Below are 72089 nucleotides of genomic sequence, written 5' to 3'. Positions count from 1 at the left end.
ATTATTCTTCAAATCATTATGTCCATAAGTCCTCGAAGAATTTCTCTTCTTACTCTTATGCTTACTCTAACCCCTCTTATGTGAAACTAAATGGACTGGCTTCTATGCCATCCTTCTCGTATGGAGCTCGCAGAATGATGAACTCTTTGCCACCACTTCAGATGTGGGTGGTGAAGAAAAAGAACTAATCTCTTCTGCAGGGTCGGGTCTCCATACACACGTAATCGTCTGAAGAATTTGCTGGAGACCTGAGCATGCCTGAAAGGACGCAGGCTAATCATGAAGAAATGAACTTTCATTTCTCACGTCCTCATATTGCTTTATCAGTTCTTTTACTTGATGAAATTGATCTGATGAATTGATGTCATATTCTTCACTGATGAAGTATATGAGTTTGTAAGCTGCACTAATTCATCTACAGGATGATCAACCCAAAGCCACTGAGTGGGTCCTCGATAGTGGATGTACAAACCACATGACTGGTGACAAGAATCTACTGATGGATGCTCCATTATCACCGTCGCATCTGAAGCATATCATTTTTGCTGACAAAGGCAAAAGTCAGGTATTGGGTCTATGTAAGGTTGCGATTACAAAGGATCGACACATGGACAAAGTCATGCTTGTTGAGTCCTTAGGATACAACCTTATGTCTGTCTCAATGCTTTGTGATCTTTATATGGTTGTTGTCTTTGACAAGTACCGTTGTGTTGTGATTATGGAAGCTGACAATTCCAAAGTCTTCGAAGGCTTTAGGAGAGGAGATCTGTATATTGTTGATTTTTCTACAGGACCACAACTAGCCGTGTGCTTACTTGCAAAAGCTTTAGAAGGCTGGCTCTGGCATCGACGACTTGGTCATGCAGGCATGAGGAATTTGCACACGCTTGCGAAGAAGAAGCATGTCATTGGCATCGAGAATGTCAAATTCCTCAAAGATCACCTATGCGGAGCCTGTGAAGCTGGGAAGATGACCAAGACCAAGCATCCAGCGAAGACTATCATGACCACCACTCGCCCATTTGAATTGCTTCACATGGATCTCTTTGGTCCTAATCATTAGTCTGCTATCTCAAATGAAGCATCTCAATATGGCTTTGTTATTGTTGATGATTATTCTCGTTACACATGGGTACACCTTGTTACTTACAAACATGAAGTGCAGGAAGTCTTCAAACAATTTTCCTCGAGGGCTTCAACCAACTTTGGTGTGAAGATCAAGCACATCAGAAGTGACAATGGCACTGGGTTCAAGAATTCTGGTCTCGATGACTATCTTGATGAACTTGGTATTACTCATGAGTTATCTGCTCCTTACACTCCTCAGCAAAATGGCGTCATGGAGCACAAGAACAGGACTCTTGCTGAGATGGCTCGCACTATGCTTGATGAATACAAAACGCCTCGTCATTTCTGGACTGAGGCAATTGATACTGCGTGCCACATCATCAAAAGAGTATATCTCAAATTCTTCAAAAAGACTGCCTATGAACTCCTCACTGATAAGAAACCCAATGTAAGTTATTTCAAAGTCTTCAGTGCTAAATGTTGGATTAGAGATCCTCATCATAACTCAAAATTTGCACCGAAAGCACATGAAGGTTTTATGCTTGGTTACGGAAAGGACTCGCACACCTACAGAGTCTTCAACAACGTTCTTCAAAAAGTTGCTGAAACTGTAGATGTGCGGTTTGATGAAACTAATGGCTCGCAAAGAGAGCACCTACCTACTGTGATAGATGAACCAGCACCTGAGGAAACTATCAAGTTCAAGGCTACTGAGGATGCCATTCCTACTGAAGAATCTGCTGAAGAATTCATTCTAGAACATGAAGAACATCGAGCTAATGCACCTGAAGAAAATGATGCTGAAGAAAACGCTGATCAAACTCTTCAACGACAACCAGCTCATCCTCGCATTGCAAAAGAAGTGCAATTTGAAAAGATCATCAATGACATCAAAGCGCCAGGTCCTCTCACACGCTCAAAAGCTTCACATTTGTCTAACTTTTGTGGGCAGTATGCTTTTGTCTCTATTACAGAGCCCACTAAGGTAGATGAAGCATTTCTGGAGCCTGAGTGGATTCAGGCCATGCAAGAAGAATTACATCAGTTCGAGCTCAACAATGTCTGGGAACTGGTCAAACGCCCAGATCCTCGCAAGCACAATATCATCGGCACAAAGTGGATCTACCGCAACAAGCAAGATGAAAATGGCCTTGTTGTGAGGAATAAGGCACGGCTTGTAGCTCAAGGCTACACACAGGTTGAAGGAATTGATTTCGATGAAACTTTTGCACATGTTGCTAGACTTGAGGCTATTCGCATATTACTTGCTTATGCTAACCATCATAATATCACTCTATATCAAATGGATGTGAAAAGTGCATTCCTCAATGGTAAGCTTGAGGAAGAAGTATATGTAGCTCAACCCCCAGGTTTTGAAGATCCAAAGAATCCTGACAAAGTCTTCAGACTCAACAAGGCCCTCTATGGCCTCAAGCAGGCCCCACGGGCTTGGTATGATACTTTGAAGGAACTCTTCATGAAGAAAGGCTTCAAACCCGGTTCACTCGACCCTACTCTTTTCACTAAATCTTATGATGGTGAATTGTTTGTGTGCCAAGTATATGTTGATGATATTATCTTTGGCTGTATTGACCAATGTTATAGTGATGAATTTGCCTATATTGTCAGGACCCCGATTCCAAGTCACATCGATCTAGCATGTAACACCTCATATCGCTTTGCGGACTCACGCACGGTATTCCCACGGGTGTCGCCTTACTATGGCCCAGGACCGTTTGCATCTTTTGGCTCACGTATATGATAGTGTCGCTAGCATCCATATGACAGAGAACCCGGGCCGACATGGCTAGTCGTGAACCCAAAGCGGCACCAACCTATGGGGACAGGCATACATGTATCATATCGAGCATGTCGGTCAGCAGCGTGTGAATCCGGGCTATAGCACTGGGCTAACAGGACTCCGGGAACCCGGGCTGTAGCAGGCTAGGCAGGACTCCGGAAGTCACCGCGTGACATTTCCCCGAAGGGACAGACACAGGAACGAAGTGAAACACATGCCGGCCAGTCAAGTGTCCTGAGCAGTAGTGCTGGGCTAGCAGGACTCCGGTGAACCGGGCTGTAGCAGACTACTATGGCTCATGGAAGCACAAGACTACATTTCCTCATAAGAGAGGCTACCAAGGATAAACAACTAGGTTGTCGGATCCCACACATACCAAGCATTTCAATCATACACACAATATGCTCGATATGTGTAAATACAACATGGCATCACAACATAACTCTACGACTCAAGTATTTATTCATTAGGCTCCGAAGAGCGAGATATTACAAACATGGGTCTCATGACCCAACATTCAGAGCATACAAGTCAAAGCACATGCGGAAGCTTAACATGTCTGAGTACAGACATCTACAAATGAAAAAGGCTGAGAAGCCTGACTATCTACAAGACCCTCCCAAGGTACAAGATCGTAGCTGAGGTAACATGCTAAACGTCGAAGTCCAAGCGGAACTACTAGCGGGACTGAAGTCTCTCTGCAAAACATAAAATAAGCAAACGTGAGTACAAATGTACCCAGCAAGATTTACATCAGAACTAACTACATATGCATCGGTATCAACAAAGGGGGTGGTGGAGTTTAACTGCAGCAAGCCAGCTTTGACTCAGTGGCTATCCTGAACTACGACTACAAGCAACTCTTTGAGGTGGCGCACACGAGTCCACAAATTCACCATACCAATACACCACTATGGATCCGCTCCCGTATCCCTGCGAGAACACCATCCATAGCACTCACACTTATCTTGCGCATTTTAGAGTATCCACTTTCGCTTGTCTATGAACTATGCAAGGGGTCCAAGTTTCCATATCCGAGGAATCCGGGTATTCGAATAGATAATGATAACCCTGCAGGGGTGTACTTCTTCACACACGCTCTCGCCACTTATCGCCCTGTACACGTCATGTACCTCGGCAACCTTCAAGCGGAAGCCGGGCGAGGGAGTCGGCCACGACCTGACTAACCAACAAGTCTCTAGTCCAGGTTTATCGCCTATTCGGGTTCCATCCGCAAGGAGATCCGGCCGGGGTGTCGCTCACGGCCCCAAATGATGTGTGCAGGGTTCCCAAGCCCACCATCCGGGTGCCACTTGGTACACCGTGCCACTGTGCCTAGTCTGTCCCAAGCCCACCTGTACCGGGTGCCACTTGGTAGACTACTAACACTACCTACAAACACCAGAAACTAGTTACAACTCCTGGACAGAGATCGAGTTGATTAATAAGCCAAGAGGGGCCGAGTTACCAGAACCCAATGTGTGGTAGTAACTGTTCATGGATCACAAACACAGTACTCAGTTCCTGAGGATGGTTGCAATGAGACAACCCACCATGTACTCCTACATGGCCTCTCACTGCTACCTTTACCAAATCGTGTTCACACGCTTAGCTCTCAACGGTAGGACACGTTCACCACATTCCAATTCATTCCCGATGAATCGGACCTGACTCAACTCTAAGCAGTAGCAGGCATGACAACAAGCATGAATGAGTAGGCACATCAGGGCTCAAACAACTCCTACTCATGCTAGTGGGTTTCATCTATTTACTGTGGCAATGACAGGTCATGCAGAGGAAAGGGGTTCAACTACCGCATCATGTAACAGTTGAATCGGTGTTGTCCTTAATGCAGTAAAAGAGAGCAGGAGCGAGAGAGTGGGATTGTATCGGAATGAACAAGGGGGTTTTGCTTGCCTGGCACTTCTGAAGATAACATTGAGTCTTCATCAGTGTCAACGATCACAGCGTCGGAGCAGCGTCTACCGAGAGGGGACAATTACCGGCAAACAAGGAAGAACACAATCAATGCGATGCAACAATATGATGCATGATCATGACATGGCAATATGCTGTTGATTGAGCTAATGCAACTAGCAACAAGTTAAATGGAGTTGGTTTGAACACTAGGTTCAAATTCAAATTCAAACTATGAATTCAAATAGTGCATTATCATGTTTTGGACTAAACAGTGAGGTTAAGTTGTTCAAACATGCATGAAAATGCCATATTCAGATTCCTTGGATTTTTCTGATCATTTTTCATATATAATTTATTTCATTTGGAGTTACGGTTGAATTTCTATGATTTTTTGAAGTTTTGGATATTTTCTGGAATTTACTGATTATTAATAAATCCAGAAAATGTATTACTACATCAGCATTGGGTCATGCTGATGTCAGCAGGTCAACAGGAGCCGTCCAGGTCAAACCTGACCAGTGGGGCCCACTGGTCAGTGACCCAGTGCTGCCTAGGTCACAGACAGGTGGGGTCAGGTCAACTGCCACATCAGCGAGGTCAACTCTGGCTTGTGGGGCCACTGTGTTTAGATTAAACTTAACTATTTTTGTTAGCTGGTTAGTTAGGCAGTGGGGCCCGTCAGTCATTGACTCAGGTGGTAGTTAGTGGGGTAATTAGCCCCTAACAGCCGGGTTAGGTCGGCGGTTAGTCGCCGGCGACGTCCAGAGACGGCGGCGTTGCTCGGGCTTTGCCCTCCGGCGACCAAATGGGCGGCAGAGGGGCTCTACGTGCAGCTGCGACTCGTCCGTGTCCAACGGTGCGGTTAGCTCGAGCCGGGGTGAACCAGAACGACGGCGGGGAGCACATCCGCGGCGGCGCCCGCACGGGGTTGGCCGGGGCGGCGTTGTGGTGTGCAGGAAGAAGAGTTGGTGGAAGCTATGGGCTCCTGCAGAGGCGGGGATAACGATGACGCGTGCGGGGGCGGCTGGTTCGGGCTCTGGCCACGGCGGCGCCATGGCCGGCGGCATGGAGCTCTCGGCTCTGGTGGCTAGGCGGGCTAGAGGATGGGATTGACCGCGGGGAGAGGGGGAAAACGCTCGGGGGCTCACAGCGGTGCCGTAGGGATGGCCAGCCTGCTCGGGGAAGCCCTATGGACGACGAATCGGCGGCGACGATCTCCGGTGCCCGACGGTGAACACGACGAGGCCGGTGACGTTTTTGGGGCTTCCGGCGTTGGGAGGCTCGGTGAGGAGGAGGAGAGGAACGAGGCGGAGCTCGTGGACAGCTCGGAGAGGCGAGGGGACAGCTGTGGCTGCGCGTACGCGAGACGGCGGCCGGCGGTTGCTCTCGGATGGAGCTCGGGGGGAGCTAGGGGTGAGGGAGAGACCAGAGAGATGGGGGAGTGAGGGAGGAGGTCCGCGGGGCTTCTCCAGGCGCGTCGGATGGGCTCGGGGGCGCCTCCGTGGCAAGCAGGAGGTGGAGCTCCTGTGTGCGCTGCTGCTGGCACGCAGCTGCTTCGGGGCGAGGGGAGGAAGACAACGGGGAGGTGGAGGTGGGCTGGGCCGGTACAGTAGCGGGCCGCGTAGGTGGGCTGGCCTCTCTGGTGGGCTTCACAGGTGAGGCCAGGTAAAAACTGCTCTGTTTTATTATCTGTGTTGTTTTCCTTTTATTTAATCATTTTGCCACTGATTCAAATTCACAAGTAAATCAAAGCAGGGCAAAACCTTCTGAATATTTGTATGTTGCCATTATGGACTATTCCAAAGGCACATAAATAATTTCAGGCCTTTTAAAATATATTCTATATAAATTGAATATAATCCAAAAGTCAAATACTTATTGATTTAAATTCAGAGTCCCAAAAATAATTCCTTAAAAATGTTCCAGAATTTTGGTTTGATATATAACTCTTGCCAAAATTCACAAAACTATTTTTAGGGCATTTTGGATTCACAGAATGCTATTTAAAAGGGTGCTTGCCCTTCTTTTAATTAGATTTCTGAGGTTTCAACAATCCTCAATTCAAGTTTCAGAAATTTAGACATGATGCAGGATGCTTATGAAACTAATTGCAATCAAATTCTAGGGTTGTGACATATATGATGAGTGAAGAATATCAAATGTCTAGTATGGGAGAGTTGAAATTCTTCTTAGGTCTTCAAATTTGTCAACAACACAATGGCATATTCATATCTCAGGAGAAATACCTCAAGGATGCACTGAGGAAATTCGGCATGCAAGATTGCAAAGGCGTCAAAATTCCTATGCCCACAAATGGCCATCTGTGCACTGATGAAAATGGTATTGACTTCGATCATAAGGTATACCGCTCCATGATAGGTTCCCTATTATACTTATGTGCATCTAGGCCAGATATAATGCTTAGTGTTTGCATGTGTGCTCGATTTCAAGCTGCACCGAAGGAATCACACCATAAGGCTGTGAAGCATATTCTTCGATATCTAGCTCACACACCAACACTTGGATTATGGTACCCTAAGGGCTCGGTTTTTGACCTTGTTGGATATTCTGACTCTGACTATGCTGGTGATCGTGTGGATCGCAAGTCAACATCTGGTACATGTCATTTCCTCGGACGATCTTTGGTCTGTTGGTCCTCGAAGAAACAGAACTGCGTATCACTATCTACTGCTAAAGCTGAGTACATTGCCGCTGGTTCTTGCTGTGCCCAATTGCTATGGATGAAGCAAACTCTCAAGGACTACGGCGTCAACATGAAAAATGTGCCTCTCTTATGTGACAATGAGAGTGCCATCAAGATTGCTCACAACCCAGTTCAACACTCGAAGACAAAGCACATTCAGATTCGTCATCATTTTCTTCATGATCATGTGTTAAAGGGCGACATTTCTATTGAGCATGTGAAGACTGAAGAACAGCTAACCGATATCTTCACAAAGCCCTTGAATGAGAAGAGATTTAGCAAGTTGTGGTGTGAGCTAAATATCCTAGAATCTTCGAATGTTATTTGAAAAGGACATTCATCCTAACACTTATGCAAAATTGATGACTTAGATGTGCAACACATGAAGAAACGTTTTACTTCAATCAATGAAGAATAACACTCTTAGTGTGAAGAAATTAATGAAGAATTTGATTCTCAGAACTCTACGATAATTGTACGCGGTGTCTGAAATCATCATTCTTAAACGGTGGGTCACGCCACCACCAAAAGTTGAAATTCCTCAAATTATTCATATTCTTCAACTTTGCATAATCTTCACTGGTTCCGTTGTTTTTCTTCATTGGCTATATATATATAGTGTTACTATTCATCATCCAGGGTGCAGAATAAGTTATTCTTCACCCGAGGTAATCTTACAATCATTTCATAATTAAATTATGTTTCGAATTCAAATAGTTACATTTCTATTGATTCACTATGTAAAATTTGACATAAAAAATAAAAATATAGGTCATAAGACAAGAAAATTTGTAGTTTATGTGTATTTTAGACTATATTTTTACGTTTGTAATTTTACATAATATAAAATATTTTTTACGGCGATTATATATTTTCTTACGGTCCCTTTTTGCATCGGAAATAAGACAAAACTTACGGAACGTAAAATTACGATGCATTGATGGTAAAATAGAGGGGGTGAAGAATAACTATTCCTCACCCAGGGTGACGAATAGCGCGACCATATATATATATATGAGTTTATGTCCTCTACAGCATTCACTTATTGCTATTTTTTCAAGTTGTTTTTCTGCTAAGTGAATGTGATCGGACCCTTCCCCTCTATGCTATACTCAACCCAATATGTTCACAAATTCCTCATGTGTGTTCTATTTGAAACTCGTTCAAAATCTTCACTGTGTCCTTGTCAGCCGAAGAAATTGCGAACGGAACTTTAAAACTAATCTTATCCAAATTTTCAATTTTGCCGCTCAAATCGTTCCGCATCCCATGATAAATTTTTAATTCACCCACGATCTTACACGATCTCCACTACACAGTACGTGGGTGACACATGTCGTGCGAAGGAGAAGGGTCTGGGGCACGTTCGTCCCAAATCTTCGGGCGAACAGTTTTTCACTGCTACTATAAATACCCCCCTCATCCCTTCCTCACTTCCTTTACTCCGCTCGATCTCTCTCTCCCACTCGAGCTTCCCAAACCCTAGCGCCGCCGCTACTCCATCGTCGCCGGTGAGGAAGAGCTTCACTGCCTTGACCTCATCGTCGTCGTACTCGCGCCGACCGCGGAAATCTTCACCTCCGCCGCCGCCGTAGACGTCTTCCTCCGCCAAGTTAGGGCATGGAAGATCTACACCGACGAACTCCACTGTTTCACCTCACTGTTCGTCGTGTTCTTCATTCAGGGTAATTAAAAGTTACTTTTACTGCCCTCTTTGATTCGAAGTTTCTCTATAAAATCTTCAAAGGTGTTTTATTCTTCAAATCTTCACACACTAAACACCTCACATGTCATCTGTTCTTGATTCGTTTCTCTAAGCACCATTTTTCTTCAAGATTCCTCAATTGTGTGGATCTTCGATCTATACAACTCTGGAATCTAAGACAAAGAACGCTTAGTGAAAATCTTCAAGACTCATCTGGTCAAATTCCTCAAACTTGTTCTTTTTGAAAAACCTTCTGAGAACGCATATGACCTCTCCAAATTCCTCGCAACTATACTCTGTTCACAGGTACACATGTCAGCTGCTGAATCACTAGGTTCTCATCAACTTAACTCATTTGCAGCATTCCTCGAAGAAAAGTTGCATACTTCTTCAGAGAATTCGATTGTTCAAATTCCTCAACTGAAGAAAATGGCTGATGGTAAAAGGCCACAGAAGGGAGGAAAGAGGCCTGAGGTAAATACTATGTTTGAGATCCCTGATGACATATATGTTGGGTACTGCACACCTACTGAGGAAACCAAGAATGAGCGCAAAGTGCGCAAACAGAGAATAGAGAGGACATGGGCAAGAGAATGGAGGGAGTACAGATATGTCACTCCTAAGTACATGAAGAAATTCGCACTCAATCCTCCATGCCCAAGAGCTCCATTGGCACCTGGCCAAGTAGCAGATCCGACCAACCTCAAGCGCGGTGAGGACTATCCTGATGAATGGGCCAAGCGCCAAGGCAAGTTGGCCAAGCAAGCCAGAGAAGCAGTGAGGAGATTCAATGAAGACTCTGATGTGGCTGCTGCTGCCTCTACTGAGGCCTCTGTCAAGCCGAGGAAATCCGTGTCTAAGAAGCCTGCTCGTAAGACAAGTGCTACACCAACAGTGCCCTCACGGCCAAGTTCCTCAGCTGCGCCCTCACGGCCAGACTCTTCAAGGTCCTCACGACCAATCCCTCAAGCTGCTCCTTCAAAATCCTCAGCACCTCCTCCAAAGTCCTCAGCTGTTCCAACAAAGTCCTCAGCACCTGCGCATCTGGCCTCGTGCCAAAGGACTACAGGCATCTCCATTGCCTCTGGTGTCTCAGCAAGCTCCTCAGCTGCACCAAATTCTTCATCTGGCCCCACTCTGATGAAGACCAAGGCAACTGATGGACGAGGTCCTTGGCCAAGTCCTCAAAAGAAGCAAGTCGCTTTCCAAGTGCCACCTGAAGAAGATGAAGCTGATGATGATGAACTTGCAGAAATCATCAGAGACAAACAAGTTAGGGCCGCTAGAGCCAAAGGCACACCTGTGCCACTGCTTTTGGATCCCAAGCTGATCCTCGACTACATTGATCTCTGGCACAAGGACCCAAATACTCCTATGCCTGACTTCAAGCTGACGCCTGGTCAAAGTCACATGCTGACTCATTTCATCCAAGAGGAGAAATGGAAATATGATCAGGTCAGGCAGATCAAGAAGGCTCAGTACAGAAAGGAGAAATACCTGAAAAACAACATTGTCACTATGACCACTGATGAACTTGTAAAAATCCAATCTGAAATCAAAACCCTCAGCGATGACTTCCAAGCCTACTATGCTGATTGGCAAGGAGCCAAAGTTAGATTTGTAAAAATAACTGGACAGTTCACTTCAAATGTTGCTACCCCAACACAACAGGAAATTCCTCAGGCTGAAGCATCTGCTCAGCCGACTGAAGAACATGCCAGCACCGCTGATGACAATCAGGCTGCTGAAGAAAATGTGAACTCCAGGGCCGATGACTGCATTCCAGCCACTGAAGAAATTGCCAGGGCACCCACTAGTGGTGTGCCTGAAGAAACTAAAGAACTCAGGGCAACTGCATCAGTTGTGCCTGAAGAAAATCAACCAGATTCCTCAGCTGCTCCTGCACCAACTTCAACTCCAATCCTTCCATCTGCATCAGATGTGAAGAAGACCAAGGCTGCAGAGCGTGCTGCAGTGAAGAAAAGGAAAGCATCAGCTGCTTCAGATTCTTCAGCTCCGAAGAAAATGAAGCCTATGACAAGCTCATTTGCACATCCGATTGATGCTGTTCCCATCTCAACCAGGCCATCAAAGGACCTTGTTCCTTTTGATGAAGAATATGTGATCCCCAGCGGATCTGATGAAGAAACTCCTTCTGCTGCTTCGTCTGAACCGTTGGATGAAGAAATTGAAGTGGATGTGATCCCTTCAACACCTATCATCTCCTCGCCTATGCCTCAGTTCACAGCTGAAGAGGCTGGCGCTGAAGAAATGGAAGATGAAGATGTGGACATTGGCTGCTCCACACCCGTAGTCAGTGATGAATTCTGGGAAATTCAGCATCCAAACTCTCCAATGTTCACCCCTCTACAGCAAATTCCTCAGTCCCCCACACAAACTGTTCACATGGGCTCTAAAGAAACTCATCCCACTACATCTGTCCATGAGGAAATTCCAATCACTAGCGCTGAAGAAACTGCTGCTGCTGAACAACCAACTACGCAGACTGCCACTGAGCAAGAACCAAAAATTCCTCAGCCTGAAGAACCTGCGATTGAGATTCCTGAGGTCGTGATGCAACTCACTGACACTCCTCTGCCAAAGCCAAAGGATCCATTCTCACGCAAGCAAAAGTTCAAGACTGATGATTTCTTTGGCGAGCACGTATTCTTCGAAGATTACAACCCATATGACTCTGCTCGCATTAGGAAGAGGCGTTTCTGGGCTGCTAGTCAAGCCAATTTCTATTCCTCAGTGTTGTTCAACAAGGAGAAGATTTTCTACCATGAGCATATTCCTCACGTGGATATGGAATCTCTGCCGTGCTTCGCACCAGTCCTCAGTGTTCTTCACGACCTTGGACTGCTCAATTTTTGCTCTGACATCTGCGATTGGAATGAAGAACTGATTCTTCAATTCTATGCAACGCTACACATCACCGGAAATGCTGAAGATGTGAATTCATGGGTGCTGGACTGGATGTCTGAAAACACTCACTACACTGCACCAGCCTCTGAATTGCTTCATGCTCTACCACTCAGTCCTCCCCTTGAAGAAGCTCGCTGCATCTACAGTGAACCTGAGCTCACACATCATTACATGCAAGTGCTGATGAAGCCTTTGAAACCAGGTCAGGCACCACGAACAAAATTCCTCGTGAAGGAATTGTTGTACGTGCCCAGAACTGTCTATCGTATTCTTACGAGGACAATCAGTCCTATCAAAGGCCACGACTCATCTGATGAGGAAATTGTTGGCATCATGAAGAATCTGGTATTCAACATCGTTCATGGCATTCCTGTCAACTATCACGATTTCTTCATGAGTACTATGGCCAATGTTGCACTGTCTCCGTTTGAGCTGAAGCCTTATGCACCTTGGATCATGAGATTTCTCAGGACAAGGTCTTCACTCAACTACAAAGCTGATTTCCATAATCATCTCAGCTACTTGCCCCCAATTGAAGTCCTCAAGCAGACATATTCCTCAGTTGATGGAAAGGGCAAGGCACCAGCTGTAATTGATGAAGGCATTCGTCCATTGGATGGTCAGTTTCGCAAAGCTGCATCTTATTTCACCAATGATGACTCTGCCACACATGACTCTGCCAATGCTCCCAAGTCCACTCCTCAAGCCACTACTCCGCGCGTGATGACAGACCGTGAACTTCTGCTTAGTCTTCACCAGAAGGTGGATCGAAATCACAAATGGGTTAAGCGTCAGTTTGGTTCACTTCTTCACAACATGACTGCCACACACAATGCAGTGAAGAAAAACCACTACTACCTCCATCAAGTCTTCGGTCGCACCTGGGCAATCCTGTCACATCTGTATGGTGAAGAAGATCTAAAGAACATGGGTCTTAATGAAGATTTTGACTGGTCTGCACCTCTGAGGGAGTCCTGGATTAGGGGGTGTCCGGATGGCCGGACTATACCTTCAGCCGGACTCCTGGACTATGAAGATACAAGATTGAAGACTTCGTCCCGTGTCCGGGAGGGACTTTCCTTGGCGTGGACGGTAAGCTTGGCGATACGGATATGCAGATCTCCTACCATTGTAACCGACTCTATGTAACCCTAACCCTACTCGGTGTCTATATAAACCAGAGGGTTTTAGTCCGTAGGACAACATACACATCAACGATCATACCATAGGCTAGCTTCTAGGGTTTAGCCTCCTTGATCTCGTGGTAGATCTACTCTTGTACTACCCATACCATCAATATTAATCAAGCAGGACGTAGGGTTTTACCTCCATCGAGAGGTCCCGAACCTGGGTAAAACTTCGTGTCCCTTGTCTCCTGTTACCATCCGGCCTAGACGCACAGTTCGGGACCCCCTACCCGAGATCTGCCGGTTTTGACACCGACATTGGTGCTTTCATTGAGAGTTCCTCTGTGTCGTCGCCGTCAGGCTCGATGGCTCCTACGATCATTGATAGCGATGCAATCCAGGGTGAGACCTTCCTCCCCGAACAGATCTTCGTCTTCGGCGGCTTCGCACTGCGGGCCAATTCGCTTGGCCTTCTGGAGCAGATCGAAAGCTACGCCCCTGGCCGTCAGGTCAGATTTGGAAGTTTAAACTACACGGCTGACATCCGCGGAGACTTGATCTTCGACGGATTCGAGCCATTGCCAAGCGCGCCGCACTGTCATGACGAGCATGATCTAGCTCTGCCGCCAAACAGCGCCCTGGAGGCCGCACCCGCATCGGCTCCGACCCTTAATTCGGAGCCAACTGCGCCGATCGAGGATGGGCGGTTGGACGCCACCTCGGGGGCTGCGACCCCAACGGCGATTGAGCCAAGCACCAGCCCCGTACTCTGCGAGACTCGTGACTCCAAGGAGCCGTACTCCTCTCCGGACTCCGAACCCTCTGCGCCCCTACCGATCGAATCCGATTGGGCGCCGATCATGGAGTTCACTACCGCGGACATCTTTTAGCACTCGCTTTTCGGCGATATCCTGAAGTCACTGAAGTCTCTCTCTTTATCAGGAGAGCCCTTGCCAGACTACGGTCAGCAAGGTTGGGGTACGGACGATGAAGAAATTCAAAGCCCACCCACCACCCACTTCATAGCCACTGTCGACGACTTAACCGACATGCTCGACTTCGACTCCGAAGACATCGACGGTATGGACGCCGATGAAGGAGATGACGAAGAACCAGCGCCTACTAGGTCCTGGAAAGCCACCTCGTCATATGACATATACATGGTGGACACCCCAAAAGAGGGAGATGGCGATGGAACAGCGGAGGATGACCCCTCCAAGAAACAGCCCAAGCGCCGGCGTCAGCGGCGCCACTCAAAATCCCGCCAAAACAATAAAGGTGATTCCATCACGGGAGATAATAATACTCTGGAAAGCGCCGAAGAAAACCCCCTCCAGCAAGATTTAGCACAGGAGGATGGAGAAACCAGCCCTCATGAGAGAGCGGCAGACAGAGAGGTCGAGGACGATAATTATATGCCTCCCTCCGAAGACGAGGCAAGCCTCGACGGCGACGAATTTGTCGTGCCAGAGGATCCCATCGAGCAAAAGTGTTTCCAACGCAGGCTTATGGCCACGGCAAGAAGCCTCAAGAAAAAACAGCAACGGCTCAGAGCTGATCAAGATTTGCTAGTCGATAGATGGACTGAAGTCCTTGCGGCCGAAGAGCACAAACTCGAACGCCCCTCCAAGAGCTACCCAAAGCGCAGGTTGCTACCCCGATTAGAGGAGGAAGCACTTGATGCGGCCGACCGGCCACCTCGTGGTCGCGACAGAGAGGCCTCTCGGCCCTCCACTCAAGCCGCACCCCGTACCAAGGCACGGGAATATGCACCGGACTTACGAGACATGCTAGAGGACAAGGCAAGGCAAACAAGATCGATCTACAGATCGCGTGGGCGCCCCACGGCTCGAGACGGTAACCGTCACGCCGGCCACAAATTCGGCGGGGCCGAACACAGTAGACAAGGCTCATTGGAGCTACGTCACGATATAGCCCAGTACAGAGGCGTCGCACACCCACTCTGCTTTACAGACGAAATAATGGATCATCAAATCCCCGAGGGTTTCAAACCCGTAAACATCGAATCATATGATGGCACAACAGATCCTGCGGTATGGATCGAGGATTATCTCCTTCATATCCACATGGCCTGCGGCGATGATTTTCACGCCATCAAATACCTCCCACTCAAGCTTAAAGGACCAGCTCGGCATTGGCTTAACAGCTTGCCAACAAGATCAATCAGTTGTTGGGAGGACCTGGAAGCCGCATTCCTCGACAATTTCCAGGGCACTTACGTGCAACCCCTAGACGCTGATGACCTAAGTCACGTAATTCAGCAGCGAGAGGAATCGGCCAGGCAATTCTGGACACGGTTCCTAATAAAGAAAAATCAAATAGTCGACTGTCCGGACACTGAGGCCCTAGCAGCCTTCAAACACAATATCCGTGATGAGTGGCTGGCCCGGCACCTTGGACAGAAAAAGCCGAAATCTATGGCAGCACTCACGACACTCATGACCCGCTTTTGCGCGGGAGAAGACAGCTGGCTTGCTCGTAGCAACAATATGACCAAGAACCCTGGTAATTCGGACACCAGGGACAGTAGTGGCAGGTCGCGTCGCAACAAGCAGAAACGTCGCGATGAACATGGTCGCCGAACAACAGTGGACAGAAGGGTTTTCCCCCACAAGTGCGGACGGTGAACATGATATACGCAACCCATGTCCCCAAAAGGGAGCGGAAGCGTGCGTTAAGGGACGTATACGCGGTAGAGCCAGTCGCCCCAAAGTTCAACCCATGGTCCTCCTGTCCGATCACCTTTGATCGAAGGGACCATCCCACTAGCATCCGTCATGGAGGATTCACCGCATTGGTTCTAGACCCAATTATTGACGGATTTCATCTCACTAGAGTCCTTATGGACGGCGGCAGCAGGCTGAACCTGCTTTACCAGGATACAGTGCGGAAAATGGGCATAGATCCCTCGAGGATTAAGCCCACCAAAACGACCTTTAAAGGCGTAATACCAGGTGTAGAGGCCAACTGTACAGGCTCAGTCACACTTGAAGTGGTCTTTGGATCTCCGGATAATTTCCGAAGCGAGGAGTTAATCTTCGACATAGTCCCATTCCGCAGTGGCTATCACGCACTGCTCGGGCGAACCGCATTCGCCAAGTTCAACGCGGTACCTCACTACGCATACCTTAAGCTCAAGATGCCAGGCCCTCAAGGAGTAATTACGGTCAATGGAAACACCAAACGCTCCCTCCGAACGGAGGAGCACACGGCGGCCCTTGCAGCGGAAGTACAAAGCAGCCTCTCCAGACAGTTCTCCAGTCCGGCCATTAAACGTCCGGACACCGTCAAGCGCGCCCGGAGTAACCTACAACAAGACCGCCTGGCACGTTCCGAGCAGGCGTAGCAATGCGGCCCCAACCCCAGCCCTCGCAAAAATGCGACGCCAGTGCTTCGCATACATAACTACGCTCTAAAAATATCCTGGGTACAGGGGGAGGGGCACCATCACGGCACGCCCGAAACACGACTTAAACCACACCAGGGGCTGCCGATTTTTTAATTTTCTCTTACTTTCAGGACTCCATTCTTCGGAAGGCCTGTTCGGCAATTCAATTGCCGCACAAACGATGCAAGAACCAGGGAAGCAGACAACCCATGCCGCATTACGGAACTCCCAGGTGGTCTCTATCACGAGCAGTATACCTGTTTCTCATACCATTCCGCAGCCTGCCCCTGGAACGGACATGTTAACTAGTCCAACCTTCCACTTATCGCATTATTTGTATCGTTCTGCTTTGATCGCAACCCTTTTTAATAAACAATGCATAGCTTTCTTCTATTTTTGCATTACCTTTTTTTCTTTATATATGTTCCTTAACGACATGTTGCACCCGTACACGTTGGTACGGCCAAAATACGCCAGGGGCTTTAGTACCCCTCAATATGGTGTGAGAAGTCGGAACACTTTAACAAGTGCGGCACCCCGAACTTATAGCATTATATCCATCGGCTCCGAATCATGTCTTGGGTCAATAGTTGGGTTTGCCCGGCTCCTATGTTTTGGTGCCTTACATTCCGCTATATCGGCTAAGGTAGCACTAGGAGAACCACTGCGATTGTGCCCCGGTTGAGCTGGGTCGAGCACCTCAGTGGAAAAAGCTAAAACTGACTGTCATGATGAAGCGAGAGCTGGTCGCTGTTCGAGAGGTTTTTTCGAGTCCCTAAAGACTTATGCCGCTTAGGGCGAGGAGCCGGCTCTGTCCGGCCAAGGCGTGGATAGCGCCCCGGGGGCTTCGCCGAAATTTAAAATTATAGAATTCTATGGCTAAGTGAGAGTGTTCACGCATTATAGTCGGATTGCCTTGTTCGTTGGGCTGAGCGCCTCCCTCGAAGGACCCAAACATGGGAAAAAGAGCGCTCAGGTCTATCCCCGAACACCCCAGCACTAGCGGCACGGGGGCAGAAGCCGACGACTCACCATCTCTCAGAATTGATAAACAGCCGCACAGAAGGTAATATTTTAAATTCAAACAGATTGCTTAGCGCATATGAACAAGTTTTCAGCGCACAGGACAAAACGAGCGAGTTTTACTCAAAAATTACATCCATAGAATATTCATCCGCCATAAGGCGGGCACCCTTCAGAACATCCTTATAGTAATTCTCGGGCTTGCGATCCTCTTTCTCCGGCGGTGGCCCATCCTTCACAAGCTTCTCAGCATCCAGCTTGCCCCAGTGCACCTTAGCACGGGCAAGGGCCCTACGGGCACCTTCAATGCAGACGGAGCGCTTGATGACTTCGAGCCTTGGACAGGCCTCCACCAGCCACCGCACCAGCCCGAAATAGCTCCCAGGCTGAGCCTTTCCAGGCCACCGCCGAACTATGAGGCCCTTCATGGCCTGTTCGGCCGCCTTGTGGAGCTCGACTAGTTGCTTCAGCTGGTCGCTCAGGGGCATGGGGTGTCCGGACTCAGCGCACTGATACCAAAACACCTTCTCCGTCGAGCTACCCTCCTCGGCTCGATAGAATGCGGCGGCATCGGACACACTCCGGGGAAGGTCTGCGAACGCTCCTGGAGAACTCCGGATTCGGGTAAGTAACAAGTAACTCACGTTTATGTGTTTGCTTTGCATAAAGAATGCCTTACTCACCGCTATCTTCTTCACCTCATCCAACTCCTGGAGGGTATTCTGGGATTCAGCCTTGGCAGATTTGGCATTTTCAATAGCCACCGCAAGCTCGGATGCTTGCGTCTTCGAGTCACGCTCCAAACTCTCATGTTTTCCATGAGAGCCTGGAGCTCTTGCTGCACCTTGCCAACCTCGGCCTCATACTTCTCCCGCTCGGTGCGCTCCGAGGCCAAATTCTTCTCGGCCTCGTCCAGTGCTTGCTTAAGGGTCGCCACCTCAGACGTGGCCCCTACAATAGCCACGATAATCCTGTCATTTTTTGCAATTGCACCTTTTTATATATACATTTTTAACAAGGTATTTCTTACCTTCATTGTCCTCGAGCTGCTTCTTGGCACGCTCGAGCTCTTGCTCGGACCTTTCGAGGTCCTGCTTTAGCGTGTCCACTTCCGCAGTCAGTGCGGCGGACGCAAGCAGGGTAGCCTACACATGCATATTGACTCATTTTTGTTAGCCTCCTGCGAATTCTATTTGATCCTCTATTCGGATTTTCTTCCCGAACGCCAAACAGAGCATCAGGGGCTACTGTCTATGCGGTACTATTATTTACACTTTCTTTACTTACCTCAAAGCCTGTCAAAAGGCTAGTACAAGCTTCAGTCAGTCCGTTTTTGGTGGACTGAACCTTCTGGACCACCGCACTCATAATAGCGCGGTGCTCCTCGTCGATGGAGGCGCCTTGGAGCGCCTCCAACATATTGTCCGGCGCCTCCGGTTGGACGGAGCCCGCCAGCACAATGGACTTGCTCCTCTTGGAAGGAGGTCCCCCGCCGGACTCTTGAACCTTTGAAGGTTCCGGAGCGGTGTCCAGCCTCGAGCCGGACTTGGATCCCCGGGGGGTTTCATCCCCTTTACTCCTGGAGTTCGGGAGGTCGCCTTGCGGCACCTCCAGGACCACCTCTTCCCGGTTTGGAACCTGTTGGGACAACACTTCGGTGTCGTCCGTAGGGTGGGGGGAGGAAGCCGTTGGAAGTGAGTTCACATCCAACGAGTCCAGTGAGCCGCTCGACGACGCGTCGAGCCAGTCTTTGGGTGGGCTGCATAAACATATTCGACATGAGGGAAAACTGTGCAATAAACGAATATTATGAATTACTCTGGTATCCAGATACTTACAATTTGGCCAGGGGCTTGGCCCTAGGCGCCGACTCCTCTCCGCCGCCGTTGGCATCGGTGGAGCAGTCCGGAGGAAGGGTTTTCCCCTTCTTGGACCCTTCGGCCTCCCCAGTTGGGGCGGCCTTCCTTTTCTTCCCTTCCCCTGCTGGAGGGGGAGGGGTCTCTTCTTCTTCCTCCTCCTCGTCTTCGCGGGAGGAGTGCGTCTTGGATTCGTCGGATGATGAATCCGACACCTTCGGGCGTCGGGCACTCTTTCGAGTCCCCGCGGCCTTCTTCTTGACCTTCTTCTCCGGCACCACATAGGGTGCCGGAACCAGCAGCCTCGCCAAGCGAGCGTCCGCTGGGCCTTCGGGCAAAGGGGCCAGACAGTTGATCTGTCCGGACGTCACCTGCCAATCCTGTCAGAGGAAAGGAAGCTTAGATCCCGCATAGAGTCAAACTATGGAAAACGGATACCCTGTAAAAGGAAAAAACAGCTTACCGCAAGAGCGTGACGCTGCGCACTGAATCCGCGATCCTCAGTAGCGGATGCGGGAGCCTCGGCGCCCTTGAAAAGCACCTTCCAGGCATCTTTGTACGTCGTGTCGAAGAGCCTGCTCAGAGTTTGGTGCCGCGCCGGGTCAAACTCCCACAGGTTGAAAGCCCGTTGTTGGCACGGGAGGATCAAGCGGATGAGCATAACCAGGACTACGTTGACAAGTTTGAGCTTCTTGTCCACCAGGGTTTTGACGCATGTTTGGAGTCCGGTCAGCTCTCCTTTTTTACCCCACGACAGGCCCGTCTCTTTCCAGGACGTGAGCCGCGTTGGGGGTCCAGACCGGAACTCGGAGGGTGTGACCCATTCGGCATCGCGCGGCTCGGTGATGTAAAACCACCCCGATTGCCACCCCTTCAGGGTCTCCACAAAGGAGCCCTCGAGCCATAGGACGTTGGCCATCTTGCCCACCATGGCGCCTCCGCACTCTGCCTGGCTGCCGCGCACCACCTTCGGCTTGACGTTGAAAGTCTTGAGCCAGAGCCCGAAAGGGGGGCGGATGCGGAGGAAGGCCTCGCACACGATGATAAACGCCGAGATGTTGAGGACGAAGTTCGGGGCCAGATCGTGGAAATCCAGGCCGTAGTAGAACATGAGCCCCCGGACAAATGGGTGGAGAGGGAAGCCCAGTCCGCGGAGCAAATGGGGGAGAAACACCACCCTCTCATGGGGCCTAGGGGTGGGGATGAGCTGCCCCATCTCGGGGAGCCGGTACGCGATGTCGTTAGACAGGTATCCGGCCTTTCTCAGCTTTTTGATGTGTCCCTCCGTGACGGAGGAGACCATCCACTTGCCTCCCGCTCCGGACATGGCTGGAGAAGCTTGAGGTGGGGAGTGCGGACTTGGGCGCTGGAGCTCGGGTGCGTAAGAATGGATAGGCGAAGGAGGAAGAAGGCGTAGGTGAAAAGGTGGATCCTTATCCCCTTATATGGGTGGACGCAGCTACATGTCCCCACCAGCCTGATAAAACTCACTTATCTCCAAGCGCCGTAATCGATGGCGTGGTTGGGTTACCCACGCCCGTATTGATGAGAATCCCGGAATAAGGGGACACGATCTCTGCTTTAACAAGACGTGCCAAGGAAACCGCCTCGCATAACGCACTGAGATGGGACAGTAAAACGGTTCGAATAAAAGCTTGGTCGTGGTGTGATGTCACACCATGGAATACGTCAGTAGATTAGATTTGTGTAAATATTATTCTCTCTATGGCAATATGTGGAAACTTATTTTGCTGAGCCGGACACTATCTTTGTGTTCAAAATCTTCTATGAAGTACTTGGAGGAGGAACCCGCCTTGCAATGCTAAAGACAATATGCATGCCGGACTCGTCGTCATTGAAGCCTGGTTCAGGGGCTACTGAGGGAGTCCTGGATTAGGGGGTGTCCAGATGGCCGGACTATACCTTCAGCCGGACTCCTGGACTATGAAGATACAAGATTGAAGACTTCGTCCCGTGTCCGGGAGGGACTTTCCTTGGCGTGGACGGCAAGTTTGGCGATACGGATATGCAGATCTCCTACCATTGTAACCGACTCTATGTAACCCTAACCCTACTCAGTGTCTATATAAACCGGAGGGTTTTAGTCCGTAGGACAACATACACATCAACGATCATACCATAGGCTAGCTTCTAGGGTTTAGCCTCCTCGATCTCGTGGTAGATCTACTCTTGTACTACCCATACCATCAATATTAATCAAGCAGGACTTAGGGTTTTACCTCCATCGAGAGGGCCCAAACCTGGGTAAAACTTCGTGTCCCTTGTCTCCTGTTACCATCCGGCCTAGACGCACAGTTTGAGACCCCCTACCCGAGATTCGCCGGTTTTGACACCGACAAACTCCACCGAAGAAATTCAAGAAGGTCAAGGTTCCTTCCCTGGTGGCCAGCTCATATTCTTCATCACGCGACACTGATGAACATGAAGATTTAGATGACACTGCGGCAGGCCCTACATCAACCAACGACCCCAACAACGCTGGCGCTCCTTCATCAACTTGATTATCTTCAGGGGCGTTAGTCCTCAGTTTCAATCATTTTGGTCATTTGATGACAAAGGGGGAGAAATTTGAGTTAGTCTTCAAGCGGGTCTATTTTATCGCCCATATACAACGTTTTTTTGCTAAGTTACAACTCTTGTTCTTCTGAAACTTTATTGGATCAATTTGTAATCTTAAACCCGATGGTGCTCTGATACTTTTGATGCACTATGCTCTGATACTCTTTCCTGCATGCTTATTCCTTGTTAATATTATTGCACGCATGCTGAATTTCATCAGCCACCATATTTCATCATGCATTTCAAATTCTTCATATTATATGTTAAATGCGTGTATTAATTACAAGATATAGGGGGAGATCTCCATGATTCAACTCTTCAAGTGTGCATTGCTTCAAAAGCAAATTCCTCACTATGCACATCTTCAGGGGGAGTCCTTCTATATCTTGCAATCAAATTCCTCAATATCAGTATTTACACTTCACATGTTTATCCCCGTTGAAAACTTAACCTATATTGTCATCAATCACCAAAAAGGGGGAGATTGTAAGTGCATCTAGTGCCCCTTAGTGATTTTGGTGTATTGAAGACTTGTAGGTTAAGGGACTAATGCGTGTGTGAGTGTACACAGGTCTATAAGTCTATGAGGAGTTTGATATTTACAGGAAAAGTCGACCCCTAAAAATGAATATCTTCGACTAAAGATTTTGGTATTTCTGAAGACTTTCATGAAGACTTTAAAAGTGAAGAAATTGGTGTGTCCGTGAAGACTTGATATTCATGCGAGGAATATGAAGCTTGAACACTTTCGTTTTCATAGTTTTGTTTTTCTCTTTCTTGAGTCATAGGAAACACCGTACTGTTAAAGGGGGTCGAGGAAATACTAAGGAAAAATTTCCATGTGATGCTCAACTCAAAATCCTACACCTACCAATCCCTTCGAGTGAAGCCATTGGAAATCTCATACAGTTCAGTCAATTTCTTCAGTGACAGAGACGAAGTTCTTCTGGTCTCTGAGGAATTTGTCCTGACTGAGGAGTTAGGAATTCGCCAGTGCGGATTGCCTACACAGTGAGGAACATGATAGCCCTGAGGATTTTGGTACTCAAAATTCCGACCGTTGCTGCGCTATGCGCCAGCTGTTCCAAAATATCTATCCACCTAACGGTCATATCATTGAAGAGCATTTATGTCTTATCATGTCGGGCTGCTCCCTAGGCTATAAATAGCCGCCCCCTACAACCACTAGCCGGTTGGCTGCTCCGAGAGAAACTGACACTTGTCATTTGAGAGCAACCCATCCTCCGAGGACTTTGAGCAAAAATCATCAAGTGAGGAAAAACTAAAAACCCAAAACTCAAACACCTACAAACCCCAAGTGATTGAGCATCACTGAAGAGATTGATCCTGAGTGGATCCGACGCTTGTTACCTTTGAAGACTGTGCTTCTTCCTGACAGTTAGGCGTCATGGTCTAGAGCATGCAAGAGGAATTGTGGATCACCGGGTGACCAAGTTTGTGAAGGTTTGGAAGTCGCCTGAAGACTTACCACGAGTGATTGGACGAGGTCTGTGTGACCTTAGTTCAAGGAGAATACGGTGAGGACTGGGTGTCTTGGACTAAGTGTCCTTGACTGGGTGTCCGGGACTGTGTGTCCTCGAGTTTAAATACTCAGCCGCTCCAACCAGACGTACAACTGAGACAGCGGTTGGAACTGGTCTACCAAATCATTATCTTCACCGAGCTTACTGGTTCTATTTCCTCAACTCTTTCATTTCCTCATAACTGTGTTGTATGTTTGTTCATATCTGTGTTTGAAGACTTTGACTGAAGACTTTCTCGATTTCCTTAGTTCAATTTCTTCAGTCTGTTTGTCTTCATCCTGTGTTATCATGTGATTACGCTTCCTGTACTCTGTGCCTGTCTTCATTTCATCATGATGACTATGCTTGTATTCTGTTATGTTTACCTTTGAGTACTTATTCCGCTGCTAGTAGTTCTTCACTAAGGAATTTCCTCACCGGCAAATTCCTCAGTGAAGAATTTCATAAAAATCGCCTATTCACCCCCCCTCTAGTCGATATAATGCACTTTCAGACAGGGACTCCTGTTCCCAGATGGAGACAGCAGTATCTGTCGATTCCCGTGCCCCCTTGGTCGGGTATGGATCCATGCAGCCAGGCGAGGGAGGGCATGTGTGTGGCGAGGAGGCAGACACCTCATGCATGCAGGGATGTATGGCCCTTGAGCTTCTCTCGCAGGAGGACGGGATATCGCAGTAGGTGGGGCAGGTAGAAGATTGGGACATGTTCCAGGTGAGTCTTTTCGGGAGCGACGAGCCATCTCCACTGTGTGCTTCCCAATGCACTCCAAGACCAGCAGAGCCTGCTCTAGGGGACGTGGCGCAGCTGTGTGAGAGCATGCGCAGATCTATTGAGCCAATTTTGGTAGGGCCGCAGACACGCAAGCATGGGGCGCATACCCGTAGACCAAGGAGGAAGAGGATTCTGGATATCACGCCGAGGAAGAGCGAGAGGATTGCAAAACATGGGGCCAGCAAACAGCAGCAAGTGATCATTCGTAAGTTATGTTTGGCTCATGAGGGAGAGGTCATCTCCGAGGAAGCCCTTCGCATGTACGTTGATCTGTTTAACCGGCCACTCTCGGATGAGCACATCGCAGCGGTGTTGGCCCTCTTTGGGTGGGAGTCTCCATCGGCGCTGTTGCTAGATACGCCCCAAGTGGTCGGTGCCATGGCCTAGGGGTAGATGCGGGTGGTCTAGGTAGGAGGTGATGATGTATGCACAACCCCTACAGATCATTGTGTGGAATGTGCGTGGGCTCAATGCTCCGGCACGTAGAGATGCGGTGAGGCACGTAGTGGTGGAGGCGAATCCGGCCATAGTTTGTCTTCAGGAAACAAAGCTGCAAGAGATATCTGTAGCGGTTGTACAACATTGCCTTGGCAATAAATTTACCAAGTTTTTCTATGTCCCTGCGGTTGGGACACGTGGTGGGATTTTAGTGGCCTGGGACGAGGCGATCGTCATGCTCTCAAACCCACACTACCTGAGCAACTCGCTCACGGCGATTGTGAAGGCTCGGGGAGCGGCGGAGTGGTGGCTTACATGTGTATACGGACCTCAAGAGGATAGGGATAAAGTGGAATTTCTCCAAGAGCTGGTGGATATAAGAGAGCTACATGCAGGCCCCTGGCTTGTAGCTGGAGATTTTAACCTCATTGCAAGGCAAGAAGACAAGAACAACGCCTTGATCAACTGGAGAATGTTGGGCAAGTTTCGAGCCAAGTTGAATAGGCTCGAGTTGAAGGAGTTGTACTTGAATGGTCGCCGGTACACGTGGTCTAATGAACGACAGGAGGCTACTCTGGAGAAGATTGATCATATATTCGTCACAAACGAGTGGGATGAGGCGTTCCCTACGTGCTTCTTGTCGGCTCTGGGCACAGCTATTTCGGATCATTGCCCTTTGATGTTGGACATGAATGTGGAAATAAAAACTCACAAACGCTTCCGCTTCGAAGCTTTCTGGGTTAAGGCGGCAGGGTTCATGGAGACGGTACAGGCTGCGTGGGAGGCTACTCCCGCAACATCAAATGACTACCTCACGCTGCATTGCAAGCTTAGGGCAACGGCAAAAGCTTTGCAGAAATGGAGTGACCGGTGGATCGGGAATGTGAAGCTGCAGATTGGCATTGCTTTGGAGGTGATCACATGGCTAGATGTAGCTATGGAGTTGCGTGTATTGACCCATGCGGAGAGGGAGCTGCAGAAATGCTTGAAACATAAACTTTTGGGGCTGTGTTCACTAGAGCGTTCGATTGCAAGACAATGATCGCGGCTGATGCAGCTGCGTGAGGAGGATGGTAACACAAGGCTGTTTCATCAGCAAGCTAGCCACAGGCAGCGGAAGAATGTGCTGCGGGCAGTGAGGTACAATGGGCAGATTTTCTCCGGCCAGGACGAGGTGGCGTCGGCGGTAGATGCATTTTATGGCCAAGCTTTGGGTTCGTGTGAGCTGCGGCAACATGCAATCCACTTGGAGGGGCTGAGCTTGCCGCAACGGGATATGTCCTAGCTTGAGGAGCCGTTCACAGCCGGGGAAGTGGAAAAGGTGGTTAAGTCAATGCCTATGGACAAAGCGCCGGGGCCGGATGGTTTTACAAGAAGGTTCTATGCCACGTGTTGGAATATCATTAAGGTGGATTTCATGAGGGCTATGGACTGTATGTATCGGGAGGATATGGGAGGCATGGTTGCAATCAACCGATCATTGGTATCTCTTTTGCCAAAGAAGGAAGGCGCATTGGATGTGGGAGACTTCAGACCGATAAACCTGGTGCACGGGGCAATAAAGATCTTTGAAAAGGTACTCTCGATCAGGTTGGCCGTGGAACTTCCAAACCTCTTGGGGAATCATCAAAGTGCATTCGTAAAAGGAAGATCACTCCATGACAACTTCATGCTAGTTCAAGGAATGGCAAGGAGGCTACACGCGTTAAAGAACCCAGCTGTTCTTCTTAAGTTGGACATCTCCAAGGCATTTGATTCGGTCCAATGGCCTTTCTTGTTGGAAGTACTGCAACAATTCGGTTTTGGGCAAAAGTGGAGGGCTTGGATTTGCGGTATCCTGGCCACGTCAACTACAAAGGTGATGGTCAATGGCGAGCCTGGAGAAACTATTTTCAATTGCAAAGGGCTGCGGCCATGGCTCGATGGCATGAGGATGCGAGCCTGGAGTCTATGCAGATATTCTGGGAGGATAGATGGCTCGATGGCATGAGGGTGCAGGAGGTAGCACCGGCAGTGTATGAAAGCATCCCATCAAGAATCATGAGAGGTCAGAAGGTGGGGCAGGTCGCTGCGAGTGGAGTTTGGGCACAACATGTTGGGCCGGACATGGATGAGATCACACTGCGGCAGTTCATGGATCTGTGGTCGAGGGTGCAAGCTTGGGAGCTGCGTGTGGGAGAGCAGGATGTGGTCGCTTGGTCCTGGGAGGCTCACGGCCAGTTCACCGTGAACTCGGCCTATGCGAGCAGATTTTGGGGTCGGGAGGTGGTGCCCACATCAAAGCTGACTTGGAAGTCTAGGACGCCGTTGGAGTGTCGCTTTTTTGCGTGGTTGGCCCTCAGAAACCGGTGTTGGACCTCGGACCGGCTAGCGAGGAGAGGTTTACCGCACCAGGACACGTGCCTGTTTTGTGATCAGGAAGAAGAAACAATAAACCATATTTTGCTCACGTGCGTGTTCGCCAGAATGGCGTGGACGCGCATAGGTGAGGCACTTGGCAGAGCAGACTGGAAACCAAGGCAGGATGACAAGCTCGGGGACTGGCTTGGCAGCAGGAGCACGGATGGGACAACGAGGATCAAGGACCTACGTACAGTGATGTTACTTATAATGTGGGAGCTTTGGAAGCATCGAAATGCCATTGTTTTCGACGGCGTTTCCCCATTGATTGAGAGGCTCATCCAGAAGGTGAAGTCTGCGGCCATGGTATGGGCTAAGGGAGGGCTTATCAAGAGGGAGTTAGGAAGTTTCCAAGGTAGTTTGTATAGGTGGGCTATGAGGGAGGAGTAGGTTATGTGTATCTGGGTGGAGTGGGTGTGTGCTAAGCGCCGCACAGACGTGTAAATGTAACTGTTGATGGAGACTTTCTTTGCCGTTCTTCTTTAATATATGATATGCACACTCGTGCATATTCGAGAAAAAAAAAGTAGAATTATGTCGTTGGATTCACTTGGTGACTCCTGAACCGTCGATGGATCTTGAGTGAAGGCGGCCAAGCGAATAATGATTTTCTCCTGTTTTGGCCAGCTTAGAGTGTGTTCTGTATGTTCAGAAGTTTCAAAAGTCCTTCAGTACAGACTACAGACAACACTTGAACACTACTTCTTTCCTTATTTCAGAGTTTCCTTAAGTAGCTTCAAAGTAGGCCAGGTTCCGGGTCGTTTTCCGAAGGCAGGAAGAAATATAATATATATATATATATATATAATCTAGTCATTTATTGAAAAAATAGGCTTTTGTTTATTTTATATTCCAAAAATAATTAATTTCAAAATTAGTTTTTTAAAAATTAAAAATTAGCTATTATTGGTGCTTTTTTAGCAAAGATTATTGGGTTTGGTGTCTTCAGGTTCTAATGCTAAGTGCAAAAAAGCTTGGCCCAGGGAATGATTAGGCCTAAGAGAATCCTTCCCCCAACCCCCAATTTGCTGTGCCTTCGATGTGTGGAACCCAGTAGTCAGTGTCTACCAGCGATGAATCCTTTCACTAATCCCCAAACCACCATGGCGGCCACCGGCGAGCTGCCGACTTCAAGTCCGGAGAGGGAGGTGCCTGGCTGGGTCGCCGGGGACTCGGGGAGCACCTAAGGTTGGCGCAGGAACCTCGCCGAGGGCATGCTGGATGCAGTGCGACGCCGCGGTGCGTGCTCCCCGAGTTCGTCGAAATGGATTCCTCGGTAATTTCAGTTCAGACCTGTTTCGATTTCGTAAATTTTGCAAAAATATTACTGATCTTGTGGGAGGCTCTGATTTTTCCCAGCGCCTAGCAGACTGTAGTCTGACCTGATCTCATTTTTGTGGCGTCCGCATCCCCAGCACAGCACAACACAAATCAGAGCGCCATCCTCTCTTATATGTAGGGTTGCCGTTGCTTGATTAGATGGAGTGGAACCATGGAGCTTACACACACGCGGTATTGTTGCTTGGTCCATTGCAAGCTCATATGTACTGGTATCAGCAAAACATACTACGAGTTTTCCCTCTGTTTTCCCCTTGTCCATGCTATAAGACAATTAGGGTCAACCATTTACTCTGAAATTTATTCAGGTATGAAATCCCCTCATACAAATTCACGGTTCGTTAACCGAGATCTATGATAGATTTCGTTCAATAGTATACAGGAACACATCTGTTGCAGATCCTGGGTGAGGCTCGGGCGAGAGGAAGGTCACGAGAGAGAGGAGAAGATTTATCTAGAGAACTCTATCTGATTCATTCCCAGCTGCAAGATGTATATACAGGTGCTTTTACAGTTTTCACCCTCTACAGTCCCACAATTACAAATAAGTCCTACCAACAACATATGTTTATCATGTATTAAGAAATACAACAAGAGTTACATTTACACGAGTTCTCAAACAAAATTACATTGGCACACCCGGTCGCTTCCTCCCTGGCAAGACACCACCTTACACTACCTTCACGTGTATCCTGAGCATTACTTGTAACAAAATAAGTAAATGATTTAGGAGCGGGTATCCTTGATTCCCATGAAGTTAGAATAAAATCTCCTTCCGGTCTAACCCTTGGATCTGCTAGAAGTCCCCCCAATGTCACACTTGGTGATTCTTCCTTGATTGGAACATTACTTGTATAACGTGTCATGCTAAGTGGATGCAAAGCAATGTCGTTATGTCCACTGGATGGCCTTGTTCTACAAGCGTGCTTGGGTGCACACCATACAGGGACAGGTTTCTTTTAACATATCTTGTCCCCTTGTCCAATATGCAAGGCCAAAACTGAACACTGAAGTTCATTCTCAACGCATACGCAAAAATATTTGTGGCGATTAGTGAGCCTTGCTTGTGCAACTCCTTGGGAACTTCATCTGCTATTTGTACTAGCCATGGATGTTCTGCTGGGTCTACACTCCCGAAGGCCATTGTCTTAAAGAGGTACCTCAACTCATCATAAGACAGAACACTTATGAGAATCGGTTTCACCGATCCAAATCGGGCTAATCTTTAAATTCTACCTACAATGATGATTTTGCTTCCTCTGCACATTCTTATGGCAAATGAGTAGAAGACTTTCCAGTCTTCATCGCATACATCAGAATCAAACTCAATAACTACCAACATCGTCATCCCAAATGTTGTCCTCCCGTGGTCCCGTATTCTCAAGAGGCTGTCTCCATTCAGGTGCAAAACAGAAGAGAAGCGGGAGCAAACCCTTTCGTCGCCACACACGTGAGCAACCAAAGTTTTCTTCCCAACCTTGACACCACCTATGATCGAAAGAATGACTGGTGCATCACCAGGAGGGTTGTGTTGCAACAAGAAGCTAAAAAACTTTTGCTTTTCAGCATGTCGGCCGAACATGAAGTTGTCGGTATAGAGATAAATGTCATATGGCCTACGAGACATGTGCTCGCATCCACCCAGAAGCACAACAAATTCTACCATGTTAGCAACGGTGACCTCTAAGCTTTCCAAGGCACCACTGGCGGAGCGTAGTGGAGATGAAACTAGGCTACGACCCCCCCTTTCCGAAGTGAATTTTTTTTTACTAGGTATGCTTGCGATCTGGCCCAGCCCATCAGGAGATATGTCCACTGTCCACAAGCCGCAGCCCATTTGCAGCACCGCTCGACAGCACAGATCGAGACACCAACACCTGGTTGTGAGTCAACGAGTTGTTCCCCAAATCCCCAATCCCCACCCTGCTGCCTCCCTGCCTCCGCGTCCGGCATCGCCGCGTCGGCGACCTAATTCCTCGACGACGGCGGTCGGCGGCGGCAACTGACGACGGCTGTCGGCGGCGGCAACTGACGACGGCAGTCGGCGGCGTTCCCCTTCTCAGTCGGCTGCTCAAGTGGCCGCACCCGCGAGCGACGCGCCCAGTGGCCAGCGGCCACACGCCCACCGACCCACACCCAGTTCGCCTAGGTGCACAGTGGCTCCTCCTCCTCTGCTCGTCTAGTTCACAGCGCCAGCTCATTCGCTTCTTGCTATTGCTAGGTACAGTGACTGATTTAGGGCTCATGTTGATTAATTGGATGCAAATCAACTGCTGCTACTGCTTCTGTTAATTCCGATGAGTTGAGATGTTTTGGTAACTTTGATGTCTACCCAATTGATTATTTGATAGAAAATTTGATGTTGTATAAATATTTGTTTAGGTAGCAATGGTGAAACAACAGAAGATGCAGTCTTTTTTTAAAGAAAAGGGGATGAGGGATTAGCTCCAGATGCTCTAGCATTGGTGCCATATATGGATGGAAGACATGCTGAAGATGCACAAGAAGGCCAAATGGAAGATGATAATGTGCAGGAAAATCAGATGCAAGATGATGATGTGCCGGATGTAGAACAAAGAGCAAACGAACATGTCACTTTTCGAGGCATTGAGTTGTTGGAGCGAGATCCTGCACTACATCCACAAATTTGGCAGTACCCCCCAAACCAAAGAGATGAAGTACGAAGAGCTTACTTGAGGCTGGGTCCCAATCAACCTAAACGAAAGAAATATAAAGCTATTGGAAAACCAGGACACAAAAGACGTTTTCAGTACAGCTATTTTCGTGATTTTCCATCATGGCTGGAGTATTCATTGACCTCTCATTGTGCATATTGTCTGTATTGCTTTCTCTTTAGCAAAAATAGAAAGAAAAGAGGTGGGTTTGATGTCTTCACAACACAAGGTTTTAATAATTGGAAGAAAGTTCATGATGGACAGAAGTGTGCACTTTTAGTTCACATGGGATCAAGTCCTTGCTCACAACATAACAATACAGTGAGAGATGGCCATGCTTTATTGGATCAGTCAAACCATTTGGCAAATATCTTTGATGTGAAGACCATGGGGGATAAAGAAAAGGATCGTTTAAGGCTGAGAACTACGATTGCGGTTGTAAAGTGGCTCACATTTCAATCTTGTGCTTTAAGAGGCCATGATGAGAGGCCGGAGTCAAGAAACAGAGGTAACTTTCTTGAGATGTTGAAGCTTCTTGCAGAATTCTGCCCTGATGTTCAAGCTGTAGTTCTTGGCAATGCTCCACAAGTTTGCAAATACACATCACACGAAATTCAAAATGAGATCTTGAGCATTTACGCTATGAAAGTCAGGGAGCATATTCGAGCAGAAATTGGGGACTCAAAGTACTCTATTCTTGTGGATGAAACATGTGATGTGTCCAAAAGAGAGCAAATGGCACTAGTTTTCAGATTTGTTGATAAGATGGTTATTCCCAAGAAAGATTCTTTCATCTCATACATGTAGCCAACACAAAAGCACTGACACTAAAGATGGAGTTGTGTAAAGTATTATCCAAGCATGGATTTGATGTACAAAATCTTCGAGGCCAGGGGTACGATGGGGCAAGCAACATGAGGGGAGAGTTGAATGGATTGCAAGCTCTATTCATTAAAGATTGTCCCTATGCATATTATGTTCATTGCTATGCTCATCGGTTGCAACTCTCCCTTGTTGGTGCAGCAAGAGATGTGGTTCCAATCACCCAATTTTTTCAGAAACTTCACTTTGTTATAAACACAGTTGACTCCTCTTCAAAGCAACATGATGAGTTGCATGACGCCCAGGTGGTTGAGATTGCACGCTTGCTTGCTATCGATCAGATTGAAATAGGCAAAGGAGCCAATCAAATACGCTCATTGAAGCGACCAGGAGAGACTAGATGGGGTTCCCACTTAGGTTCGATTTCTAGCCTTATGCATATGTTCAATCCAGTGAGAGTTGTTCTAGAAAATCTAGCCGCAGATTCATCAGCTGGAGCAAACCGGGCTGATGGTGATACTTCTTTCACTTACCTGACCTCTTTTGAGTTTGTATTTATCCTATGCATGATGAAAGAAATATTGGAAACTAGCGAAGATCTTGGGAAGGCTTTACAGAAGAAAGCACAAGACATAGTAAATGCAGTTCGTCTAGTGCATTCCACAAAAGTACTTCTAGAAGAGATGAGATCAGATGAAGGATGGGAGTTGTTCATTGGAAATGTTGTTGAGTTCTGTGTGGAGCATGATATAGATATTCCAGACATGGAAGAACTATACATTCTGCGTGGTGGGCGTGCTCGTCGTCAACCTGATCACTTTACTAGAGAAAGGTATCTACAAGTGGAGATATTTCGAGCAACAATTGACAACCAACTAAATGAATTGAATCTTAGGTTCAATGAGAAAGTGATGGATCTCTTATCCATTAGTGTTACATTGATTCCAAGAAATGGATTTACATCATTCAACGCTAAGGAAATATGTTCAATGGTGGAGAAATATTATCCGACTGATTTTACACAACAAGAGAGATATGGGTTGGAGATTCAGCTCAACCATTTTGCTGCAGATGCTAAAAACAGTGGAGACTTGAAGAAGCCCATCACCATAACTTCTTTATGCCGATGCCTTGTTGAGACAGGACGAGATAGAATTTACAATTTGCTTGATAGGTTGCTTCGATTGCTTGTTACTCTCCCGGTTTCCACTGCAAGTGCTGAGCGTGCTTTCTCGAGCTTGAAGATTATCAAGTCAAGGCTACGTAATCGAATGGAAGATGATTTTCTTGCAGACAGTTTGTTGCTACAAATTGAACGAGAAATTGCATCAAAAATTCCTTGTGAAGATATAATTGCTGATTTCAAAAGTAGGAAGAATAGAAGATCGTATCTTTAGTTGGCAGTAGTGCTAGTTGGTTGGCAGTAGTGCTAGTTGGTTCTGTTTATTGTCTTTTGGTCATTTGGTGTCACTACTGTTTGGTGTGGTCTGTTCTTTTGGAGCACCAAAATTTACCTATCAACAATGCTCAGGTATGTGTGAACCTGCTTGTGAACCTGCTGTATTTGTGTGTACAAGTACAATATATATATATATATGGTCCTCTAATTTTCCTTGCATATGTTCTACAACTTAGTAGTTTTTTATGCATATGATGTGTTCTTATATGAAATCGGCCCCCTCTTGAGATTTGCTCACGCTCCGCCACTGCAAGGCACCATGTGACTCGAGGCGCATTGCCTGGTCATCCTTCTCAGTTGTTGTTCAAGGACGCTTGAAAGGAATGGCTAAATACAAGCTGCAGCTAGGTGAGTCGTTGATGCTAACCTTGTCGAAGCCTGCACTGTCTGGGAGAGTTCGGTACCTCAGGGTGTCCAGCATGCGGTGTCCTCTGTACATAGCCTCGGAGAGCATCTTTAGCTGCATCAGCATCCTGGAGTTGACTATGTAGCTCGCATCAGCCTCCTCGACGATGGTGTTGACTCTCATCAGGAAGGTGCTGCAACCTCTCCATCAGCTTCTCCTCCGAGCTTGAATGGCTTGAGTGGTACTTGTTCATCAGAAAGGGGATGAACCGGCTCATAAGTTCACCTGCAACTGCAGATATGGCAGCCTCCTTGGCCATGATTTTATGGGGGGAGCTGCTGGTCGGTCTATCTGTACAAATAAAGCACGCCGGTCTCTGCCAAGTCTTGCAGAGACTTGCAAAATTTAGAAGTCTCCAAGGAACATTGACTGCAATGTGTGGGTGGGTGAGACCTGGATATACTTGTTAAAACAAAGATTCTCCGAACAACTTGGTGGGTGGGTGCCAATTTAAAGGCCCAAAGACGTGTCCAGGATCAGTCAACTTTCCAACCAGCATGAAAATGAATTGTCCGGCCAGTATTTGAAATATTCAATGTGCCGTCTACTATTGCAAAGTTTGACCATGGAAATTGTCTGGATTTTTCCAGATGAACTTCAGTGGAGAGGAGCAGCGCAGCTCATTAACAAGGAAATGATATATATATGCCCTATTGCCCTTTTATCCTGGTCAGTGATGATAATCACAACTTTATACCTTAGTAATCTTTCTGAGCTCATGTAATAGTTTGTGTCTGCATTTGCTCCTTTGGTTTCATTAGAACCTAATCAATCTCTGTGTTGCTCATTTCATACTAATTCAGTTTTTAATTGGGAAACTGTTGCGCCTTGTGCGTTCTTAGGGTGTGTTTGGTTTGTGTCATCAGATGGAACGTAGGAGGTCCGTCCCGTCCCTAGAGGTCATTCTCGTGTTCGGTTGGGTCAAGGAATCAGAACCCACTCATTCCTTGGAATGGCATATTCCTCCTAGACCCGGAACGCGCTTGTACCTCAGAATTTATGTTTGACATATGCTTGAATGTATTTATAAATTGTTCGTGTTGCAAATAAAATTCAAATGTTTTCTCAAATTTGAATACTCTGTTGCTGAAAATACAAAGAGTTACAATTATCCATACTGTTGCTAAAAAACATTCCATTCCAACTCTTAAACCACACACCAGAACATAACCATTCCATTCCATCTAATACCCATAACCAAACATAGAAACGGAACCAACCCATTCCCGTGGAATGGAGCCATGGGATTCCATTCCACTTTGTTTTTGAACCGAACCAAACACACCCTTAAATTCCAGGCTTTACCTGACGTTGATGTCCACAATGGTAAAAATTGAAAAGCAAATAGTGTGAGCCAACTTGGTTTTTTATTAAAAAACACTAAAAGTATTCTTCGTTATATTTGCTCCGTGTACTGAGTACAGTCAGAACAATTACCGAGTCATGAGACAGTCTAAAATTGAACAGTAAGGCCTCAAGGAGGACCGAGTGGCCCAAAATGATTTCCCGCCAAAGATTAGCTGGTTCAGTTAAGATTAGCGGCTTAAACTGGGCTTAAGCAATAAACTAGAGACAACAAGGAAATGATAAATGATGAGTAGAATCATGCCATTGGATGCACTTGGTCACTCCTGAACCGTTGGTGAACATTGAGTGCTGGCGGCGAAGTGAATAATGCTTTTCTCCTGTTTTGGCCAGTTTTAAATTTAAAGTGTGTTCTGAATGTTCAGAAGTTTCAGAGTCCTTAAAATAGACAACACTTCAACAAATATTATTATTTTCTTATTTCAGTTAAGTTTTCTCACCTTTCTACATTTATCAGGATTAATTCAATGGTGCGAGATGATGTTTGTTATCTAGAAAGTGAATGAACAGGATTCATTTGATCTGATACTACAGTTTTATTCTCTATTGAGATCTCCAGAACATTTAGTTGATCGCTCTTTAAAATGGTTTTTCCATGGCCACACAAACACATCTGTTTTTCATGTATCAGAAAGTACAACGAGGGTTACATTATGCGAGCTCTGAAAAAAAAAAGTAGATTGGCGCTCCTTGTGCTTCCTCCCTGGCAAGGCATTTTGTGCCCCTTTCTTTCCTTCCTCCCTGGCAAGATGGCATGTTCCACCCTCGGTGGGCTGCTCATTTTTGCTAGTTTGGCAGGACATAAACCATTGCAATGGTATATACACTATGCCTGCACATGATGGGTCAGGGGCCCAAAGCGGCCGCCCTCCTCCCCTGCCCAAGGGCAGGGGAATTCTTGGATGGTAGAATATACAGCATTGAAATCTCTAACACATTAGTTGAATGGTCTATAACACATGCACTTGTCATGTATCTAAAAGTACAAGAGTTTCATTACACAAGTTTTCAAAAAGAAAATTAGATTGGCACTCCTTGCCGCTTCCTCCCTGGCATGACGCTACCTTGATGTGCAACCTGAGCACAACTTGTTACAGACTTAGGAAATGATTTATGAGGGGGTATCCTTGATTCCCATACGATTAGAGTGAAGTCTCCTTTGGGTCTAACACTAGGATCTGTTATAAGACCCCCAAATGTCACACTTGGTGATTCCTTCTTGACTGAAAAACTAGCACTATAAGGTGTCATGCTAAGTGGATGCAGAGCAAAGTCCGTTATGTCCACTGGGTGACCATGGTACATAAGCGTGTTCGGGTGCATGCCATAAATGGCAAGGTTTCTTTTAACCATTCTCATCCCCTTGTCCAGTATGCAACGCCAAAACTTAACATCAAGATTCCTTCTCAACACATCTGCATACGCATTTGTGGCGACAAGTGAACCTTCTGAACCGTGGAACCTCTTGGCAAATTCATCTGCTATTTGTACTAGTTGTGGATGTTCTGTGGGGTCCTCGCTCCGAAGGATAGTGCTTTGAAAAGGTATCTCAACTCGTCGTAAGACATAGCACTTAGGAAAATCGGTTTCACCGATCCAAATCGGGCTAACCTTTGAAGTCTACTTACAATGATGATTTTGCTTCCTCTGCCCATTCTTGTGACCAATGAGTGAAACCTTTTCCATTCATCATCACCTACATCAAAAGCAAACTCAATAACTACCAACATCTTCACCCCAAACTTAGTCCTTCCACGCATCAAAAGGCTGTCACCATTCAAGTGCAAAACAGAAGAAAAACGTGCGCGGACTCTTTCATCGCCACACGCATGAGCAACCAAAGTTTTTTTTCCCAACTTTGGTGCCCCCTATGATCGGAAGGACGGCTGTTGCCTCATGACCAGGAGGGTCGCTGTGCTGCAACAAGAAGCTCAAGAGCTTTTGCTTCTCAGCATGTCGGCTGAACATGAAGTTGTCGGTGTAGAGGTAAGTGTCATAAGGCCTACGCGACATGCGCTCGCAACCACCCAAAAGCATAACAAATTCTGCCATGTTAGCAGCAGCAGCTTCTAAGCTTTCCAAGGCACCGCCCGACTCGAGGCACCTGGCCCCATCGGCCATCCTCCGAGAACGCTTGATTAAATACAAGTGGCTGTTGAATGAGTCGTTGCTGCTAACCTCGTCGACGCCGGCGCTGTTTCGGAGGGCGCGGTACATCAAGGTGTCCAGCACACGGTACCCTCCATACATGGCCTCGGAGAACATCTTGAGCTGGGCTAGCATCCCGGAGTTGGTTATGTACCGCCCGTCCGCCTCCTCGACGACGGTACCAACTCGCAATAGGAGATGCCGCAGCCGCTTCGCCAGATTCTGCTCCTTCGATTGTGCATGGATGGAGGAGTGGTACTTGCTCATCAGCAAGGAGATGAACCGGCTGACAAATTCGCCTGCGACTGCAGACATCGCAACCTCCATGGGCAAGGATTGATGAGGTAAAGCTGTTGGGCGGTCACTGGACTAATTTAACTAGAATGGGCTGGCCTCTTGCCAAGTCTTGCACAGACTCTTGGCAAAATGGTGAAAATTCTTCAGGGATGACTAAGACTGTTGACTGGGACTTGAGTGGTTGTGCGCGGTGATATTTTTCTAAACGTCTAAACGCGTGACAAGGAGAAGCCAACTTTTCCAAGCCACATGAACTTGCGCAAAGATCGGGTTGTGATCGCATAATTATTAACTCGGATAATATGGAGGTGATCGAGACCATGAATGAAGGAAGACGATCATCGGGGGCAGCAGCTGCAATTTTTTATGACTGTTTTCACTTAGCTTGTGATTTTTCCATTTCTAGATTCGAGCATTGTAATAGAGAAGCAAATAAAGTTGCTCATGAACTTGCCAAGTTGGCTAGATTTTCATTTATTTCTGATTGGCTCGAGGAACCACGTAATGCAATTGTACCAATCCTCATAAACGATGTAATGATTATTTCTAATGAATAAAGCTCGAACTTTCTTTCAAAAAAAACTTGTCCAAGCCACATTAATTATTGTTACATAAGAAATTGTACATGTCTAATTATCTGTCCGCTCGTCTTTTGTTGGATATTTTGATTCAATTATGTGTGCTCTACTCTAGCAAATTCTGAACTTGGAATTTCTTGGGATTTTTCTAGATGAGCTTGACTGGAGACGCAGGGCGCCACTTGGTTTTTTGGCAAAGAAACTTTTGTGGGAGATGTTACGCGGCATGGTGAACGATGATGAGAACCGCGACTCCATGCCTGACTCCTTTAGTATCTTCAGAGGCCGGTCGGTCAGTCAGTCAGTCCCCGTGTGGCTTATTTTTGTGCTGGTTTAGTTTAGTTGATCTGGTTTTGTTCCTGTGATCAGTGGAATATATCCTATTTGGCGCAATTCTTCCATCTGGTTTTGTGAGGTTTCTAGAATGTTTCAGGCCTGTTTTTTTCGGTCTTTCTTTTCTTTTTTATTTTAAAATCCAAGAACAAACAAATCCCTTTTTTCCGCTACCTCTGCGCTCCGCTCCGCTCCCCCTGCGCTGCGTCGCCCGCTCGGCGGCGCCGCCCCGCTCGGCGCTTCCTCCCCCCTGCTGTCCTTTCCGATGGCTACCGCAGTGGCCCACATTCCGCGTCCAACCTCCCCATCTCCGGTCTCCTTCTTGGAGGCCCTGCTTGCCCCGGCGGATCGTGCGGATGCGCCTTCCCGGCCGGAATCTGGGGAGCCTTCAATGCGCGCGCTGCGGGTGGCGGGGGGGGCTGTTGGCCGGCTTCAATCCGCTGCTGTCGTGCCTGCGCAGTCGTCTTTAAGGGCCACCGACAGCCAAGAGCACATTGATGGTGGTGGGTGGAAGATGGTGGGAAGGGGGAGGCGCCCCCCCCTTTTTACCAGCGACCTCCGCCGCGTCCCAAGCCACAGTTCTCCCACCTCAAAGAGCTGCTGTTCTCTAAGGCAAGGGGGAAGTGCTTCAGGTGTCTCGAGCCTGGTCACCGGGTCGCAGGCTGCACCAATCGTGCTCGCTGCCTCCTCTGTGGCGCGGTGGGGCATAGGGCGAGGTGGTGTGGCGGCGAGCAGCCGTCAAGGTCAAAGCGAGACAAGGAGCGTGCTGAGCCGGTGGTCGTCCTTCCACCGCCTCCACCAGGCCCCCCGCCAAGCTTCGCGGTCCGGGCTCCGATGGAGGCGCCTGCGGCCGATGCGGCGGTGAGGCGTGGGCTCGTCATCGCCACGTCGAGGAGGTCGGCGGGGCAGGCCGAGGCGGAGCGGAGGCTGACCAGATGCGCGGTGGTGGCGGTGGTCGTGGGGTCGGCAAGGCAGTTTGAGATCGTCGACGTCAAGAGGGCGGTGGCCATGAAGTTCCGGATTAACGAGGAGGCGGTCAAGGTGTCCCTCCGGGCACTGGGGGAGATGCTTCTCCTCTTCGATGACGCGGCCGTCCGCGACAGGGTACTTGCTGGCCGTGGGCCGCTCGTGCTGGGAAGGATCTCGCTTCTGGTGGCGCCATGGTCGCGCTTTCGGCGCGCGTCGCCGGCCAAGCTGCTCTACAAGGTGCGGGTTTGTCTGGAGGGGGTGCCGGAGCATGCTTGGGACATTGAGTCCGTGGCCTCACTGTTCGATCCTTCCATGCTCATCGACGGCATCGACCACGAGGTGCGGCGGGAGCAGGAGACGGGCTGTTTCCGGCTCTGGGTGTGGATGGACGCTGTGGAGAAGCTCAAGACTCGCGGAGTGCTTCAGCTGGAAGAGCCGATGGAAGAGGGTTCACCCGGGATGCATTTCCCTGAGCTCAACATCACTCAGGAGGTGTCGCGGCGCTGGGGACAGGTGGCCATGCTCGGGCATCTGGTGCTCATCCACCTTGACCATGTCATCGACTTCACCTGCCCGCCGAGCCCGGACAGTGGGATGAGCTGCGACAATGGGATCAGCGGGATGCCGTCGGAGGACGGAATGGTGCCGGATTGGCCAGCTAGGTGGGGCTACAGATGGTTCCTCAACTATGAAGATGGAGACTTCCCGCCGCCGCCACCGTGGGACTCCGTCCACTCCAGGCTGCGCTTTCCTGACGCCAGTGGCAATGGTGGAGGAGGAGGGCGGCGAACCTATGGCAGCGGCAGTGGGTTCAGGCAGGCAAGTGTTGGGATGCAGCAGGCCGAGCAAGGTGGAAGATCTCACCAAGGGCGGGCTGGTTCGGGTGGAGGAGCTGGAGGCGGAGGCCGGAGACGCTGCGGATGGCCGGAGGAGGGCTTGGCCGTGCCGCCGCTGATTGACATGGTGGAGGCGAACGGGGCTCCGGCGGCTGTGGACCCGTTCGCGTGCGCTCATGGCGTCCTGGGCCTCTCTGTTTTGCTGCAGCAGGGGCCATTGGCCGCGCCTGGGGTGCCCACAGCTCAAGATGGCATGGGCGAGGGTGGTCAGCGGGCTGTGGAGGAAGAGCTGCTTGCCCCCTTTCGTGAAAGTTTGCGGGAGCTGAGCGAGGATCAGCCGGAGCAGTTCTCTGTCCCGCTGATGGGAGGAAACGAGGGAGGAAAGCCTGAAGAGGAATGGGGACGACGCCAGGCGACGCGGCGAGCGACGTGCATGGCTGTTCCCATGCAAGAGCAGAGAGTGGTGCAGAGGCGCCCACCTCGGTGGGGCCAGATGGAAAGGAGGAGGTAGATGCTCGCTTCATGATTGACGAGGCGGCGGGAGGTGGGGAAGGCTGCGTGGAGTGAGTGGGCTTTTTTGGGGCGCTCTCGCCTCGAGAGGCACCGCCTGGGGACCTTCTGCTCCTGGGCCGCCAGCTGGAGTCCGGAAGATCCAGGTCACAAGATGGAACGGAGCCCATTTGAGAGTCGGCCGCTGATGGGATTGTGGGTGGGCCGGACGAGGCTGAGGATGAAACGCGGCGCCGCCTGATCCACTAACGAACTTCCTCATCTCCTGCTCCGCTCCCCCACCCATAGCTCTGCTTCCCACGCCGGCGGGCGGCGGCCGCCGCACAGAAGGCCAGGCGGAACCACCCTCCAGAAGAAGCAGTGGCAGGCTGGCTGCCAAGCCTACCGCGGGCTGGTCCACCATGGACAAAGTGAAGGTGGTTCTGCTCAAGAAAAGTGGCATCTGGGAGGAGGGTTCGCCGCAGGTGGCTGCATCCGCGGCCGATCTGCAAAGGTACAGGGAGCTGTACAGGGAGCCGCTACCGGATGGCTTCATTGCGGCGATCGAATCGCTAGTTGAAGCCGCTAGGAAGAGCAAAGGCAAGGAAGATCGCGGGGCAGGTCAAGCGATCCGTGTCTGACCCGCTTGGGGTGTTCAGCTGTGTGGATTTGTGTTCGATCCATGTTAGTGTATGTTGCTGTTCTCTGTCGTAGGCGCGATAGCGCGACAAGGGAGGTTCCTGTCTCCCAAGTCCGTGATGTGGAGTCGGGCTTTGTGTTGCCCATCACTGAATGTATGTCTGCCAGATTCAGAGCTGAGTGTGTTTTGGATCCTTTATGGATTTCGCCGTCCTGAATTGGAATGTGCGGGGATTGAATAATCCTGCGAAGAGACGGGCGGTGTAGCTATTTGTTGCTGAGCAAAATTGCAAGATTGTCTGCCTGCAAGAAACAAAAATTGGTGACATGACTAGAGGTCTGGTGATTGAAGCCTTGGGGCCGCGTTTCGCTGATAATTTCATCTCTCTGCTAGCTAATGGATCCAGAGGAGGGATTCTCATTGCTTGCTGAGACGACCACGAGATCACAGTTGAGCCGCTGGCGGCCGGGCTGCACTCCGTGTCAGGAACTGTGAGGAGCAGGGCCAATGGGATGTGCTGGTCGATCACTGGAGTTTATGGACCTCAATCTGAGAAGGACAAAGTTCAGTTTATTGAAGAGTTAAAGAGGATCAAGCAGCACATGTTACCTCGCTGGATGGCGCTCGGAGATTTCAATATGATCTGCAGAGCAAGAGACAAAAGCAACAACAATATAAACTTGCGGATGATGGGAAGATTCAGGGCTGCGATTGATGATCTGGAATTGATTGATTTTCCGCTTTTGGGAAGAAGTTTCACTTGGTCTAACGAGCGCGAAAATGTCACGCTCACCAAGATTGACCGGATCATGGTGACGAGTGACTGGGAGGCCACCTTTCCTCACTTTCAGTTGTCCCCTGCCTCATCTAGTGTTTCTGACCATTGCCCGCTGGTTTTGAAAAGGATGGAGATAACCAGGTCCAAAGCATTTCGCTTTGAAAACCATTGGTTGAAGTGCCCGGAATTTTTGGAGATCGTGCAACGCACATGGGCGAAGGAGGTCAGATCTGGTGATCCCATACAGGTGCTCCACACAAAGCTCTCTAGAACTGCAAAGGCTCTCAAAGCTTGGAATAAGCAGAGGACCCGATGGGCTGTCTTCGTATCGGCATTGGCTAATGATGTGATTTTCAGTCTGGACTTGGCTCAAGAGGAGAGGGAGCTCTCGACGGAGGAGAGACAGTTGCGGGCGCGACTAAAGGCAAAGTTGCTGGGGTTCGCAGCAGTGGACAGAGCTAGATGGCGCCAAAAATCAAGAATAACTGAAATTAGGGAGGGGGATGCCAGCACGAGGTTTTTCCATCTAAGAGCCTCCGGAAGGCGACGGAAGAATTACATCCCTACGCTAAATGGGGCTGACGGTCCAGTTTCAGAGCACGAGGGCAAGGCCAAGATCATCTTTGACAGATTCCTGGGGCTTATTGGGACTCCTTTCGGCCGCTCGGTCAGGCTAAACTGGGATTTCCTGGGGCTGCCGTCAAGAGATCTAAGCCACCTTGAGGGAGTTTTCTCTGAGCAGGAGCAGTTGTCTGCGGTCAAAGACACGCACGGTGAGAAGGCGCCTGGGCCAGATGGTTTCACCGGGGCCTTCTTTAAGGAATGCTGGGCAACAATCAAAGTGGACTTGCTGGCTGCTGTTAACTGTGTGCACAGCCTGAGAGGACAGAATTGGAACATCATCAACACAGCCAATATCGTGCTGCTGCCGAAGAGAGAAGGAGCACAAGACGCAAATGATTTCCGGCCTATTAGCCTCATGCATAGCATTCCCAAGCTGGTCAGTAAGATGCTTGCTACGCGGTTGGCGCCTGAGATAAATCACCTTGTTACCCACAGCCAAAGCGCTTTCATCCGAGGACGATCAATTCAGGATAACTTCCTGTACGTAAGGAATGTGCTCAAAGCTGCTCATAGTGCTAGATCCCCGCTGATGTTCCTCAAGATAGATATCGCTAAGGCTTTTGATTCAGTTGGTTGGGGCTTTTTGCTTGAGGTTTTGGAGGCGATGGGTTTTGGGCAGCGATGGAGAGATATGATTTCTCTCATTTTGTCGTCCTCATCCTCAAGAGTTTTGCTAAACGGAACACCTGGACCTCCGTTTGCGCATCAATGTGGGCTGCGGCAAGGAGACTCTCTGTCGCCGCTGTTGTTTATCATCGCGATGGAACCGCTCCAACGTTTACTAGCCTTGGCCACGGAAAGAGGCATCCTATCACCGCTCAAACTGCAGATGGTGAGGTTCCGCTCCAGCTTCTACGCGGATGATGCCGCGCTCTTCCTCAACCCCGTGCTGAATGACTTTATTGCGGTTCAGGCCATTCTCAAGATTTTCGCGGATGCATCGGGCTTAAAAGCTAACATACAGAAGTCGGTGGCCTACCCCATCTCCTGCGCCGGCCTTGACCTACTGCCCTTAATGGCCATTTTTGGTGGACAGCAGGGGCACCTTCCGTGTCAGTACTTGGGTCTGCCTTTAGGGGTGCGTAAGCCAAAGAGGATTGAGATGCAGCCTCTGATTGATAAGATCGCGGGAAAGTTGGCCCCAAGGAGGGGACGGCTGCTCAACAGAATGGGAAGGTTGATCTACACCAATTCGGTGGTGACGGCTACTGCGACATTCTTTTTGACAGTGTTTCAGCCGGACAAGTGGCTGATTAAAAAGGTGGACAAGTTTAGAAAGAATTTCCTCTGGGAGGCGCATAACACGTCAATAGGCTGGAAAAGTTTGGTAAACTGGAAGCAAGTTTGCTCCCCAAAGAAATATGGAGGATTGGGCATAAAGAACATCGACTGTTTCAGCCGAGCCCTGAGATTACGCTGGGAATGGTACAGATGGGAGGAGAGAGATAGACCATGGAAAGGGACAGATACGCCATGCGATGGTGTTGACAAGCAGCTCTTCTCCAATTGCACCACGATTTCTCTGGGAGACGGATCTTTGGCAAGCTTTTGAAGGGACAGGTGGTTGAATGGTGAAGCTCCAATGGTTTTGGCACCTGCGGTGTTCAAACTGGCCCGCTTCAAAAAAGTTTCGGTCAAACAAGGAATGCATAATGCTAAATGGATGCAGTGGCTTAACAGGATAAGCAATGCCGAGGAGCTGCACCAGTTTGTTTAGCTTTGGAGCAAGGTCCAAGGGACAACTTTGTCGACGGAGAAAGACACCATCATTTGGAACCTCACGGCCAATGGCTCATATTCGGCCTGTTCGGCATATGAGGCTCAATTTCTCTCTAGGATTGAGAGGCCATGGTTGGCCAGGGTGTGGACGAGCAAGATGGAGGGGAAAGTGCGGTTCTACCTATGGCTCTTGCTCCAAAACAGAAACTGGACTGCTGACCGCTTGCAAGCAAGAGGCTGGCCCCACAATGATCTCTGCAAGCTATGTGATCAGGAACCTGAAACTGCGAACCACCTCACTCTGCACTGCTCTTTTGCCAAAGAGGTTTGGTTCCAGTTCCGAGACTCTCAAAATGCAATGTTCGCTGTGGCCGACGAGGCGCAGACTGTGGGTGAGTGGTGGGAGAGGCTCTGCTCCGCCGGCGGATTGAAGGAGCAAAACAGGCTGAATATGACCGTGGCAGCCTACACTGTGTGGAACCTCTGAAAGGAGAGAAATCAACGAGTATTCGAGAATAAAGAGCTGCCTGCTACTGCTCTAGCTGGGCTCATCAAGGATGACATCAAGTGCTTTGGGGAGGCAACTAGAGGGATTCCCTTTGTAGGGCCGTAATTTTTTCTGTCTCCTAAACCTCACGTTGTAATGTGGGATGCGACCTCCTCTCGTTGGTCCATCCGTTTCTGTATGTCTTCTCTTCTATAATGCAAAGGCAGAGCTCCTGCTATTCCCGTCAAAAAAAAATCCAAGAACATATTTGTAATTTGCAGGGTTTTTAAAATATTGTGATTTTTTTAAAAAATATGTAAAAAATCAAATTCATGAGAACTTTTTAATTTCGTGAACTTTTAGTACAGTTGATTATATCTCAGTTTTGTTGCGTCCTAGACTCTTAGTCCATCCATGCAGCGTAACCTGATCCTAATCCAGTTAGATTTTTTTTGGGGGGGGGGGGGGGGGGGGGGGTGTGAGGGAAGACAACTGACCACCTTGTGACAAGAAACAAACATGCATCAATCAATGATTTGCCGTTGCTTCTTCAGAAGCATATTGTAGAAAATGGCATGCCCCCAACAACTGACCACCTTGTAATTTTGTCCTGCACATAATAGGCAGAAAGAACCCACACATTGGATGGGCAGAGAACACATATACGTAACAAATCACGGGGATGGGAATTTATGATGAAAGTGATCATATAGCTGACGAAATTAAGGGTACTTCTGCATGTATGTATTTATAGCATTAATGATGGCAACATCCTTTCCATGGATTATTCCACAAGTTGTGTGCTTAAACCTTTTAAGCAATAAAGTGCCATTTATCAAAAAAATCCACAAGTTGTGCAGTTCTGTACGCAACTACGTACCCGTTGAAGTGGATGCTTGTGTTGCTTATGGAGTTAAAAAGTACAGATCCAAAGGCTAGCTACTTGGATCTTTGTAGTTCTAGGAAAGCGACCAAATGAGGATATTTCACAGTTGTTGTGTATAAATGCCAGCACACGTACTTGTCACGACTACGGGTATGTAGTAAAATGTCATAAAATGAGATAGCAACGTTCAGCCAATCAGAACATGTGTCCTGGTCGTGGGTGATAGCTTAGGGTGTGTTTGGTTCAGGTCATGGGGTGGAATGTAACGGGTCCATTACGTTCCTAGGCCCGATTCCTATGTTCGGTAGCAGCAAAGAATTGGAACCTACCCGTTCCTAGGCTAGATTCTTATTCTTATTGTAGTTCATTAATATTGAATTTCTCCTAACCCCTTCATTTGGGTTCTGTTCGCAACTTCTACCGTCACAGAACAAATAATTTTCTAAACGTCCATACACAGGTGACAAGGACAAGCCAACTTGTCCAAACCACATTAATTGTTGTTACATAAGAAATTGCACATATGTAATTATCTTTCTGCCTGTCTTTCGTTTGATCTTTTTACTCAATTATGTGTGCTCTACTCTAGCAAATTCTGACCGCGGAATTTCTTGGGATTTTTCTAGATGAGCTTGACTGGAGACGCAAGGTGCCACTCGATTTTTTGGCGAAGAAACTTGTGCGAGATGTTACGCGGCATGGCAAACGATGACGAGAACCGAGACTCCATGCCTGACTCCTTTGGTTTCTTCAGATCCCGGTCAGTCAGTCAGTCCCCATGTGGCCTATTTTTGTGCTGGTTTAGTTTAGTTTGACCTGGTTTTGTTTCCTGTGCAAAACTGGAAGCTTTCTACCTACCTGAAATTGCTTTTGTCTCTGTAATCAGTGGAGTATCCTATTTGGCGCAATTCTTCCATCCGGTTTTCTGAAGTTTCTAGAATGTTCCAGGCGCGTTTTTGGTTTTTCTTCCGTTTTTTTTCTTTTCCTGTTCATTTTTTCTTTTCTTTAAAGAAATCCATGAACATATTTGTAATTCGCAAACTTTTTTTCAAAATTATGGTTTTTTAATGTGTGAACTTTTATAAATTCGTGAATTTTTTTTCAAATCCATGAGCACTTTTTAATTTCGTAAACTTTTAGTACAATTGATTCTATCTCAGTTTCGTTGCATCTTGAAGAATAAAGGACAAATCTGCATACTTTGCATGGCAGCAAGCTGGCCCATCTGCAAGTGATCTTAATGGGTTCAAGTGGGCTCTGACAATTGAGATTCTAGATCGGTTTTGGGCTGAAAATTGAGATTCTAGATCGGTTTTGGGCTGAAAATTTCGCTGCTGGTAGATAGGTAGGGTTTTAGTCCTCATAGGAGTGGCGTTTGGACGGATGACGACGCTCCTTCTTCGAGTCAGTATTTTGGACTTCGATCCTTCTCAAGTTTGTCTGTTGGGACGAATTAGACAAAGCTCCGGCACAAATTCCTGCCAACTCCTTGGGACAGCGAGGTTAAAGTTTCTCGTCGTGTGTACGCAACAACGACATTTGGTGGCAGGTTCTTCAGATTGATTCAAGGATTCCACGGCGACGACTGCGACTCCGGGGCACTGGTCCTTAGGGACACATGTACGAAGACTTCCTAGCTTTCATCGACAAGGTCAGACCCACTTCGGTATGGGGACGGTGACGGCGGCTCGTTCCCATGGCGGCAATGGTCTGTGGACCTCGATGTAATTTTTATTATGTTTGAGGTACTTTGTACTTCCGGTGAATCTTTATAATAGATCTGATTCTTTTCGTAGAAAAAAAAACTACTCACTCCGTCCCGAATTACTTTTCTTAAATTTGTCTAATTACAAATTTATATAGACACATTTAGTGTTAGATATATCCATATCTATACAAAACTAAGATAAGTATTTTGGGAGGAAGGTAATACGTGTATATATATACCTCATGTACTTCCTCTGTCCGAAAATACTTGTCAAAGAAATGGATATATCTAGACGTATTTTAGTTATATATACATCCATTTTTATTCATTTATGCGACAAGTATTTCCGGATGGGGGATGACAAGATATTAGATGCTCCCTCCGTAACTTGATACTCTCTCCATCCGGAATTACTTGTCGCATAAATGGATGAAAATGAATGTATCTAGAATTAAAATACGTCTAGAATTAAAATACGTCTAGATACATTTGTATATACTATCTAGAATTAAAATACGTCTAGATACATTTGTATATATATTTGTATATACTATTTGTATATATATACATTTGTATATATATACCTCATGTAAAAAATACTATTTGTATACCTGAACATGATGATATTTTTTTTACTTTTATTGGATGACAAGACATGGCAAACAAGGAGTTATAACTAGATGGTGGCCGGAAGATGTACAACCAAATGTGATGATTTCATCATTAACATGCCTTCTTATATACGGGTCTGACAAATCCTCCAAGAATTGTCTATGTGTCTTTCTAAAGAAAAAAGAAGAATTATTTATGTCTTATTTTGCGGGTGTCTTAGTTTTCGTGATCTCACTTGTGTTTATCATGTCCATAGCATAGATTAAGAAAACTAGAAAAACTCCTCGTCGCAGGGTGCAGTTACGGCACCGAAGCAACGCCCCCCCCCCCCCTCCCAAAGAGTTGGGGCTAACCCTATGTAGACTAATCCAATATCATACTAGAGAAAATTCAAAAAAAATATCATACTAGAGGGGAGGTCTCCGATCCGTTAGTGGTATGGTGGCCTCACCACGGGATCGCCACAAACGTATCAAACCCTAGATGGGTATTGGAAATTATCTTGGTGTTTAAAATCCCGGTGTTATTTAATTCTCTTAACATTTGTGTAACCGCGCTCTAAACCAAAACGCCTTCAAAATTGAGCTACGATGCTTTAGTCAATAGATATTAATCCGAAAAAAAGGTGAATAGATATTTGCTAGTATTTGATTAAAAATCCCAAAAAAACACCTTCAAATTTGTGACCTCTAACGCTCAAAAAAGAAAAAGGAAATGTGGCCACGGAAATTGAAGGGGCCCATCTTGCCGCTGACGCGTGGGACCCACCTACACAGTGCAAATCTTGCGGGGGCAAAACCGTTTTTTTTCACGTAAGAAAATAGACTTTTATGTTTGCCGTGGGGCCCAGTCGTCAGCGCCCAGTCCATCCCCAATCCCCTTCTTCCCCATGCGGCGCCATGGCGGCAGGACTGCAGGGTCGCCGCGTGCGCCGGCGACGCCAAGCACGCAGCGTCGCCGTCGTGCCTTCGCGCGGTTCCACGGTGGTCGCCGACGCGAAGTCGGCGGAGGGCGGGAGGGGAGGCGCCTAGCCCGGTCGAGTACGAGCTGGAGCCTCGCCGCCGGCAACCTCGCAGACGGAGCGCGCCGCCTCGGAGCTCCGACAGTTCTTCGAAATGCCGGTAATTTCAGTCTCAAACCTGTTTCATTTTCCCGAATCTCGCCAAATCTACTGGTTTTTAAGGACTCCTGCACCTAAGCAGACTCCTTGATTTAATCGTGTCTTGTAATTGCAACTGCACATGCATAGAGTTCGGTTTCTTGGTAGTATCAAAATGCTGGTCAGAACCTCCTTCTTGTTGGTTCAGTTTCAATCCACCTTACCGAGACGAGCTGGTGATAGTGGGGAGGTATCTGATCTGCCACCTTAGATGATGTCGTTACCTGAATTCGCTGTCCAAGAAGAGCAGGAGGGGTCGTTGGGTCTGATGAATTTGGCCTTGTTTGTTTGGGCTTCGGCTTCGGCTTCGGCTTCGGCTTCGACAGAATCAGCTGTGGATCTGATAAATTTGGCACTGAAGTACACCGGGACGTGATTCAGCCCAACACACTGAAAATAGCCCGAATCAGCTTTCGGCTGATTTTTCAAAGCGGTTCTACAATGGCTGTTTGTTTCAGCTTCTGCTTTTTCAAAGCTGAATCTGTTCCCTAACAAAGCTGAAACAAACAGGGCCTAGTAATAGTTCGTCAGTATACGTGAACACATTCCTTTGCCGCATATAAAAGATTACAACAAGAGTTACGCATTACACTAGTCTGAAGCAAAAGTAGAATCACATTACACCAGTCTGAAGCAAAATTAGAATCACATTACACTAGTCTGAAGCAACATTAAAATGGCACGCCTCGGCGCTTCCTCCTCCCCGGCAAGGCACTGCTACTACCTTCCTGTGTATCCTGGGCACGACTTGTGACATAATGAACAAATGATTTATGTGGGGGTATCCTTGATTCCCATGCGACCAGAGTGAAGTCGCCATCCGGTCTGATGCTAGGGTCTGCTACAAGCGCCCCTAACGACACACTTGGCGATTCCTCCTTGGGTTTATACGGTATCATGCTAAGTGGATGCGAGGCGAGGTCCGTTATGTCCACTGGCTGGCCTTGTTCTATAAGCAGGGTTGGGTGCACGCCATATATGGACAGGTTTCTTTTGACCAGTCTGATCCCCTTGTTCAGTATGCAACACCAGAACTGAACATCGAGATTCCTTCTCAGCACATCCGCAAACACATTTACTTCCACAAGTGAACCTTGCACACTGTGCAGCACCTTGGTGATTTCATCTGCTATTTGTACTAGCCGTGGATGTTCTACTGGGTCTGCGCTTCCAAATGCCAGTGTCTTGAAAAGATACCTCAACTCATCGTAAGATAGAGCGTTAAGGAAAATTGGCTTCACTGATCCAAAACGGGCTACTGTTTTAAATTTACTTATGATGATGATCTTGCTTCCTCTGCCCATCCTTCTGAAAAAGGACTGAAAGCTTTTCCAGTCATCGTCGCCTACATCAGAAGCAAATTCAATAACTACCAGTGTTGTCCTCCCAAACATGGTCCTTCCATCGTCAAGCATCCTCAAATGGCTGTCTCCATTCAAGTGCAAAATTGAGGAAAAGCATGAGCGAACCCTTTCGTCGCCACACACATGGGCAACCAAAGTTTTCTTCCCAACTGCGACACCACCTATCACCGGAAAAACTGCCAGTGCATGATCACCAGGAGGGTCGTTTTGCTCCAACAGGAAGCTCAAGAGCTTTTGTTTTTCAGCATGTCGGCTGAACATGAAGTTGTCGGTGTAAAGATAAACATCATATGGCCTTCGAGACATGCGCTCACATCCACCGAGAAGCACAACAAATTCAGCCATGTTAGCAACAGCAATTTCTATGTTTTCCAAGGCACCATGTGACCCCGGGCGCATGGCCTTGTCGTCTTTCACCATTGCTGTTCTAGAACGCTTGAGGGGAATGGCAAAATACAAACTGCTGCTAGATGGGTCGTTGCTGCTAACCTCGTCGAAGCCTGCGGCGTCTTGGAGGGCTCGGTACCTTGAGGCATCGAGCAGGCTGTGACCTCGGTACATGGCCTCCGAGAGCATCTTGAGCTGCATCATCATCCCGGAGTTGGTTATGTATCGAGCATCCGCCTCCTCGACAATGTTGCCAGCTCTCAACAGGACATGCTGCAACCTCTCCACCACCGTCTCCTCTGACTGTGCATGGCTGGAGGAGTGGTACTTCTTCATCAGGAAGGTGACAAATCGACTCACAAGTTCACCTGTAACTGCAGATATGGCAACCTCCATGGCCGGGGTTGATGAGGCACGCTTCTGGTTGGTCTGTGGACAAATTTGACTAGGCTGGCCTCTGGCAAATCTTGAAGAGACTCCTGGCAAAATGAAGCTGCTCCAGGCGTGAGGAGTGGGTGGATGGGTGGGTGAGAGACACGTATAATTTTGTTTAAATGCCCAAGCACTGACAAGGACAGGCCAACTGTCCAAGCAGGATGATAAAATAGAAAAAACTGATCGACTAGTATTTGTAAATATTCACGGTAGGTCCATACTGGCAATATGCACCCTTGTTCTTCCCATTGCAAAAAGTATATTTAATCATCTTTGCATTTGACTTTCTTTTGTGCTCCTTTTACATCTTACATATGCCATATCCCATATAATGTGCAATCTGCTCCAGCAAAGTTTGACCGTGAAAGTTGTTTGGACTTTTCCAGATGAACTTCAGTGGAGAAGCAGAGCGCAACTTGATCATTGTCGAGGAAATGGTATGCACCCTTGTTTATCTTGATCAGTGGTGATGAGAGTCGCAGCTCCATGCTCCAGTAATCTTTCAAGGGTACATGTAGGCCTGTTTTGGCTTCCGGCTTTTGATGTTAGGCTTAGGTGAGTGGTTTGGGTAGTGGCCCAGCTAGCACCCCTTCATCATATTGGATAGGAGTAGCGGCATATGTTGCCAAGATGGTGGATTCAGGCACATTGTTGTAATACTTTGTAAGGTCCTCGAGAATAATCAATAAAGTGGCCATATGCATCTCCCAGATGCAGAGGCCGGGGGTCATCCTCCTTTTCTAAAAAAAATGTAGGCCTGTTTGTTTGTACATTTGCTCCTTTGTTAACTTCATAACCCGATCAGTCTCTGTCCGACATATATTTTGTGCTAGTTCAGTTTTAAATCTTAGACTTTTGCACTTTATGCATTCTTCTGAGCCGATTTCGATCTCCACAATGGTAAAGATGAAATTGTTCTGTGCCTGTAATCCGCAGGATTAGAGCAATCACAGAAGCCTGGGACACTCTGAAAACGGACCAAAAGCGCGTCATCATTGTAGCCGAAAACCAAAAAGAGGACCGCGCAGCCCAAAGTAAGCTCTTTGCCAATGAGGCCCAAAAAAGTGGGCTTTTGTCATTGCTTTCAGATAGAGTGGTAAACCTGGACGTTCGATGACTTGATGTTGAATATAGTCCCGTCTTTCCAGTTCGTACTCGCACGTCGTCTCACTGGATGCACAAACACATGAACAGAACACGCCACTAACCCGTGGCTTGTTTTATATTGTGTGGACCGTGCGACGCGCTGAAGGATTTACATTTCATAACCTTATATAGCATGAGTACAATATACCCTAGAGTGGACATTGTGATGATTCCATATTCGGCTCAAACTATTCGACGCGCATTAGTCCAGAAGGTTAGTGGCTCTAGCTACTATACATATGCAGGAAGAGAAATCTTGCAAGCTAGTAGTGCATGGGAATCAGAGGTGTCATAATCATACTACTGGTGAAATGGGGGATATATATATATATATATGCGTACGTGCATGGTCTAGAGCCTTATACAGAAGCAATAGCATAAGTAGATATCATGATTCTCTTGACTTCTCTTGTTGATGACAAGACATGGCAAACAGGGAAATCGTCCAACTGTTATGCCTCGGTTTTCATTATAAATTGTTCATAGACTATTAATAATCGAACTAGTTAATGAATCAGTCTGCAGGCCGGCTTGGATTATTGTTACTAACCACACGAGTAGGGGGAGGGGGCGTAACTGAAATCAGATAGTATTACCTCATTCCCGATTCGCGCCTTCTGCTTTGCAGTTTTTACCATTGCATTTTTTTTCATTATATTTTTCAGGAAGAAAACATAATACTACATCTGATTTACACCACAGAATCCTTTCGTGGTGACTACATCTGATTTATACCACAGAATCCTTTCGTGGTGACTTCGGTGCGAGACTTCTAGAAACCTGTATGTAATTTGTTAGTCAAAACAGTTGGTAGTACGCATTCTACGGTGGTAAACAAAAGAGAGCAGAGGATGTGGTAACCCAACTGTTTTGTAACCCTTTCCCTTGTTTTCTCATGACTCCAAATGGGAGCACAACCCAAGGAGCTGCTAATATGGGTGACATGTAGCATAGCTAGAATGAAATGCGTTGAACTTGAGCAGAGCTGTTCTGTGTTCAAATGGAGAAATGCTGGGTGACAGTGGTGCACGATACACACCTTGTCAGCTCTGCCTAACCATGCCTTGGATTCTTGCATGAATATTGTGTGCTCTGGCCCCATGCTACGTCATGTCATATTGTCATGGAAAATCCACCAAAATACTACTCCCTCCGTATTAAAATATAAGACGTTTTAACAAAGTCGTTAGAGCCTGATCGACGATGAAACGTCTTTTGTCAGGTTTTCACATGACGAGCATGATCCCAGCAGAAATTGTATGATTTCCCCTCCTAGGAAGCGCATGGCACCAATGAGATCGCAATAACAAGAAACTAAACCATAATCTCTGAATTGTCAACGAAACCACCACCCTTTTTCCAAGGGTTGAAGCTCTGGAGGCTATATGATCTGCCCTTGTCCATGTTAGACAGGGAGACTTTGATGTCACTGTGCATATGTCAAGAAGTCCTCTGAAATTCCACCTGAGAGGTACCCCTGCTTGCTACCAACTCACAGCTACACATGCATGCATGCTGATGCACATATGGTCAGTACATTCTCCTAGTCATGAGTCATGCACATAATATTTCTAGTGGCATGTACTATGCAGGTTGGCATTCACGCATGCAACTTTGGTTTGGCCTATCCTTTTCCCACAAAGGTCAAAGTTGGTGCTACATTTACATGTGAAATTTTTTTTTGACGGAGCTACGGCGGGCTTACGCCGGCCTGAACCATTTCATTATAAGATAGAGTACATTTACAAAGGTGAGAGTTGGGGGCGAGGATGAGATTACAAGAATAGTTGGGTTACAATCTCATAGATAAGTGGAACAACATAGTACACCAATCACGTTACATGTGAAAAATGATATCTCTGGGGTGTAGTCATCAGTGCAAACATGATCAGAGGCAGCTAGCTTCCCCCATCGCACCTCAGTTTTACGAGACGATCTGAAATGGTCCCATATATATATGTTGCTCGCAGCGAAAGGGAGCGGCTCACTTAACAAAGGTCCAGTTTTTTCTCCCAAAATCGGAAAATTATCTTAATGAGGTATATATATAATAAATTTAAATTAACTAATAAAATTATTAAAGACCGTGTGCCATACAAATTATTGCAGACATAAAATATCAAAATAGTAATATATACTCCTAAAAATGTTCAAGTTTTTAAAAAAGTGTCCATGTATTTTAAAAAATATGTCATCTATTCTTGAAGTGTTCATGTATTTCAAAAGAGTTTGTATAGTTTAAAAATGTCCGTGCATTTTGTTTCTTATTAGTGTTCATATAATTAGAAAAGGTATCCGACACATTTAAAAGATATGCGACAATAAAAAAAGTGTTTGATGAATTTTTGTAATGTCCTTTTGATTAGAAGTGTTTGATACATTTTTAAAAAATGTTCACGTAATGTAACAAAGTTTTTGATGAATTTTATAAATGTTCATGTAATTAAAAATGTCCAATATGTTTTTTAATGTTCACGTAATATAATTAAATATTTGATGCATTTAAAAAAATCTTCATGTAATTGAAAAGTGTTTTATTTATTTTTAAATGTCCATGTAATATAAGAAAGTGTTCGACGCATTTTCAAAAGAATGTTCATGTAAGTAGAAAAGGTGTTCGACACATTTTCTTCAAATTGGTCGTGTAATTGAAAAAGTTATCAAGGGAAATAAAGGTGCATCTCCATTCCAGTTGGTACGAATTTGCTGCCTAAATAAGAACTTGTACGCATAGCCATGTTCGGTAATTATTAAAAAATTAAGTTAAATGGTGCAACAAGTTTTTTTTTAATCTCTGCTGCTACTTTTTTTTAGCAAAGCTGATTCAATCTCGGACTTTTTAGCAAAGCTGGCCCATCAACAAGTGGTCTTAATGGGTTCGAGTGGGCTGGGAAAATTGAGATTCTAGATTGGATTTGGGCTGAAAAACTCCCACCCAGCTGAGCTAGCCCCATTCATGTCCCTTGCGGATCCTCGAAACTGCCTTCTTTTTTGAATTCTTTGTTGAAAAGGTCTTCTCTTGTTCGACATTTGAAGTATCATCGCAGTTCAACTCAACTTTAGTCGGTTCCCTCAAAAGAAAAAGAAACAGCTCGACTTTAGTCAGCTCTAGGGAGTAGGGAGTACTGAATGTTGCCTTGAATATACACGACTCCCTCCGTTTCATAATGTAGTGCGTGTAAAAAATTTGAAAAGTCAAACTTTATAAATTTTGATTAAGTTTACAGAGAAAACTATTTATATCTAAAATGTCAATATATAAATATGAAACTATATCTTATGATTAATTTAATGATACATGTTTGGCATTCTAGACGTAAATGTTTTTCTCCATAAACTTGGTCAAAGTTTGTGAAATTTGACTTTTCAAAAAATCTATATGCACAACATTATGGAAAAGAGGGCACATTGATCCATGCAGCGCAGCTCAGATAGGTTACATGGAATGTTGTGACTACAATGAAATATGCACCAATTAATGGTTTGCCCTAGCTTCTTCCTGTGAGATACTTCTGCATATTTTAGACAATGGCATGCCCCCAATAACTGACCACGTGGCATTGTTGACCTACACATATATAGTCAAGAAGATAAAGCTGTGCCCAGTAGCCACATGGGCAGATGGGCTGGACAAGGATGCATGGAAAGCCACCTATAAACTGGCTTGACCCATTTAATTCATTTCGTTTCATGGATCGCGCAAGCCACCAATCTGAACAGATGTGGCAAGAAATCGACATAATGACGCGGGGAACATGCATATACGAACAAACCATGGGGATCCATGGGAATTTATGAAGAAAGTGACCATATAGTTGACAAAATTCAGGTTACTTCTGCGTCTATCTATGTATATAACTTTAATGGCGACACCATCATTTTCATGGATTAGGCTGGTCGTAATGGTAGTATCATAGCTAGTATCATGCATGCCAACTAGGCAATTTTGATGAGGTGTCATAGCATTAAATGAAGAAAGAGATGATGGAGTATCATATTATGATACCGTATCATGATAAATGCTATGCTACTTTGTGTCATGCATGGCAATAAATGAAGTACTACATGATGCTAATATATGATACTATGCATTAGAGAGGTAGTATCATACACCAGTATCATATGCATGATACTATTATATGATACTCCCCATTACAACCAGCCTTATTCCACAAGCTGTGCAGGTACGCACGTATGTACCAGTTGAAGTATAATGAATGTGACGCTTCAAAGTATGGATCGAATATCTGAAAATGCAAGATACCTAGCTACTTGGGTCTTTGTAGTTCTTGGAAAACGACCAAATGAGGATGTACCACAATTGTTGTAGTATACAAATGCCAGGACATATATATACTTGTCCAAGATACCACAAGTGGCCATCAAAGATATTTATGGGTTGATATATACTGACGGGTATATAATGAAATGTCACAAAAATGAGATAGCTACCTCTAGCCAATCAGAAAGAGGATACTGAGTCTTACACACACGGGGACAAACAAGAGCTAGAACCATATCCGGTCGCAATGGATAGTGTATATCTCCTCCATTCAATTCAACCATGTAAATACGTATGGTGACCACACCATACGGTATCTACAACTTGGGGTAGATGTGTACGCATGCTAAAAAGACGGAGTTGAGGTGTAGATTTGACATGGCACGTTGTGAGCACATGCATTTTGAGTGCGTGCATGCATGGTGCAATTGGCCTAACTTGCACGGATCCAATTCCAGTGATGTGTCGACAAGATTAGGCATGGGAAACCCGGGCATTTGCGTGCATGTTACCCACAGGTTGTGTGCACATGGCCTGATTGCCATTTGAAACTTTGTATCATCCATCGCACTCACATGCATGCACCCGTCGAGGTTCAGATGAACATGCACATCTGGTCATCCACGCATTAGTTTTCTTGCACCGTGAAAGTGATGGCCGCCCGTCACATTGTGAACCATGCATGCAGTCTCCCGTGCCATAATCCCTCTGTTTTCTTTTGTTACGTAGGGTGGTTTCATGAAGAAAATGGGGACATGGATGGCATGCACGGCAAGGTAAATTCTACTATAATAGAGTGACTTTCACTGTGGCCACCGCACGAATCATTTCCTGGCCATGATGGCGTCCCGTTTGCTGTGGTCCGTTGGTCGATCCTTTGATATGCATATATATGTACCCCGTCTACCGTTCATTATGTTGCTGGTGCATCATTTCGCCTGAAAGGTGAAGTTTTTGCTATCCCTTCGTCTTCCTGTGGCATCTAATCATGGTGTCTCTCGTCTACAGGAAACAAGATCAACTTTATCGGCTGCGTGCATTTGGTAGCTAGTCCAGGTGAAAATGGAACGAGTGCTGCTACACACACGACAGATAATGGACGATTTCCGCACGATGAAGTACATCAAGCTGTCTATGCGTTGAGCAAAAGTGAATAGCACCGTTGAGTGCTCCATCGTGCAGAGTTCGTCCGGCTACTGTCGTCCACACAGGCACACAGTAGTTTCGAAACAGGACGGAAGTGAACGATATGCATGGATGCTACCATGTATTTTCTGTATTCTTTTGTGGGAATCCAAAATTAGATTTCATATACTGGAAACACTCATTCTTGAAGAGAATAATGTAAGAAACAAATATTGGGTGAATACAGACCGGACAAGGATACGTAAACAGACAGTTGCTCGAACACAAAAAGAAACACCTTAAACCCCACCCAAAAATATTAAAACCCAATGGACTAGTTCATGTTGCAAATGTGTTCGAAACTAGAAGTACCGAAGGTTTTCAATGACTGTTATACCTGACCACCATGGTTGCTAGTCTCGTGTTGCCGAGGTACACATAGAACTATTGACCACACTGGAAATTAGAAGAAGCTTGATGGCGGAGTTCGGGCGAAGCCTACATCTCCAAGAGCCCCTGCTCGAGCGCTCCACCCTATTGTATTAAATCAACATGATATATATACAGGGTGATGAAACTCACAGATGCTCGCCCCGTCTCAAACTACCACAGTGGCTAGTCTGACGACCCTCTCGCAATCCCGTTATGTGCTTTTTTGGGTCTATTTTGGGTGTCAACGATGTTGTTATGTACTATGCACGGGTTACACACATGTGTTAAACCTCAACACCTAACCCTCTTTCAGTTCAACACAAATTGGACAATAGCCCCATGATATTTAACATAAATACCAACATCCGATCGACAAAACTGAGATCATAGATGACATGTTGTGGGTGGTATAGTACAAAGAGCCATTGGTGATAACGCTTACTCCAGACCTCTCTCAATAAGAATAATCCACTATTGCATATAGTTTATTTGGCATATGTGAGGAACGGGGGTGTTAAATAAAAATACACCCTATGGTAGATGGCAAGGAAAACCGTCTAGAATATGGAGTTTCCCAACCATCACTGATGCGGAATTATGTGGTAGTGTAGTGGCAGCAAGAGAAATGACACACCATGACAAAGTTTTGTGTGTAAGAAGACGGTCACTCAATCCACACAAAAATTGAAGTTGCCTGGAAAATAGCAAGAGCGGAATAGAAATTATGTCATCTTCAAAGGGTTCGTTCTTGGCACTCGTTGACTGTGTGGATGCTCCTGTGTTGCATCGTGGGTCCGGTAGGCACGTCGGTGTGGTGCGTTAGGTTGCTCGCAAAGTCTTAATATTGTGATCCCTTGACGACACCTCACAACTACTTGTGTCTGTCATGGTGACGGTTCTTTTACTCTGCTAGTTAGGTCATGTCATACGCTGGGCCTTATGTTTTTCTCATCTCCTTGCAACCTTGATACATGTACGGTTTATGGCCCGGTTTCTCTTATAAACTGGATCACCTTGTTCAGGTTTTCGATCCGATTTTTCTTATAAACTAGATCACAATCTTTTGGCATAATGATCACTTTCAGTAATATATTCAGGTGGAGGGGCTTCTCCCCCGCTAATTCTCAAAAAAGAAAAACATCTTCGAAAGGAGATGATGAAATGCGCAGATTAATCAACACTATATTACTATATATCTCCTGGCTACCACATTGGGAAGCACCCACCACCTATAGCCTGTTGAAAACCGAAAAAGGTTCAAAGGTGACATGACCTGCATGCAATTATTGGAAGATAAAGAAAAATAACACATGCACACATAACCAACAAACACCAACCAAACGATTTGTGACTAACTAGACTGTACTATATACATATCGTCGGCGGAAGATGGCGATGAGAAAAGGTCGTGCATAACCAATCACGAGCTCACGACCATGCATGCATCCATGCAAACAGTACGTACCAAAAACGACGTCGTACGATCGGTTGGCGGTTGCATGCATGCACAACGGTGTCTGGAAAGTCGAAAACGACGAGTTGGTATAGAAAATATAAGTTGAGGTCTCTCTTTCCATGTCCCCCAGCTGTTCATACACTGATCGAGCCTACACAGCGCAACTACCACTTTCTAAAAAGATAATGAGTCAGGCCTGTCGCAGAGTACCTACAGCTGCATGCACAACCGCCGGCTGGTACGTAGGTACGTACGTAGTTCTAGGCTTCCAAACGTACGTAGTACATGTGGATGCTGGATTGCATGCCTATGCAATCTAGCTAGCTTGGTGTTCTGTACACATGTAGATATAGCTAATGAGAACGAGCACCCGGTGAGTTAATTAATACGAGTATAGTACAACTGCCAATTGTATCTTTTTCCCTGCTTTCTCGTGTGATTGTGACGTGAATTGCATGCAATTGAACACAGTCTTGTTGGTCAATTCGGACGGTTGATACTGCATATAGTCAAAAGAAGATCACATGGCTGATAATAATAAACAAACAAAAGGTTCGTTGAAACGGGCCATTTATATAGTCTTTTTGCTGCTGGAACTGCAGAAAAAAAAATAGATTGTGGTAGCAAGGACTGATGGCGACGAGGTAAAGGTGAAAGAAAAGGTAAACTGAGTTGATGCATGGTAGTCAAATTTCCGGATGGTGAGGCAGTGAGGCACATGGAGGGTGACTCCTCGCCTACTCCTAGCATGCATAACTGCCAATCTATCAGTTGCACTTTATCTGCCTAACCGCTCAGTTGGTCCTTAATCCGAGATACTGGTGAAAAAGTTTTATGTCTGGTAGTTGGTTGTTACATACATGGAATATGAGTGGTGAATAAAATGTTATCTGTAAAAAAAGGACCCTTTGTTACTCAAGTCCATCTTTGCTGCTTCTCCAAGCCACCCAACCATGTAGGAGTAGGTAGTAGTGAGAGACTTTGTTGCTAGCCTTGGACTTTTTGAACAGACAAAACCGCTGATTGTAGTAAGGACTGACGACTATCACCTCACCGACGAGATGAAGCGAAAGGCTAGAAAAGGGAAAGGTTCGTTGGTCAGTTTCTGGACAGTGAGACGCATGCATGCATGGAGAGTGACCACTCGGCAACCACTACAGCTCCCACATGCATGCAGCAACAAGAGAGCTTAGGGCGCTCCAACTTCATAAAAGGCTTGAATTTCGTCTACAGCAACGTGTGGTTTGATCTTGATCCATCGACCAATGCATGCATGCATGTCGATACGTACGTACGTGCTGGTAGCTAGCTGATAAGTACTTAATCCAGTGACCAACTGATGGTCACACCACACGTGGCCACTAATTAAGTTTGGACGATTCTTGTCGTCGGTTACAGGTTCGGGGGCATTATCTTGGTGCTGAACAGATCACAGTTCAGACTGATACACAATTCATTGTCCTGTTAGGTCGTCTCTCAGTCTCAGCTTGGATGCGAGACATGCGACTGAGGAGCGATTTGTACCGAGTGAGCGAGGCCCCGCCATGGGCGGCGCCATGCATCACGTGGCGTGGGTTGTCAAGCGTCGGACGGCGGAGATCGAGGGAGACGGCCTTGACTTGTCGCCGTCACGTCTTCTTCAATTTCTTCTGGCGCATACTCAAATCTTTGGCTGCATCGAGACTGAAAAAGCAACGAGGCCGAAGCACCTCGATCTCGATGCGGACGAAAAGAGACCGACCACGCTCAAATTTGACCGTCAAAAACCGCGCGCGCGCATGCACGCTCCAAATTTGACAACACTGTGAAATACGGATTGTGTCCACAAAAATATGTTGTTTATTTCTCGGCCTTCTAATAGTTTTCAGGTTTTTGGTAAATACGAGAGAAGTCCATTTCTCTAGTGTGAAGTAAATTTAATGTTTTTTTTGTTTAAAAGAGAGCTCCCTCGTCAATTTTTTACTAAAGAAACCCAAGTGTGTCAACTACAATTACTAAGGTAAATAGAGTACTAAATACAAAGATGCAACATAATTTTCAGCTCATATGGGATAGCTCTACCAGTTAGCCGTCTACTATGATACTACCATTCACCCCCGAGCCTATAAGGAGATCGAAGACAACAGAAATAATATTCCGGGCGATTATTATCACAATACAGACAAGCCCCACATACCATAAGTTCTAAACAGCCCACTAATGCAAGATGAAAGCAATAGAAAAGTAAAGTAAAGAGCAGTTTCTTAGGGTGTTTGATACCATCTTCCATGGGCATATCTCTCCTGGTTACTTTTCAAGCAATCGCCACAAAGACATAACCATATCTGGAGTATTTGAGTCCTAACTTGATCCTGCAAATCGAGGAAGTACAATACGCACTCTTATTTTCTTTATCTGTGAAGAACTTATACTCGAAATTATGTGGCTTAATAAATGCGGGTTGTTGAATAATTAAGCATATTTTTATTTAAGTTTAGCCAAAAAATACATAATATAAACCATGACAATCATGATGATCGAATCTAGTAACATAATGATGTAACTAGTACTGTTATGGTGTATTGTGAGCAACCCATCGGTTTCGTCGACGCCTCCCTTCCTGGCCATGTGTGTTTGCTGTCCCGCCCTCTCTACGGGCTCAAGCAGGCACCCCGCGCCTGGTACCAGCAGATCGCCGGGTTTCTTCAGACACTGGGCTTCAGCGTCACTCGCTCGGACGCCTCACTGTTTGTCTATCGCCACGGTGACACGACTGCATATTTGCTCCTTTACGTCGATGACATCATCCTGACGGCCTCCTCCGCAGCTCTTCTTCAGCAGATTACTCTCCGGCTGTGTGATGAGTTTGCCATCAAGAACTTGGGTGCTCTACATTATTTCCTTGGCATTGACGTCGTTCGGCGCCCGGACGGTTTCTTTCTTCATCAATAGAAATATGCACACGAGCTTCTTGAGCATGCTAGCATGCTCAACTGTCACCCTGTTGCTACTCCTGTTGACACGAAGGCCAAGGTTTCTGCTTTTGAGGGCTCGCCCGCGTCGGATGCTCCTTTCTACCGGTCTATCATTGATGCTCTTCAGTACTTGACTCTCACTAGACCGGATCTTCAGTATGCTGTTCAGCAGGTGTGTCTCCACATGCACGTCCATCGTGACTCTCATTGGACTCTCGTGAAGCGGATCCTTCGCTACATCCGCGGCACGATGACACTTGGGCTCACACTCACGGCGTCCACTTCTCTGGAGATGATGGCCTACTCCGATGCAGACTGGGCTGGCTGCCCAGATACTCGTCGGTCCACCTCTGGCTACTGCGTCTACCTCGGTCCTTCACTCGTCTCGTGGTCGTCCAAGCGACAACCCACGGTTTCGCGCTCCAGCGTGGAGGCTGAGTACCGAGCCGTGGCCAACGCTGTTGCTGAGTGCACCTGGCTACGACAGTTACTTCAGGAGTTGCATCACGACGTCTCCTAGGCTACGGTTGTCTACTGCGACAACGTTTCTGCGGTGTACCTCTCCGCCAACCCCGTTCATCATCGCGAGCAGGTGGCTCTTGGACGCATTCGGGTTCTCCATGTGCCGACTGCGCAACAGTTCGCCGATGTGATGACGAAGGGACTGCCGACTTCTAACTTCGAGGAGTTTCGTTCCAGTCTTTGCGTCACTGGCGCCGCTTCGACTGGGGGGGGGGGGTGTTGAGTATATTGTGTACGTGTATATTTGTGTGTAGGGCCCACGTCCTGTTTTCTATGTATAGTTGAGATTGTGGCCCACCTCTGTACTTATATATACGTGCCTGGTGCACCGATCAATACATCGAGATTGCACAGCCCATATCTTGTCCTTCTACATATATCTTGGATAACCAAGCCACCTAAACACAATAAGAAGTTTTGAATCTGACGATAGATAATTATGGCTTGTTTGTCGATCATCCAAGCATGCACCTTTAGTAGTTTTGTTGTTGAAACCTAGCTATAAAGAGGAACAGAAAAAAGTCATGCTGGTGATTCGAAAAGGGCCCTTTTAGTCGCCGATCTTTGCTGCCTTTCTAAGTCTCCCAACTCTGTGACTAGCTAGTGAGGCTTTGTTGCTAGCATTGGACTTTGTGAACAGAAGAAACTGCTGATTGCCGTAAGGATCGATGAGACTGAGGCTGGTTGTAATGGGGAGTATCATATACTAGTATCATGCATATAATACTGGTGTATGATACCTCATTATTGCATAGTATCATATATTAGTATCATGTAGTACTCTATTTATTGTCATGCATGACACAAAGTAGCATATCATTTATTATGATACAGTATCATGATATGATACTACACCCTCTTTTTTTCTTCATTTAATGCTATGACACATCATCAAAATTGCCTAGTTAGCATGCATGATACTATCTATGATACTATTATTACGACCAGCCTGAGAGATGGCCTGCATGCATGCAGCGGCAACAGCAGCTATAACCACCGTCGGATCGATCGCGAATTTAGCTAGGGCGCTCCAACATTAATTTAAAAGGGTTCGAGTTTCGTGCACTGTAACGTGTGGCTTGACATCGATGGATGGACTGAGCAATGCATGCATGTCGGTCGGCATACGTACTGGCAGCTAGGTGACAAATAACCAGTGACCAGTTAACGGGCACACCGCACGTACGACCCCACTGTAGTGAGTGCCCGTAAATTAATAAGCTTGGAAGAGTGTGGACGTCGGTTATACGTTTCGGGTGCACCATCTACGTCGTCATCCTGGAGCTGCACGGATTACGCTCATACTATGCATTATATAGGGCTACGTACGTAAGTAGGAGTACATAATTTGGTCGTCTCACAGCTGAGCTGGGATGCGATGCGAGAGATGTGATCGGAGAGCGATTTGGACGGTGAGTGAGTGAGGCCCGGCCGGGGTCCCCCGGAAAGAATGGCCCCATGCAATTGCATGCATCACGTGGCTCGTCAAACGTAATAGCGCTGACCTGGTTTCATCACGCCGCCCTTTTATTTTCCAGACTCCTACGAAGTGTGCCTGCACGAGACACCAGTCGTACTCCACGTTAAAGTGAGAAGCTCAAAGCGTGCGCATCGATCGGGACGAAAAGAGACCGAGCATGTTTGAATTCGACCGTGCAAATCCCGCGCGCGAGGGCATGCACGCCAATCGACATGGGAGAGTGGGCGAGTGGCCTCGCAAAGACCGAAAATTACAAATGGTGCCTTTCTTCAGAAAATCATGTTCTATAACGCAAAAATGTTTGAACTTTTCTGTAGAAACACACATGGATTTATACTACGTACGTATGTGTAACAAATATGTATATTACTTTCACACGTGGCCTACAAAGGAAAGACAAATGTGTATTTTCAAATGGGCCGCTTTTTTTTGGGGGGGGGGGGGGGGGCAATTCTTTTTACAGCTTACAACTTATATTTTTTTTCAAAACAGAATTTCATGCATCCATAGTGAACACATACAATTATTTATAGAATGTTCTAGTTTTTTTTAACTTCAAGGACCCGGTTTCAGAGCAACTCCAACAGAGTCTTTGTATGGGATGGAAAAGAAGAATCAATTGACATAATAACTATTGATATAACATTCCCTAGAAAAATATTGATATAACAATTTGTATTGGAAAAACCATTCTAGAAGAGTGATCATATGCCCCTAGACCTGCATAATTTATGGAGGGTGTTTTAAATTGAGCTTGTGAGTTGGGGGACGTTGAGCGGTCAACCACTCGCACAGAATGAAATTTTCAGCCGATCAATGACAACGTTGTTTCTGCGACCGCTGTTTCCGTCAACGCCAACGTTCCAACCCTCTTTTTCACCAAGAAGCGCGCCCATTATTGACTGTCGTTGCGTTTCAGATCCATTTCCCACCCACACATGGGAAATCCACCGATGCCTCCAGTCAGAGTGAGTAACCCACATCACCACCCTTAAGAAGGCACCACCATATCCCCCCCTATACCCCCCATCTCCGTCGTCGCCAGACTCACCCGCATCTCACTCCGTCGCATGTTGCCACCTCGTCCCTTTCTTCTCCGTTCCCTGTCAATGCCACACTCGCCCCATCATCCTCCTTCGTTGGCCGCAACCCCGCCCCTCTTTTCCCCTACCCTATTGCTACCATACTCACCCCCAGCGCCATGTTTGCGTGGTCGTGCCCTCCCTTCGCCGCCGAGGCCAAAGATGGTTGTACCAAGAGAGGGTACTGGAAGAAGAGATCTTGGGACTACTCCGAGTGGGTCAAGGACGACGCGCCCTAAGGCTGAATCTACCATCGGGCAAGCGCATGATTCGTCGACCGCATGGCAACGAAAGTCACGGCAGCCAAACCCTTCCCCGTCTGTAAGGTCACTTCCAAAAGGAGGAAGAGCCCGTTGTTCAATTAGTAGAAAAAAAATCGTAGTTTTAAGTCTGTTCAACTCCTATTTGTTATCTTTCCTGAAATCCATTTTGTAAATCCTAGTACTCCTGGCCGGCGGAGTATAAACAAACTTGCATTGTTGAGGTGGAAACAGAAAATGTTTTCTAGGAAAAAAATTAATAGCGCGCGTTATGACAATTTTGAGCTTACATTTTGCCTCGTCGGCCTCTGAATGAATGCAGCGAGGTGCAGTACGACGACTGTCCACGTGTCCATACGGGACTCTCGCTAGAGTTGCTCCTGCTGAAATCTGAAGAAGAAGAAGAAGAAGAAGAAGAAGAAGAAGAAGAAGAAGAAGAAGAAGAAGAAGAAAGAATCGTAGGCCACCAAAGCACTTCGGAGCACAGTGAGCTTGCGCAATGTGGCAGCTGCATGTGATGCATGCAGCCCACATGCGAGGCGCCGCCTGGCTGACTGCCATGGTGCGTCAAGACGAACCCAATCTGCACGCAAGTAGGTCAGGCCGTCAGGCACAGTAGTACGAGTCCGCTCGTGTCGTTGCCACAGTGCCATGACCGTTTTCTCGTAGCCCGCGCCGATTAACTGCCCTTGCACCGCACCGCACACACCCACGCCGCCGTCCGGCTGGCCGTTGATCGGTAGGTCGGTCGGTGCGAGCTTAAATAAATGTTCCATCAGTCGGCTCATCTCTCTCTCTCTCTCTCTCTCTCTCTCTCTCTCTCGTGGGGTACGACGGATTTTCAACGGGAGGACAGCCACGTACGTGTAGCAGCGAGCCAGCGAGCGAGCGTCAGCAGATGGCCGGAAGCGAGGGTCAACCTTGGGTTCATATGCATGCGCAAGCGAGACACCGGCCCTGGACATATATTCAGATTTGGCACGTAACCATATCTCAGATATGATATCCATATATACCGCTACCACCCGGGCCCCGGCGTCTGTCATGGGGAGTACCATCGTTGACCCTTGTGCTATGCCTAGGCCGGCCGACCGGCCTGAATCCAACGCTTAAGAAAAGTCAGACGTTCCAACAGTAGTGACATATAAAAGTCGGACGTTTGCCTCTTTAAACTGGAAAATTCTAAGCAGATTACCTTTAACCTAGCATGTTTTTCATACTGTAGCAGAAATAATGAGGTCGATGGTCCGGTGATGCGCTGATCGCTGATTAGTCCGTACGTACGTCCGTCGCCCACCTCGTACCTTTAGTTTTCCAAATCTTGTTTAACGTTCGCTTTTTGTATTATTAGCAGGTCTAATTTGTCATGACTCAAACCGCTCTCATCCTCATAGGATAAGTGAGAGAGAGACCAGCAGAAGATTAATTAAGTTAAGTCAGATATAAGAAGACAGGGTTGAGCAGAGCAGAGGAGGGCCGTTTGCGTCGGTCGATCACGCGCATGTGCCACAGATTCCTCGGCCCCTGACCAGACCAGACACTCGGTGTCTCATGAGCGATAATACCTGTAGTATTATGGGTAATACTATGTCGACTTTTTTTTAGATGCCACACAAATTTTCCTATCGGTTCAGAGCAGGTGCGGCAGTCACGGGAGGGCCGCATGCGCCGCATCCCGATCTCCACGTCTGTTCAATGCTAGAGAGACGTGGTTGGACGTGACCGGATGACTATGTGGCTGCAACGCGGGCACAACACAGTAGGACGCGACACTGGCGATCGTGGTCGGGAACGTCAGCAACTGCGTGTTGCTCACGTCGGGCAGCTACAACTATGAGGCCAACCCATTAATTTGCGTCCATCATCGGCCTAGCCTTCACCGGCGACATTCAGGCCGCGGACTCCGACTAGAAAAAGTAGTACATGGGAGATGGGGCGTCTGTGTCTTATATGGGCACTTTCGTGTCCCATTGTCTTACTCATGGAGGACAACAAGGGTGTCAATGACGGACACCAGCGAAGATTTAGACATGGTTATCCCATTGTCTTATTCATGGAGGACAGCAAGGGTGTCAATGACGGACACCAGCGAAGATTTAGACATGGTTAACATTCAGACGCATTTTTAATGAAAATTATCAAAATTGTAATGAATGTGGTCCAGTTTGCATGGAAATCGTTCGGTTTGTTCAATTCCTCATGAAATGTATGTGGACGTTTGAGGTACACGATTGGATGACCGGTCCCTGTATTACTGTCGACTTTCCACGGATGGATACAAAGTGTCCGTTTTAGGGGTCCATTTTGAAGATGCCCTTATATTACCACTTTCGGATACTACAATAATATAGTGCATAGGTACGTAGGGAGGTTTCAAAAAACCAGAGTAGAAATTCTGCTGCTCCATAGTACAAGCAGTTCATATCACAGCCGACACCAAATTATTTACGTGAACCAGCGTGTGATTAGATGATTGGGAGGACAATGGCATCTGTAACCCGCAAGAACATTGGTGTTTGCACTTTTCCAGGATTTTTTTAGGTCTTTTGATGATGTATGTTCATCACAGAGCATCTTTTTCTTTCTTTATTATATTTTTCTCTATATCTTTCTTCACCCATCACATGCATGTGATCGGGCGTATATGAAAAAAAGTAAGGAACATGATTGCATGAATGAACAAACAGGGAGTGTCCGACGCGTCTACGTAGGTCTGAGAGGCTAAATTTATCCAGTTCGGCTGTAGATGCCCTTAGAACACCACACCAGTGCCATGCTAGGCTGTTCATCTCGGTTCGGTTCGAAAAACAATCCTGTTGTGTAGACGCAGTGTCATGTCAAATCATCAGTTAGCTAGCTAGCTAGCTATTCCCACAATTCGCGTGTGAGGGCGACTTGAGGGCGTGATATAATTATTAATACTACACTACGTATTAGTAGAAGCAAATGGGCACGACTCGGGAGCGGCAGTGTCGTCAGTAGCATTGCCTTTTCCGGACGCTTGATGAGGATCTACGTAAGTAAGCTCGCTCGTGAAGCAAGCCGTACGCTGATTAAGCAAGGCGTGCGTGCTTGCGTGCGAGTGTGCAAGCAATGCTTGATCCGGTGGTCGACGTGGACAAGGCACGAGTCGGTACTGTGCCCCGGTGCGCCCGTGAAGGACGATTGAGTGTGAGTTGGCGTGCCCGTGAAGACCGCTAATTCATTCCCGGCGTTAATTCCGGCCGCGCCTCCGGCGTGCAGCGCGGCCCAACTGGCTTCAAGAGTCAGGTGCCTTGCCACGCACTCGATCGTCGTTGGATACCTTGGTCGATCGAGGAAGGATTCAGGGGCAGCTATGGATGCATGCGTGCACGCACGAGAGAGCACAGAGCCGGCTGATTAAGTGAGCTCCACGCCTCCCGTGCCGTTGCGTTAACTACAGTATAGATATAGAGAGAAAGAATCTACTTGATCGCTAATGTGAGTGCTGAAATGAAATGAAAGTAAAACGAGAGAGAGAATACGGTGGCCGTTTAACATTCGGGCAGGCTGCAGCTGCAATCCCTGCCGTATCCTGAGTCACTGACAGGTAGGCCCCATGCCCATATGTCAATGACTCAAAGGTAGACTAGGCCACGGCAGGGGATCCTCGTCCGAGGAGACAGACAGCGCCCATGGGAATGGGGTGGGAACATGCCATCATTGTGTTTCTTGGATGGGCCGGGCCGCCTTTGGCCCCATCATCATGCTCGCTCGGGGCTTCTCTCTAGCCCCCCACTCGACACGCCATGCATGTCATCACGGTGCAAGTTTGCAGACTCGCTTGTTATGGATAACAGGATAAGATAACAAGCACTCCTATACTGAGACGAGACGGTAGATACTTTTATCGGTCTACATATATATGCCAAATAGCTAGCTCGATGGATGGACCTCGTACGTGACTTGCGGTTCAAGTTGACTTCCTAGACATGTTCATCATAATGTATGGACGTACGTACGGGCTCGTCTCATGCGAGACAAGATGCACGATCTAATTAAGCAACCCTCTCTCTCTCTCTCGGATAGAACCAGGGGAAGGAACAGATGGCCAGGCGTAATCATATTTCTGACCAGTGTAGAGCAGTACTAGTAATATGAAGGGGTGGGGGGGAGAAGAAATGGCGGGCCCACGGAAGCCGGCGTCACCGACGGGGTCCCCACCTGCCAGTAAGAAAGGTGAAGCGGAGAGAGACACCCCGTCGTGTTGGATGCTTCGCTGGTGGGATCCACCAACGCTACTCTCCGCCGTCTCGCGTCGCACGTAACAGTAGCACCGCAGGCCCGACCGTACAACGTGGAGCCAGGCGCGCCGATTAGGATTAGCCCGGCCCGCTAACCATCCCGGCATGGCCTCTCGCTGGCACGCCGGGCCCGATCCACCGGGCCATTTCCTTCCATCGGCGGTGCACGGGGAGGAGACGAGACGAGACGAGGAAACAGGTGCGGTGCGGCGGGCCAGACGCGGCACGTGTGCGCAGGCCGACACGGCCCGACCCGATCCGACCGGCACCGGCACCGGTCCGGGCACGTGCGTGCGTCGCGCGTCCAGCACAGATTTGCTTCCGTTACGGCGCTGCTCCGTACCGGCACTAGTATCTTCGGCCAGGTACGGCTAGCCGGCCGCCGCCGGCGGCTTTGCTAGCCCGCCGATCTTTGGATGCGTAGGGTTTCTACTAGTACTACTACTACTTTGTTTTCGCCTTTCGTCTCTAGTGTACTACTAGAGTGTTTGTTTAGTCATCGATGAAATGGGTTGGTTCGAGCGCTGTGCGTGCTACTAATGACGGTCTGCTCATGGAGCCCAGCGCCGTCCCTCCCTGGGGCCGGACTCCAATCCTCGCCTAAACTACCCAGCAGGGAATCCAATCAATTCATCCAGCATAGCAGCACTAGCAGATGAAGAACAAAAATGCACTCCCCTTCCTCTTAGCATGCATGGAACCAATTTCTCAGCAAAATGATGCCCTTGTCTTTGCAAAAATAAGATAAAAAATGCTCGTGTAGGAGCAACTTCAATGGGGCGACCCATTTCGTCCGCCGCCGTCCGTTCATGTCGGCGCGGACAGAAAAATCGGCCCAACGTGCCGATCCAAACGGACGCGCGTCCGCTTTTCGTCCGCCTGCCGATCGATTCCTGGCCTATTTTTGAGGGCCCCTCTTCATCCTCCTTTACTTATAGAACTGGCGCTAGTTGACGATGTCCTGCGGGAAGCGTTCGCGCAACATCGCAATGGCTTCCTTGTCCATCTCGGCGATGGCGAGGCGACGCTGCCGCCTCCGGTTGCCACGACGATCCTCGTCGGTGAAAAGCCGCGGGAGAGGCGCGAGATCCTGCGCCTGCTGGCTCGTTGACACGTCGTACGCGCGGAGCCGCCTCCTCTGCGGTATCGAAGGTGCCGATACTGAGGTGTTTCTCGCCAAACCAGATCTTGGAGGAGAAGCCGCCGGAGCGGCGCTCGTGGACTCCGCGAAAATCTGAAGCGCCCAGGTGGCGCAGAGGCGGCGAGGCTAGTGAGAGGGAGGGGGGGGGGGCGAGGC

The 72089-nt window shown here is 47.4% G+C and overlaps 3 protein-coding genes and 2 pseudogenes across 3 annotated transcripts; 2 read left to right on the top strand and 3 right to left on the bottom strand.

Moving 5' to 3' along the window:
* Nucleotides 1–29085: 29085 nt before the first annotated feature.
* Nucleotides 29086–34233, bottom strand: LOC125534713 (uncharacterized; annotated as a pseudogene).
* LOC147982810 (uncharacterized) lies at nt 32187–33688 on the top strand. The gene has a single exon (XM_087539358.1). The coding sequence runs from the start codon at nt 32202–32204 to the stop codon at nt 33504–33506; it is 1305 nt and encodes a 434-aa protein (XP_087395484.1). The 5' UTR covers nt 32187–32201; the 3' UTR covers nt 33507–33688.
* A 1710-nt stretch (nt 34234–35943) lies between the features above and the next one.
* LOC125535033 (disease resistance protein RGA2-like) lies at nt 35944–37891 on the bottom strand (annotated as a pseudogene).
* An 11383-nt stretch (nt 37892–49274) lies between these two features.
* LOC125535031 (uncharacterized) lies at nt 49275–52974 on the top strand. The gene is made up of 3 exons (XM_048698094.2): nt 49275–49564; nt 52175–52225; nt 52725–52974. Exons 1-3 carry the CDS (start codon nt 49333–49335, stop codon nt 52757–52759), a joined length of 318 nt encoding a protein of 105 aa, XP_048554051.1. The 5' UTR covers nt 49275–49332; the 3' UTR covers nt 52760–52974.
* LOC147982809 (disease resistance protein RGA2-like) lies at nt 50136–51930 on the bottom strand. Its single transcript, XM_087542705.1, has one exon. The coding sequence runs from the start codon at nt 51747–51749 to the stop codon at nt 50274–50276; it is 1476 nt and encodes a 491-aa protein (XP_087398831.1). The 5' UTR covers nt 51750–51930; the 3' UTR covers nt 50136–50273.
* Nucleotides 52975–72089: the final 19115 nt, after the last annotated feature.

Source organism: Triticum urartu, chromosome 2A, assembly GCF_056163025.1.
Source record: "Triticum urartu cultivar PI428250 chromosome 2A, HENAU_Tu73, whole genome shotgun sequence".
NCBI classification, from domain to species: Eukaryota; Viridiplantae; Streptophyta; class Magnoliopsida; order Poales; family Poaceae; genus Triticum; species Triticum urartu.
This window is presented reverse-complemented; position numbering and strand designations above follow the sequence as displayed.

What these genes read in the sequence shown, in the direction of transcription:
- LOC147982810 (XM_087539358.1), top strand. Translation starts at nt 32,202, where the DNA reads ATGAGGGGAGAGTTGAATGGATTGCAAGCTCTATTCATTAAAGATTGT.
- LOC147982809 (XM_087542705.1), bottom strand. Translation starts at nt 51,749, where the DNA reads ATGGAGGTTGCCATATCTGCAGTTACAGGTGAACTTGTGAGTCGATTT.
- LOC125535031 (XM_048698094.2), top strand. Translation starts at nt 49,333, where the DNA reads ATGCGGCGCCATGGCGGCAGGACTGCAGGGTCGCCGCGTGCGCCGGCG. An exon ending in GACAGTTCTTCGAAATGCCG is followed by an intron (nt 49,565 to 52,174) that starts GTAATTTCAGTC and finishes GGACTTTTCCAG; the next exon opens with ATGAACTTCAGTGGAGAAGC. An exon ending in TGATCATTGTCGAGGAAATG is followed by an intron (nt 52,226 to 52,724) that starts GTATGCACCCTT and finishes TGTAATCCGCAG; the next exon opens with GATTAGAGCAATCACAGAAG.